The 72089-nt window shown below is 44.4% G+C and overlaps 1 protein-coding gene across 1 annotated transcript; it reads left to right on the top strand.

The window, feature by feature from the left end:
- The first annotated feature begins 36577 nt into the window (after nucleotides 1-36577).
- On the top strand, nucleotides 36578-65796 carry SLC14A1 (solute carrier family 14 member 1 (Kidd blood group)). The gene is made up of 8 exons (XM_081319301.1): nucleotides 36578-36632; nucleotides 42143-42332; nucleotides 44999-45127; nucleotides 50267-50459; nucleotides 58987-59134; nucleotides 60224-60358; nucleotides 63177-63226; nucleotides 64898-65796. Exons 1-8 carry the CDS (start codon nucleotides 36605-36607, stop codon nucleotides 65078-65080), a joined length of 1056 nt encoding a protein of 351 aa, XP_081175427.1. The 5' UTR covers nucleotides 36578-36604; the 3' UTR covers nucleotides 65081-65796.
- The last annotated feature ends 6293 nt before the right edge of the window (nucleotides 65797-72089 follow it).

The raw sequence follows: 72089 nt of genomic DNA, 5'->3' as shown, positions 1-72089 counted from the left end.
AAATAGAATAGAATAGAAAAAATTATGAAATATTATAGAAGAATAGAATAGAAAATTTGGGATAGAATAGAATAGAATAGAAATAGAAATAGAAGAGGAGAAGAGAAGAGAATAGAATAGAATAGCATAGAATAGAAAATATGGGATAGAATAGAATAGAATAGAATAGAATAGAATAGAATAGAATAGAATAGAATAGAATAGAATAGAATAGAATAGAAAATATGGAATGGAATGGAATGGAATGGAATGGAATAAAATGGAATGGAATGGAATGGAATAGAATAGAATAGAATAGAATAGAATAGAATAGAATAGAATAGAATAGAATAGAATAGAATAGAATAGAATAGAATAGAATAGAATAGAATAGAATAGAATAGAATAGAATAGAATAGAATAGAAAATATGGAATGGAATGGAATGGAATGGAATGGAATGGAATGGAATGGAATGGAATGGAATAGAACAGAGCACAGAACGGAATAGAATAGAATAGAACAGAATAGAATAGAATAGAATAGAATAGAATAGAATAGAATAGAATAGAATAGAATAGAATAGAATAGAATAGAACAGAACAGAACAGAACAGAACAGAACAGAACAGAACAGAACAGAACAGAACAGAATAGAATAGAATAGAATAGAATAGAATAGAATAGAATAGAATAGAATAGAATAGAATAGAATAGAATCTGGAAGGAATGTTGGAGGTCTTCTAGTCCAGCCCCCCGCTCAAGCAGGAGAACCTGTACCATCTCAGACAAGTGACTATCTAGCCTCTTCTTAAAAACCTGCAGTGATGGAGCATCCACGACTTCTAGTGGCAATCTGTTTCACTGGTTAATTGTTCTCACTGTCAGGAAGTTTCTCCTTAGTTCCAGGTTACTTCTCTCCTTGATTAGTTTCCCCTCCGTTGCTTCTTGTCCTGCCTTCGGGCGCTTTGGAGAATAGCTTGACTCCCTCTTCTTTGGGCAGCCCCTTAGATGTTGGAACATGGCTATCATGTCTCCCCTAGTCTTTTATTCTCTAGACTAGCCATACCCAATTCCTACAACCGTTCTTCATATGTTTTAGACTCCATGAGTATGGATATAGAATAGAATAGAATAGAATAGAATAGAATAGAATAGAATAGAATAGAATAGAATAGAGTAGAGTAGAGTAGAGTAGAGTAGAGTAGAGTAGAGTAGAGTAGAGTAGAGTAGAGTAGAGTAGAGTAGAGTAGAGCAGAGCAGAGTAGAGTAGAGAAGCATAACAGAGTTGGAAGGGACCTTGGAGGTCATCTAGTCCAACCCCCTGCTCAGGTAGGAAACCTTATACCATTTCAGACAAATGGCTGTCCAGGCTCTTCTTAAAAACTTCCAATGTTGAAGCATTCACAACTTCTGGAGGCAGGTTGTTCCACCGGTTAATTATTCTAACAGTCAAGAAATTTCTCCTTAGGTCTAGGCTGCTTCTCTCCTTGATATTAATCCTTTATTAAATCCTATTTAATAAAACCTAAGAAGATAATCTATCAATTGTGTTTCTAAATCTGGGTCTACTCACTGTTCTTAGATTCCACATGATTGCTCAGTTTTATGTTTTATTTGCCTTTCAAGGACGGATACCTTTCACGTTCCCGTCTAAATTCATCCTTGGAAAACACCAGACTGCAGTCCAAGAACGTATCGTTTCAGCGGCCGTTTCCAGCCCGATGATTTTAAAAAGCCTGATGTTCCGTTTCCTGGCCGTTAATCCACTTGAGCAATAAATCCCCGCTGCAAAATTGCTCAAACCTGTCACGCCGCGGATATACCTGCCCCATTTGGTCTTGAAAGCAGCATCTTGGGCTGGTAATAACAGGCTTCAGGTTGAGAGCGCCGTTCTCTGCGAAAGAGAGGTTGGGCCTCGCAGGTATTCTTGGAAGCGAAGCGAGATGATCCTTATTTTAAAAAGGGGTGTAAACGCAGAAGTGGAAACTCCTCCCCGGCCTTTGTATTTCCACAAATATAAAAGAAGGAATGTTCTACTTTGAGAGAGAAAAAAACTAATTCAGTTTTGTTTCCACTTAGGAACAGCTTCCGGACTTTGTGCTCAAGGCAGAATAACAGAACAGAATAATTAGAATAATAAAGTTGGAAGGGACCTTGGAGGCCATCTAGTCCAACCCCCTGCTCAGGCAGGAAGCCCTATACCATTTCAGACAAATGGCTGTCCAGTCACTTCTTAAAAACCTCCAGTGTTGGTGAAGGGAGGGAGGGAGGGAGGGAGGGAGGGAGGGAGGGAGGGAGGGAGGAAGGAAGGAAGGAAGGAAGGAAGGAAGGAAGGAAGGAAGGAAGGAAGGAAGGAAGGAAGGAAGGAAGGAAGGAAGGAATAATGAAAGGGAAGGGAAGGTAGGTAGAGAGGGAGAGAGGGAGGAAAGAAGGAAGGAAGGAAGGAAGGAAGGAAGGAAGGAAGGAAGGAAGGAAGGAAGGAAGGAAGGAAGGACAACAGAATAACAGAGCTGGAAGGGACCTTGGAGGTCATCTAGTCCAACCCCCTGCTCAGGCAGGAAACCCTATACCATTTCAAACAAACGGCTGTCCAGTCTCTTCTTAAAAATTTCCATTGTTGGAGCATTCACAGCTTCTGGAGGCAGGTTGTTCCACTGATTAATTGTTCTAATTGATTAATTGTTCTAATGAAGAGAAGGAGTGGGGGGTTGACAGTATAGCCGTGTTCCAATATCTCAGGGGCGGCCCCAAAGAAGAGGGAGTCAAGCTCTTCTCCAAAGCACCTGAAGGTGGAAACTCATCAAGGAGAGAAGCAACCTGGAACTAAGGAGAAATTTCCTGACAGTTAGAACAATTAATCAGTGGAAAGTCAAGAAAACTGTAGGTCCACTAAAGAGAGAAGATGGCAAGGAAGTAACAGGCAACAGGGAGAAAGCAGAGCTACTTAACTCTGCTTAACGTTGCGTCAGTCGTCACACAAAAAGAAGCTATAGCCCAACATACCAAAAATAGACACACTAGAAACAAAAATTAAAATAGGCAAGAAAATGGTAAGAGAACACCTGTCCAACCTTGACTGTTATGTATGGGGATAAGTAAAATACAAGCAACGGCTCGCTGTTACCATCAGGTGGCGCTGTACCGTGACAGGATTGGCTGATAAGCACCCGGCGGGAAAACCACATAAAGGGATTGGCTACCTGTGTACCTAGCCAGGTATATAAGGGGGTACAGGTAGCCCCTATTGTCCAGTTCGGCACTTCCACTAATAACGAGCTGCCATGCTGAATCCCTTGTCCAGCGTATTGCCATGCGGTCGAGAACCCACTACACAATAGTGGCGACGAAGGTGGGATCCAGTTTCTCCTGAAGAGCTGAAGTCACTAAGGAACGGAGGAAAGAAGCATCTTTCCCCGAACTATTTACGGCCACCCAAGCAAGCGCTTGCGGTCAAAGTGGAGAAACAGGACAACCGGACACCATGGCAAAATTTGGACAGGTTCCGCCATTCGACACCCGTCGCCCTGAGGGATGGACTTCTCACCTCAGCCAGGTAGAAGCGTTCCTGCAGGCTAACCACATCACCGATGATGTGCAGAAGGCAGCAGCCCTGACCTGTTTGAGTGGCCCAGCGATCCACGATCTGGCCGTTAATCTGTGCGCGCCGACGGCGATTGAGACCGTGTCGTACAAGGACATCGTGGAAAAGCTGAATAATCGCTTCAAGCTGCGAATATCCGAACTGGCTTGGCGAGGTTAGTTCGACAATATTGGCGAATATAAATCACTGGGACCCGATAGATTACATCCCAGAGTTCCGAAGGAGCTGGCAGATGTTATCTCAGAACTGTTGCACCACGTCTCATAAATCCTGGAGCACTGGGGAAGGATTGGAAAAGGGCTGATGTGATCCCCATCTTCAAGAAAGGGGGGGGGGAAATGGACCCAGGAAACTACAGACCAATCAGTTTAACATCAATACCTGGGAAGATCCTAGAAAAGATAATCAAAAACCAGATCTGTGAACAACTAGAAGCAAACAAAATCATAACTAGCAGCCAGCACGGGTTTGTTAAAAACAGATCTATTGTCCCAGATTCTATTCTATTCTATTCTATTCTATTCTATTCTATTCTATTCTATTCTATTCTATTCTATTCTATTCTATTCTATTCTATTCTATTCTATTCTATTCTCTAATTCTATTCTTAATTCTATTCTATTCTATTCAATGAAATTCAATTCGATTCTAAATTCTATTCTTAATACTATTCTATTCTTTATTCTATTCTATTCTATTCTATTCTTAATTCTATTCTGTTCTATTTGATTTGATTCTAAATTCTATTCTTAATACTATTCTATTCTTAATTCTATTCTGTATTCTATTCTATTCTTAATTCTATTCTATTCGATGAAATTCAATTCGATTCTAAATTCTATTCTTAATACTATTCTATTCTTTATTCTATTCTATTCTATTCTTAATTCTATTCTATTCTTTATTCTATTCTCTATTCTATTCTATTCTTAATTCTATTCTGTTCTATTCGATTCGATTCGATTCTAAATTCTATTCTTAATCCTATTCTATTCTTTATTCTATTCTATTATTTATTCTATTCTATTCTCTATTCTATTCTATTCTTAATTCTATTCTATTCTATTCTATTCTATTCTATTCTATTCTATTCTATTCTCTCAAAGAAGCAGTTCAAGATCAAGGAGATGGAGTAGACCTGGTCCATGGAATCTCCAAGTGCTGGACATGACTGAATGGGTAACATCATCGTCAGCATCTGGAGAGGAAACCGTTGGCTTCTTGTCCTCCTTGAAGAAGTCCATATTCTTCTGGCCAATGTGGGACTCCTACAGCACCTTATTCATGGGACTCCTACAGCACCAGCAGTGGTAGAAAAATGAGCAAGGCGACATATTTTAAGGAAAGTTTTCTAGAAGACACCAAAACAACTCTTGAGTCATCTCTGAAATATATTCAGTTTCCGCAGGAACACAGCTGGTAGGAGAAGGGTGGCAGGCACATCAATGCCACTGTAAAAGTTATGGTAGATTTATGGCTTGTGGAACACACTTTGCATCTAAAGGAATGCTGGGAGTTGAGGTTCACACACCCTCAATTTGACCACACTGCTCTATAAAGAAATGTTGGAGCAGGATTCACATCCTAATAAAAAAAGACTCTCAAAGTGAATATATAGATAAAACCAGAAACTTTTCTTTTGGGGTTTAATGGGAAAAGACTTGGGGGGAAAAATTGGGAACTTTGATGTTATCTATGTTGGCGGCAGCCAGATTATTTTATGCACAAAAATGGAAGCTCACTTTGATTCCCACAATGGACGAAAAAGTTGATGGACTTAGTAGAGATGCTAAACTGACTGCTAAACTGACTGCCGGCATCAAGCTCCCTGCGCCCTGTGCGTTCCCACAGAGATGGCCTCCTCAGGGTGCCACCGATCAGAGAATGTCGATTGGTGGCGCCCAGGGGGAGATCCTTCTCTGTGGGCGCTCCGGAGCTGTGGAATCAGTTGCCGGTAGAGCTCCGGATGGCGCCCGATCTTCGCTCCTTTCGTCGCGATCTCAAGACGTTTTTGTTTGTACAAGCCGGCCTAGCCTGATGGGGATTGGTGGGGTTTTTATTTTTTTTTGTACTCTTAATTTTATTTTTGGGGTTTTATTATTGTATTAATTGTTTTAACTTGGGCAATTATTTAATCTCTTTTTAATGTTTGTACTTTGTATTTGACTTTTGCCCTGTGAACCGCCCTGAGTCCTCAGGGAGAAGGGCGGTATATAAATATTATTAAATTAAATTAAATTAAATTAATTAAAGAAAAAAAAAACACAATTATTTTTGTTTCTACTTGGAAACCGCTTCCGGACTTTGTGCTTGAGGCGAGAGAAAAAAATGAAACTTTGGTTTGGGGTTTTATCAATTCGATAGATTTGTCGTTGTAGAAGAAGAAGAAGAAGAAGAAGAAGAAGAAGAAGAAGAAGAAGAAGAAGAAGAAGAAGAAGAAGAAGAAGAAGAAGAAGAAGAAGAAGAAGAAGAAGAAGAAGAAGAAGAAGAAGAAGAAGAAGAAGAAGAAGAAGAAGAAGTTGGAAGGTACCTTGGAGGTCATCTAGTCCAACCCACTGCTCAGGCAGGAAACCCTATACCATTTCAAACAAATGGGGAGAGATTATAGCAGTATTCCAGTATTTGAGGGGCTGCCACAAAGAAGAAGGGGTCACCTTATTCACCAAAGCTCCAGAGGGAAGGACGAGAAACAATGCTTGGAAACTGACCAAAGAGAGAAGCAACCTGGAATTAAGGAGAAACTTCCTGACAGTGAGGACAATTAACCAGCGGAACAGCTTGCCACCAGAAATCGTGGGTGCTCCATCACTGGAGGTTTTTAAGAGGAGGCAGTCACTTCTTATATCACTGAAATGGTATAAGTTCTCCTGTTCAAGTAAGGGGCTGGACTACAAGACCTCCAAAGTCCCTTCCAGAGTCTATTCTATTCTATTCTATTCATTTTCTATTCTATTCTATTCTATTCTATTCTATTCTATTCTATTCTATTCTATTCTATTCTATTCTATTCTATTCTATTCTATTCTATTCTATTCTATTCTATTCTATTCTATTCTATTCTGAATGTAGTTCTTTAAGCAGTGGTTGAAGAGTTAGAATTTCCCAGGGATGTGATATTTGGTAGCTCAGGGGAAGAATCAGAATAATTTCCCAACCAAAGTTTGTGCATTTGTGTATATCGGGATTAGGAGCAGGGCGAAAAAAAAGTCTTGATGATAGGCCGAAGCTGTATCCCCAGAGGAAGTAGAGGAGGCAGAGCTGGGACAAAGAATATACATTTAAATGTCATTAATTCATTAGTTTAATTAATTAATCTTTAAATTAATTACAGCGTGTCCCTTGGGCCTTTGTCCAAATAATCACTGAACTGTCATTTTTCACATGAATCAAAGGGAAAATTCTTAGATACATAGTGAACAATTTTATGAAATGTAATCAATGTTAAACACCACCGTTCAGTAACCATTTGAGGAAAAGCCGAGAGCCCTTTGTGCCCGTACAAAATGCCTTTCTCCCCCTTAACTAAATCAAATGGATGTTCAACCAGCTTCACTCTATAATTTGATTGAGAAGTCTAAATGGAGTCAATTCATCTAGATCTGAATTTGGCCTCCCCACTTAAATTAACTCCGTCGTTCCAAATTGAATTGGCTCCAGAAATTTAATTGGCAGTCAGACCTGACCTCTATGTGCCTAGGGATAAATACATGAATTTAGCTTATGGTTCAAAATACTGTGCTTCCTTAGAAAATTAATCTAGTTTAATGAAAGGAAGGACTAGGGGTGACAGGATAGCAGTCTATCAATATCTCAGGGGCTGCCCCAAAGAAGAGGGAGTCAAGCTATTCTCCAAAGCGCCCGAAAGCAGGACAAGAAGCAACGGATGGAAACTAGTCAAGGAGAGAAGCAACCTGGAATTAAGGAGAAATTTCCTGATTGTTAAAACAATTAATCAGTGGAATAACCTGCCTCCAGATGTTGTGAACACTGGAAGTTTTTAAGAAGAGGTTGGACAACCCTTTGTCTGAAATGGCATAGGGTTTCCTGCCTGAGCAGGGGGTTGGACTAGATGACCTCCAAGGTCCCTTCCAACTCTGTTATTCTGTTAATTCAAGGAATGCTAATTCACCAGAGTTGGGACAATTCCGTGTTCCCACATTACTAGGAATTCTCTCTTTTATGTTTGATTTTTCTTCAGCATTCTTCCACCACGTAATATTACAGCAAAATACACATTTATCAAAGGAGGTTTTGAAAAGGCTTCTGACCTTGCCCAAACAGAAAAAAGAATCGCTACTATTTCCCTTTTATCTTTTGTCACCAGAGGGAGCCAGACACAAGGTTTAAAAAGGAAGTAAATGAAACGCTAATTTTCAACTAGCATTCCTAGCATTCAATTTTGAGATCCTAAAATCCTTTGCCCTTGAGTATACATGCAGCTCATAATACTATTCAGGTTTTTTAAAAAAAATATCTCCTTGAGTTCAGCAATCCTTGCTTCTTTGTTCAGGCTTCATTAGGAAATAATAATAATAATAATAATAATAATAATAATAATAATAATAATAATAATAATAATAATAATAAGAAGAAGAAGAAGAAGAAGAAGAAGAAGAAGAAGAAGAAGAAGAAGAAGAAGAAGAAGAAGAAGAAGAAGAAGAAGAAGAAGAAGAAGAAGAAGAAGAAGAAGAAGAAGAAGAAGAAGAGCCTTGGTGGAGCAGTGGGCTAATGCCTCCTTAAGTAACACCAGCTGCCTGCAATTAGTGCAGGTTCGAGTCCCACCAGGCTCAGGATTGACTCAGCCTTCCATCCTTCCGAGGTAGGTAAAATGAGGACCCAGATTGTTGGGGGCAATTAAGCTGACTTTGTAATAATGCTGCTTGCGGGGGGCCCGAAAGCCCTAACAAGCAGGCATATACATAGAATGAAGGCTACTGCTAAGCTTGTAAGCCGCCCTGAGTCTTCGGAGAAGGGCGGGATATAAATGTAATAATAATAAAATGTAAAATGTAAGAAGAAGAAGTTGGAAGGGACCTTGGAGGTCATCTAGTCCAACCCCCTGCTCAGGCAGGAAGAGAACAGCAACTAAGGCCTGGAGACTAAAATATACGAAGAATGCTGCGGGTTTGGCCAGTCTAAAGAAAAGAAGAAATAGGGGAGACATGATAGCAGTGTTCCAGTATCTGAGGGGTTGCCACCAAGAAGAGGAGGGGGTCACGTTATTCTCCAAAGCACCAGAGGGCAGGACGAGAAACAATGGTTGGAAACTGACCAAAGAGAGAAGCAGTGACAGTGAGGACAATCAACCAGTGGAACAGAAGTTGCCTCCAGAAATCGTGGGTGCTCCATTACTGGAGGTTTTTAAGAAGAGATTAGACAGTCACTTGTCTGAGGTGGTGTGGCTTCTCCTGCTTGAGCGGGGGGGGGGGCTGGACTAGAAGACCTCCAAGGTCCCTTCCAGCTCTATTCTATTCTAATAACTAACATAACAGACGGTACCTGGCCTCAACAGCAGTAATTGTGAGAGGCAAGCCAAAAACGCTTTTTCAAGAGACAACGGGACTTTCTTGTTTTTCTTTGAAGACATTTCGCTTCTCATCCAAGAAGCTTCTTCTGCTCTGACTGGATGGTGGGGAATGGAAGGATTTCATTCAGCTTCTTGGATGAAAAGAAGTGAAATGTCTTCAAAGAAAAATGAGAAAGTCCAGTTGAATAGAATAGAATAGAGCTGGAAGGGAGCCTGGAGGTCTTCTAGTCCAGCCCCCTGCTGGAGCAGGAGAACCTATACCTTCTCTTGACAAATGACCGTCCAGCCTCTTATTTATTTATTTATTTAATTTATTTAATTAAATTTTTATACCGCCCTTCTCCCGAAGGACTCAGGGCGGTGAACAGGGCATATCTTAAAACTACAAAAGTACAAAAGTTAAAAAAGAATTAAATTATTGCCCACAATAAAAACAATAATATATATATATAAATATTAAAACCCTAAGTAATTCCCCATCAGGCCAGGCCAGCTTGTTCAAATAAATGGGTCTTTAACCCGCGCCGGAAGGAGCGGAGATCCGGTGCCATCCGGAGCTCAACCGGCAGCTGATTCCACAAAGCCGGAGCGCCCACAGAGAAGGCCCTCCCCCTGGGGGCCACCAGTCGACATTCTCTGACTGGAGGCACCCTGAGGAGGCCCTCTCTGTGGGAACGCACGGGGCGGAGGGGAGTCGACGCCGGCAGCAGGTGGTCCCCGAGGTATTCCGGACCCATGCCATGTAAGGACTTAAAAACCATCACTAAGACCTTGAACCTCACCCGGAAGACAACTGGTAACCAATGCAGCTCGCGGAGCAAAGGTGTAACATGGGAGTACCGGGAAACTCCCAAGACAACTCTCGCGGCATCACTGGGGTGGTTTGGGGTTGAAATGAAAAGTTGGGTATCATCAGCATATTGATGATACCCAACTCCAAAACCACGAATGATCTCACCCAGCGGTTTCATGTAGATGTTGAACAGGAGAGGCGAGAGAACCGAACCCTGAGGAACTCCACAAACGAGAGACCTAGGGGCCGATCTCTGCCCCCCTGCCAACACCGACTGCGAACGTCCCAGGAGATAGGAGGAGAACCACCGAAGAACTGTGCCTCCCACTCCCAATCCCCTGAGACGCCGCAGCAGGATACCATGGTCGATGGTATCGAAAGCCGCCGAGAGGTCTAATAGGACCAGGACAGAGGAATATCCCCTATCCCGGGCCCTCCAGAGATCATTCACCAGAGCGACCAATGCCGTCTCCGTGCTGTACCCGGGCCTGAAACCCGATTGGTACGGGTCTAGATAATCCGCTTCATCCAGGACCAGAGGGAGCTGATGCGCCACCACACTCTCAACAACCTTCGCAAGAAAGCGAAGGTTGGAGACTGGACGAAAGTTGTTCAAGACAGCTGGGTCCAAGGCAGGCTTCTTGAGGAGAGGTCTCACCACCGCCTCCTTCAAGACGGTGGGGAAATTACCCTCACTCAAGGAAGCAGATATCACCGCCTGGAACCAGCCTCGTGTCCTCTCCCTGGCTGCATAAACCAGCCAGGAAGGGCACGGATCCAATAAACATGTGGTGGAGCTGAACCTCCCCATAATCCTGTCCACTTCATCAGGGGTCACAGAATCAAACTCTTCCCAGATAACATTGACAAGACCGCCCGTGTCCTGATCGTCAGACTCTGCCCAGCTGGAGTCCAAACCGGTCCGAATCCGAGCGATTTTATCCGACAGATGTTGACCAAACTCCTCGGCACGACCCTGCAAGGGATCCTCCCTCACCTCCTGATTAAGGAGGGAGCGAGTCACCCTAAACAGGGCGGCCGGGCGATTATCTGCGGACGCGATGAGGGCAGAGAAGTAATTGCACCTCGCTGCCCTCATCGCTGCGAGATAAGACCTAATATAGGTTCTTAACCGCAACCGGTCGGATTCGGATCGGCTGGACCTCCAGCAGCTCTCTAGGCCCCGTTTCCGACGCTTCATCTCCCGGAGCTCCGCGGAGAACCATGGAGCTCGATGGGATCTGCACCGGGTCAGGGGCCGCAGGGGTACAACTCGGTCCAGTGCCTCAGTGGCTGCCCTTTCCCAGGCTTCCACTAAGGCATCCGCCGAGCTGTGAGCGACGGAGGCAGGTGGGGATCCCAGCGCTGCCTGGAACCCGAGAGGGTCCATTAAGCGTCTGGGGCGGTACCATCTAGTTGGTTCCACATCCCCACGGTGGGGGGTGGCAAGACGGAAGACCAGCCGCAGGAGGTGATGATCGGTCCATGACAGGGGCATAATAAATGGAGAGCCCCCACCAAGATCATCCAACCACCGTCCAGATAAAAAAACCAAGTCAAGGGTGTGGCCTCCCTCATGAGTTGGTTCAGAAATTACCTGCGTCAGGTCCATGGCCGTCATGGAAGCCATGAACTCCCGGGCTAACTCAGATGACCCTCCCAGGGATGGCAGATTGAAGTCACCCAAAACTAGAAGTTTGGGGAACTCAATCACCAAACCGGAGAGGACATCGAGTAGTACGGGCAGGGCTGCCGCTGTGTGACTAGGCGAAACGTACACCAGCAGCAAGCCCAACTGCGCCCCCGAACCAAACCTCAAAAAGAGAGACTCACACCCGACTATCTGAAGAACGGTGGTCTCCCGCGGACATAAGGTCTCCCTAATAACAACCGCCACTCCCCCGCCCCTACCTTGAGCCCGAGGCCGGTGTAACGCTCGGAAACCTGGTGGGCAAATGTCAACCAAAGGGACCCCACCCTCTGGACCCAACCAGGTCTCGGTGATACAAGCCAGGTCCGCATGCTCACCCTCCACCAGATCCCGCACAAGGGGAGCCTTATTAACCATGGACCTGGCATTCAGGTACACCAGCCGGAGCTCAGGAGGCTGCACATCTTCGCTCCCGGCACCTCGGGGAAGAACCAGAGGGTCGGAGCGCCTCACCGCTTGCAAACAGCGGAGACGGCCCTCCCGGTAACGATACGGCCCTCTGTCCATACGCCTGCTGCCATACCCCAGTGTCGTGGGAATCGGTAATCCCACGACCCGCTCCCGAGCCCCAGATGTAACCACACCCCGCTCCCCCCGAACGCCGTCAGACCCAGGCCTGGCCTGCAACACGGTTGTATGGCCACCCCCCACAGCCAGACAACCATTACCCCCCACCCCCCTCCCCAACCTCCTAAAAAATTTGACTAAAAAATTAACCAGGGGCCTCTTATTAAATTTATATCGAGAGCCTTCTTAAAAACCTCCAAGGATGGAGCGCCCACAATTTCTGGAGGCAACTTCTGTTCCACTGGTTAATTGTCCTCACTGTTAGGAAGTTTCTCCTCAATTCCAGGTTGTTTCTCTCTTTGAATAGTTTCCAACCATTGTTTCTCGTCCTGCCCTCCCCGGTGCTTTGGAGAAAAATTTGACCCCCTCCACCTTGTGGCAGCCCCTCAGATACTTGAACTCTGCTATCATGTCTCCCCTATTTCTTCTTGTGAAAAAGCACATTCGGGATAACAATGACCTGGGTGACGGAGAATCTCCATTGACATGTGAGAGGGATCTCGGAGTCCTAGTGGACAATCCCTTAAATAGGCATCAGCCGTGTGCTGCTGCTGCTGCTGCTGCTGCCAAAAAAGCCAACGCAGTCCTAGGCTGCATCAACAGAGGGATAGTTATCAAGATCACGTGCCACGGTGGCGCAGTGGTGAGAATGCAGTATTGCAGGCTAACTCTGCCCACAGCCTGGAGTTCGATCCTGACAAGGTTCAAGGTTGACTCAGCCTTCCGTCTTTCCGAGGTAACCATTATTTGGTTGTGAAAGCGAGGGAGACCTTGAAGACCGCGCCATTGGAGCCAGTTAACCAAACACCATGCCACCTGGGGATTGGCTGGAATTCAAATGGACCCTGGGGGGGGGGGAGGAGGAGTAATAATATTGCTTTTAATATACTGTTTGTGTGGGTTTTTCTCCAGATCTCGCCTTGTTTTCCCTGCTATCACTCGCCCCGATAAAAGTGCCTTTTGAGACAATGCCTGTTTCAAGAGTTCTGCTTTCTTGGGTGGCTTAGCTGAGGTAGGTCCTTACACATGTGTAGTGTTAGTACCGGTTTTTACTGCTCTTAAGGGACACGGTGGCTCAGTGGGTTAGGACACTGAGCTTGTCGATCAGAAGGTCAGCAGTTTGGCAGGTCGACTCCCAAGTGCCGCATAGCAGAGTGAGCGCCTGTTACTCATCCCAGCTTCTGCCAACCTAGCAGTTCGAAAGCACGTAAAAATGCAAGTGGAAAAATAGGGACCACTACGGTGGGAAGGGAACAGCGTTCCGTGCGCCTTTGGCGTCTAGTCATGCCGGCCACATGACCACGGAGACGTCCTCGGACAAGCGCTGGCTCTTCGGCTTTGAAACGGAGATGAGCACCGGCCCCTAGAGTCAGAAACGACTAGCACGCATGTGCGGGGGAACCTTAACCTTTACCTTTATACTGCTCTAGCAAGAGCAATCTGGAATACTGCATCCAGTTTGGGGCACCACAATACAAAAAAAGATGTTGAGACATCTAGAAAGAGTACAGAGAAGCGCAACAAAGATGATCAGGGGACTGGAGGCTAAAGCATGTAAGGAACAGTTGCTGGAATTGGGTATGTCCAGTTGAATGGAGAGAAGGACCACGGGTGACATATTATATTTTATATTTATATTTATTAGATTTTTATACCGCCCTTCTCCCGAAGGACTCAGGGTGGTGTACAGGGCAATAAATATCAAAATACGAAATACAAAAGTTAAAAACATTGAATAATTATGCTCGATGTAGTACATTGGTTAAAATCCATGTTAAAACCCCAAACCCCAAACCCATCAGACCAGGCCGGCTTGTTCAAATAAATACGTTTTTAGATCACGTCGGAAAGAGCGAAGGTCAGAGGCCATCTGGAGCTCAGCCGGTAAGCGGTTCCACAGGTCTGGCACACCCACAAAGAACACCCTCCCCCTGGGGGCCACCAGACGACATTCTCTGACCGGTGGCACCCTGAGGAGGCCCTCTCTGTGGGAGCGCACTGGATGGAGGGAGGTTGACGCCGGTAGCAGGTGTTGCCATAGGTAATCCGGACCCATGCCATGTAGGGCTTTATAGGTCATCACCAGCAGGGTTCTAATATTTAAGAGGCTGCCACAAAGAAGAGGGGGTCAACCAGTGTTGGGATTCAGCCAGTTCACAACACTTTGGCAGAACCGGTAACTAATTTTTGTTGTTGTTGCCCAGGCCCAGAACGGACTTCCGGAAGCGGCATCCACACGGAGAACCGGTTGTTCACCTATTTGAAGCCCACCACTGGGGGTCAACCTGTTCTTCAATGCCTCTGAGGGAAGAACAAGAAGTATTAGGTGGGAACTGATCAAAGACAGATCCAACCTAGAACTAAGGAGAAATGGCCTGTCCGTGAGAACAAATGATCAGTGGGATGGCTTCCTACCCTTTGTAACCACGTGCAAACATCCTGGAGGGCGCCGCTCAAAAAAGTCAAGATCACAGTTCTCCGTGAACACTGCTGCCCAGGAGGGTGGAAATTCACACCTGAAGACGAGGGGGATCAGGGATCTGTATTTATACAAGAAATGAACAAATATGAGAAAGAAAGTGAATGCCCTTTCTTGGCAAGGAAAATTTTGACTATCAACCCCAGCTGGCATGCCTCAAAAATCCACCAAGCGCTTCTTAACGGGTTGAGAAAAGACTTCATATTTACGAGACGTGGATATTATTTGTAGATAAGAGTTGTGTTGTCTGACAACACACTTAAATTTGCTAATGTTATTATTTGCTTAGCCTTATCAAGTTCCATAAACTTTGTTTTATTATTTTTTTTATCTTTTGAACAAGGTTCAAAAGTGCTGCTTAAACTCTTCTGCCTTTGTGCAAGGTTGACAAAAACTTAGTAGGTCAGGTGCCACCAGCCTGATCTGGCTACCAATATCTACAGCAGGGGTCTTCAAACTTGGCAACTTTAAGACTTGTGCACTTCAAGTCCCAGAATTCCTCAGCCAGCCAGGGCTGGCTGAGGAATTCTGGGACTTGAACTCCACAAGTCTTAAAGTTGCCAAGTTTGAAGACCCGCTGATCTACAGGGACATTTTGACACAGGGCTGAAGTAGGGAAAAATCTAACTACAAGATCACTAAGATTGACATGGATTTGATAGTTCATAATCAATCAATTGAGCTTAAATGGACTCCAGAAGATGGTAGAGGACAGGAAGGCCTGGAGGAACATTGTCCATGGGGTCGCGATGGGTCGGATACGACCTCACAGCTAACAACAACAATCAATCAATCCCAGACTAGTCTAGTATTTCTCAACCTTACCAGCTTGTAGCTGTGAGGACTTCAACTCCCAGAATTCCTCAACTAGCATGACTGACTGGAGAATTCTGGGATTTGAAGTCCACACAGCTTCAAGCTTCTCAACCTTGTCAATGAAGAATCTCAGTCACCCAGGTCATAGTTATCCTAGTTATGCTTTTCCACGAGGCAACTGGACTTTCTTGTTTTTTCTCTGAAGACTTTTCGCTTCTCATCCCAGAAGCTTCTTCAGCTCTGACTGGATGATGGGGAATGGAAGGATTTATACTCCTTGCAGACAGCTGGCCATTTTCCTTCTTTTAGAGAGTCATTGAGGCCAATTGGAGGCTTATCTGTGTCCTCAGGATCACCTGAGCGGTGCAAATGTCTGTGGAGCCTTCTTGGAACTGTGGAAAGGACTTGGTTGTAGACTGGAGATAGATGATGTCATATCCTTCCCCCTTTGTTGAGTGGAGGATGTTCAGTTTTGACCCAGATGGCCTCTGGGATCCCTCGTTCAAACCAGCGGTCTTCTCTGTCCAAAACGTGGACTTTGCTGTCTTCGAAAGAGCGGCCTTTGTCCTTTAAATGCAGATGGACAGCCGAATCTTGTCCTGATGGGTTTTTGTTCTCCTGTGTTGTGCCCTGCATTTGTGAAGTGGTTGTTTTGTTTCCCCAATGTACAGATCTGCGCATGGCTCACTGCAACTGAACTGCATATACCACGTTGTTCAGTTTGCACCTGGGTGTTTTTTTCCCTTTGGGGTGGACAAGCTGCTGCCTGGGTGTGTCCGTGGGTTTGAAGCGTGCCCGTAGGTTGTGTTGGCCGAAGATCCTCCGGAGCTTTTCCGATATTCCCGCAACGTACGGAATGACCGCGTTGCTTCATTTATCGCTTCCTTCTCCATCTGTTACGAAGGAACTCCTCCTTCAAGTCCGTGGGAGAAAATCAGTCGTCCAAATTCAGACGCTTAGCAACTGGCAATGTACTTACGACGGTTGCATTGTCCCCGGGGGTCACGTGATCACCGTTTGTAACCTTCCCATGAGCAAAGTCAACGGGGGGAGGAGCCAAATTTGCTTAACGACTGCAAGATTTCCTTAACGTCTGCAGTGATCCACTTGGCAACCGCAGGGGGCAAAAAAAATGGGCGTAAAATGGGGCAAAACTCCTTCAACAGCTGCCCTGCTGGGCAGTGGAAATTTTGGGTGCGGATTGCCGTCGTACATCGGGGACCAGCTCCAATCAGTTGCTCTTTCCCATTCCTTCCTGCCTCGCTTCCCCCTCTTTTAAAGGCCTCCTTCCTTGAGATTGTAGGCCAGCCGTTTTACGTGACGGGATGGGAAACACTGCTCGTTCCTGGCGGGGCTGCAAAGGAATTTACGGGCTTCTCTTACGAGTCCCAAACGTGCCAGAGTAACATCACGTTCCTGTTACATAACGCACTGTCCACAATCGACTTGGCACAATTGTGAAATAGGCCCTGGACGTTTCTCCCCGGGAGACTGGGAGGTGGAGGAAGGGGGGAATGCTTTTCACAAGTTGCTGTATAAGATGGGGGGGGGGGGAATCATCAAAAGGATCAGTGGGACGCTCAAGGGATGAGAGAGAGAGAGAGAGAGAGAGAGAGAGAGAGAGGGGGGGGGGGAGGTGGGCAGTAGCAACAGACAGGATAATTCGGGGTCTCTCTTTTGGGAGGGTTTGCCTGAATTCCGTCTGTTGGGCCTTCAGGAGAGTTTGGTAGAGACAGTCCTTGACTGATAACTATAGCTGAGCCCAAAATTTCCATTGCTAAGCAACATTGTTCTGGAATGGAATGGAATGGAATGGAATGGAATAGAATATGAAACAGAACAGAACGGAACAGAACAGAACAGAATAGAACAGAAAATTTGAAATGGAATGGAATGGAATTAGATAATGGAACAGAACAGAACAGAACAGAACAGAACAGAACAGAACAGAACAGAACAGAACAGAACAGAATAGAATAGAATAGAATAGAATAGAATAGAATAGAATTAGATAATGGAATGGAATTGAATGGAATAGAAAATATGGAATGGAATGGAAGCATCCGTTTTTGTGTCTTGCAGCGTGGTGGCGGTGGCATGTTTTTGCGCCCTGTGGTGTGGCAGAACCCCGTTTACTGCGGTGTGGCAGACTGGATTTGGCATTTTTGTCTACCTATCGAGTCCTTACCAAGGACCTGGGATAGGCAGATGTGCATGTTGGATGGTATTACAGATCTCGTCGCAGGATGGAAGCAGTTCCTAGTAAGGCTGCCTTTTGCAATTGACTAATGGCGAATTTGTCAATGCCGATGATGGTGTTCAAGTGGTGCTCCAGTTGTTTTGGGATTGCACCCAAGGCACCTATTACTATTGGTACTACCCTTGCTTGCCATTGCCACAGTCTTTCTATTTCTATTTGTAGGTCTTTGTATTTTGATATCTTCTCCAGTTCTTTCTCGTCTATTTTGCTGTCTGCAGGCACTGCCACGTCCACTATCCAGACTTTTTTTGTCTTTCTTATCAACAATTGTTAAGTCCGGGGTGTTATGTTGCAGGTGCTTGTCTGCACCATCATCATCATCATCATCATCATCATCATCATCATCATCATCATCATCATTATTATTATTATTATTATTATTATTATTATTATTATTATTATTATTATTATTATTATTATCATCATTATTATTATTTCTCACCCAGCTTATCTTTCTGAGGGTAGCCCAATATGGCTAAGTCTGCCACCTGCTGCTAAGCATAGAAATTATACTCCAGTGTGACAACCATATCTGGTTCATTTTTTAAATTCAATTTTAAAATGTCGATTTGAGAATTTTGAAAGATTAAAGACTGTGTCACTTATATCCAGCTAAATTTCCCAGAGGAACACTTAAGTATTTTCTTCCTCCCCTCCCCTAATCCAATCTTCAAGAACATCACCAAAGACTGCAAAACTGTGGGCCATCTGCTCCAAGTTTGTTTGTTTTTTTTCCTTTTTTTTCTTTTTAACGACTAGTGAAAGTTTTGTTGACTTGCTTCTTGCGCTGCTTCATAGTATCCAAGTCTGCACATTTTGGCTGAAGGTCAAAAATAAAAACAGGGTGAGAACAGAGCTGGCCCAATCAGGCTTAATACCACTTTAAAGTGGTATTTAAAGTGATTTAAAGTGATTTACATTAAAGTAAAGTGATTAATACCACTTTACAAGGCCTCGGTATGGCATCCAGTTTTGGTCACCACGATGTAAGAAAGATGTTGAGACTCTGGAAAGAGTGCAGAGAAGAGCAGCGAAGATGATCAGGGGACTGGAGGCTAAAACATATGAAGGGCGGTTGCTGAAATTGGGTATGTCTAGTTTAATGAAGAGAAGGACCAGGGGGGACATGATAGCAGCGTTCCAGTATCTCAGGGGCTGCCCCAAAGAAGAGGCAGTCAAGCTGTTCTCCAAAGTGCCTGAAGACAGGACAAGAAGCAACGGATGGAAACTAACCAAAGAGAGGAGCAACCTGGAACTAAGGCGAAATTTCCTGACAGTGAGAACAATCAGCCAGTGGAACAACCTGCCTCCGGAAGCTGTGAATGCTCCAACACTGGAAGTTTTTAAGAAGAGACTGGACAGCCATTTGTCTGAGCAGGGGGTTGGACTAGATGACCTCCAAGCTCTCTTCCAACTTGTTGTTGTTGTTGTTATTTATCATCACACAGTCAGCCAGATGTTCAGACTGGATTTGGCGTTTTGGTCTACCTAGAGAGTCCTTACTAAGGACCTGGGATAAGCAGATGTGGATGTTTGATGGTGTTCAAGTGGTGCTCCAGTTGTTTTGGGATTGCACCCAATGCGCCTATTACTATTGGTACTATATTATTATTGTTGCTGTTGTTCTTGTTATTGTTATGCCTCTCTTAATCTGAGTCCATCCAAAGTGACTTTTGAATATAGCAAGTTGTGCCAAGCCTCACTCTTACAACCCAGTTTAAAAATCTGTACACTTGCCTGATCAATTGATGGCAGGAAAAGAGCTATAGGTAGATTTTAATATACAGGTAAGTCCTTGACTTAACAACGGTTCGTTTAGCAACCATCTGAAGCTACAACAGCGCTGAAAAAGGTGACTGATGAACGTTTTTCATACTTACGACCATTTGTAGAAATCTCCCTGGTCACATGATCAAAATTCAGCCGCTTGGCAACTGACTCACAGTTACGACGGTCGCAGTGTGTCTCGAAGGCATCAGGGGATCCACTTTTGCGACTTTCTGACAAGCAACGTTGAGGGGGAAAGTCAGATTCTCTTAACAACCGTTGTTACTAGCTTAGCAACTTGCAGTGGTTCACTAAACAACTGTACCAAGAAGGTTCATAAAAAACAAAATGGGGCAAAATTCACTTAACCGCCGTCCCACTTAACAATAGAAATTCGGGGCTTAATTGTGGACATAAGCCAAGGACTAGCCGTATTGGGAGCATTAAAAAGTGACTACTTTGGCCGCGGTTGTGGGAAGGAGAAGAAGGAGGAAGTATCTTGCTAAGTTGGATGCCTCGGCTCAAGGACATCACTGGAAGTTGCTTAGAAGATTTATGGATTATTTCACTGGTAACAAGACAAGATGGGATTGGACTAGAAGGCCTCTGAGTCTTTCTTTTTTATGAGCCTTATGAGTCTTTTTTTTTTCGGCCCTGCATCTAAAGAATTAAGCAGTTAAATCTGATTTGCTGGTGCCTACTGATCAAAGTAGATCTAAGGTATCTGGAATAGAATAGAATAGAATAGAATAGAATAGAATAGAATAGAATAGAATAGAATAGAATAGAATAGAATAGAATAGAATAGAATAGAATAGAATAGAATAGAATAGAATAGAATAGAATAGAATAGAGCTGGAAGGGACCTTGGAGGTCTTCTAGTCCAGCCCCCTGCTCAAACAGGAGAATCTATACCATTTCACACAAGAAGAGAGAGTTAAGCTATTCTCCAAAGCACCTGAAGCAGTGGTGGGATTCAGCCAGTTCGCACCACTTCGGCAGAATCAGTAGCTAATTATTTGTTGCCCAGGCCCAGAATGGACTTCCAGAAGTGGCATCAACACAGAGAACTGTCTGTTTACATATTTGAATCCCACCACTGGATGGATGGATAGATAGATAGATAGATGATAGATAGATAGATAGATAGATAGATAGATAGATAGATAGATAGATAGATAGATAGATAGATAGATAGATACATAGATAGATACATAGATACATAGATACATAGATACATAGATACATAGATAGATGCATGATGGATAGATAGATAGATAGATAGATAGATAGATAGATAGATAGATAGATAGATAGATAGATAGATGGATGGATGGATGGATGGATGGATGGATGGATGGATGGATGGATGGATGGATAGATAGATAGATAGATAGATAGATAGATAGATAGATAGATAGATAGATAGATAGATAGATAGATGATAGATAGATAGATAGATAGATAGATAGATAGATAGATAGATAGATAGATAGATACATAGATAGATACATAGATAGATACATAGATACATAGATACATAGATACATAGATACATAGATACATAGATACATAGATAGATGCATGATGGATAGATAGATAGATAGATAGATAGATAGATAGATAGATAGATAGATAGATGGATGGATGGATGGATGGATGGATGGATGGATGGATGGATAGATAGATAGATAGATAGATAGATAGATAGATAGATAGATAGATAGATAGATAGATGATAGATAGATAGATAGATAGATAGATAGATAGATAGATAGATAGATAGATAGATAGATAGATACAGTGGTGGGATTCAGCCAGTTCACACCACTTCGGCAGAATCGGTAGCTAATTTTTTGTTGCCCAGGCCTAGAATGGACTTCCGTAAGTGGCATCCACACAGAGAACCAGCTGTTCACCTATTTGAATCCCACCAATGGTCCTACCTGAAAGTACCCAAACAGGCTGGGTTTTGGAGGCAATGCTGTATCCCTAACCACATCCTAGAGGCCGCCGATCCCTTTTAAAAATTGCAAATTGGAAGTCTTGGTTGCTAAACAGTTCCCATCCCTGCCTTCAAGTGTTCTGCCAAGCTTCTTTAGATTCTTCCTTTTGATCTCTGCAGTACGAAGATATAAAGAATAATCCTAACGGGACCTGGTTTGCATGCTCCATAACCCTCATGCGGGTTGTGACATTTTGTCAAATATCTGAATAGAGAAGATACCCCAGATACGTTCTCTAACCGGGGAAATATTGCAAAACCGCCCAGGAGTTGGCCTCCAAAATGGTTAATAAGAATGCACGTGAATATTCATGCAATGATTTTATTTCCCGGGTGAATTCCTAAACAGAATGTACGGTCACATGAGGATAATGTCAACACCCACAAAACAACTTAGCCCCCTATCCCAAATTATTCACGTTTGAATCATTTCATCCATCAAAGCCCGCCTAAGCAACTTAGCCCCCTATCCCAAATTATTCACGTTGACCTCAACTAAAAGCGTTCCGCCCCTCTTTCTATCTCTGAGTTTTGCTCTTCCCAACTGCCGTTTGTTTTTTCCTTCACGCATCCCGACAACGGACCGACTTCTCAGGAGGACAACTGCCTTCCTTTTAAGCTTGGATGGATTCCTTCTGTCAGCCCTCCCAGGTAAATAATAAATAAATAATAATACTAATAATAAAGTTGGAAGGGACCTTGGAGGTCATCTAGTCTGACCCCCTGCTCAGGAAGGAAACCCTGTACCGTTTCAGAAAAATGGCTGTCCAGTCTCTTCTGAAAAACTTCCAGTGTTGGAGCATTCACAGCTTCTGGAGGCAGGTAGTTCCACTGGTCAATTGTTCTAACTGCCAGGAAGTTGATCCATTGATCTAATTCTATTTTGTTGTAAGGTTATATTAGCCGAATCTTGCAAGTCTGAAGGTACAATTCTCCTGCTGTCACTTTTAACCATCTAATAATCCATTAGGGTTGACCCTTCCAAGTCTGCTTCTCTGACTGTTCAGCCACTCAGGGCCCCTGTCTCTCTTATCCAGTTGGTTCATAGGTAAATGTCTATAGAGATTCACAGTCCTCCAGGTCAGGGTTGTCCCAAAGGTGCTTTTTTCAGGAGGCAAGTGGACTTTCTGGTTTTGCTTTGAAGACATTTCGCTTCTCATCCCAGAAGCTTCTTCAGCTCTGACTGGATGGTGGGGGAATGGAAGGATTTATACTCCTTGCAGAGAGCTGGTCATTTGCATCCTTTTTAGAGAGTCGTTGAGGCCACTTGGAGGCTTATCTGTGTCCTCAGGGTCACCTGAGTGGTGCAAATGGGCGTGAAGCCTTCTTGGGACTGCTGAAAGGATGGTTTTGTAGACTGTGTGTGTGTGTGTGTGTGTGTAATAGCTTAATGGCCATGATTCATTTAATAACTGAAGTGTCCCTCAACCACCATGTCAAATAGGTCCTAAAATGGCATGTGACTCACTTTTCCTGTTTTCCTTAGCAATAGAAATGTTGCGAGAGATATATGTATGTGTGTATGTGTGTGTGTGTGTATACACACATATATACATACATATATACACATACATACATGCCACGGTTGTTGAGAGAATAGAATAGAACAGAATAGAACAGAATAGAATGGAATGGAACAGAACAGAATAGAATAGAACGGAATAGAACAGAACAGAATAGAACGGAATAGAACAGAACAGAACAGAACAGAATAGAACGGAATAGAATGGAACAGAACAGAACAGAATAGAATAGAATAGGAGCTGGAAGGGACCTTGGAGGTCTTCAACCCTCTACTCAGGCAGGAAACCTTGTACCATTTCAGACAAACGGTTGTCTTGACCTGGCCTACTCTGAAGCACTGATTTGTGAGTGACCTCTCTCGGCTTACGCAGTCTCACAGGGTTATTATGTGATGGAGATAAAACAAAGGCCCAAATCTCCCTGGAGGAATAAACAACTCCAACGCACACATACCCGTACACATTTAACACAACCACACAAATGCATTTATAAACACACCCCACCCTTTTTGGGGGGCACACATCCCTATCTATTCACGGTCGCGTTCAGCTCTGATGTTTTGGTACTTTTCTCCAAAATCTAGCCGAATTGCTGTTTCGAGGTTTCCAAGTAGGGGGGAAAAATGCCCCACAGAACAACTCGGCGTCGGAAAAAGCACTCACCCTCCCGAGGCTCTGATAAACAGAGAGAAAAAGAGGGCAAAGATGAGTAAAGGTAAAGGTAAAGGTTCCCCCTCACATGCGTGCTAGTCGTTTCCGACTCTAGGGGCCGGTGCTCATCTCCCTTTCAAAGCCGAAGAGCCGGCGCTTGTCCGAGGACGTCTCCGTGGTCATGTGGCCGGCATGACTAGACGCCAAAGGCACGCAGAATGCTGTTACCTTCCCACTGGAGTGGTCCCTATTTTTCTACTTGCATTTTTACGTGCTTTCGAACTGCTAGGTTGGCAGAAGCTGGGACGAGTAACAGGCGCTCCCTCTGCTACGCGGCACTCGGGATTCGACCCGCCAAACTGCCGACCTTCTGATCGACAAGCTCAGCGTCCTAACCCACTGAGCCACCGCGTCCCTTAAAGATGAGTAGGAAGACTCTAAAATGCCCCCCTTGTTGATAGCTGATGGTTGGAATGCAAAAATGTCACCCCCCCCCCAAAGAGGCAAGATTTTCATCCCATGCCTGGACAAAGAGGGCAGAAAATCTGGGGAGAGCCTTTATGGAAGTTCCCCGTCGTCCAGGTTCATGGTTGTCCCTCAAAGGCGCTTTTTTCAGGAAGCAACTGGTTTTTGTTTTTTTGTTTTTTGTTCTTTTGGGAAGATATTCCGCTTCTCCTCCAAGCTCGGAGCTGAAGAAGCTTCTGGGACGAGAAGCAAAACGTCTTCAAAGAAAAACAAGGAAGTCCAGTTGGCTCCTGGAAAAAAAGTGCCTTTGGGGAGAATCTTGTTTGTTGAACTCCATGAACTTAATTTGAGGACTTTAGGCTACCATTTTGGAGTGTATTCTACCCAACCTGGCAGCAAAGCATGGCATGGTATTGCAGGCAAACTCTGCCCGCAGCCTGGAGTTCGATTCTAACCAGCTCAAGGTTGACTCGGCCTTCCGTCCTTCCGAGGTGGGTTAAAATGAGGACCCAGATTGTTAGGTGTAATAAGTGCTATTGCTACGAGTAGGAGCCATAGTGGCACAGTGGTTAACATTGCAGGCTGATTCTGCCCACTGTCAGGAGTTCGATCCAGGTTGACACAGCCTTCCGTCTTTCTGAGGTGGGTAAAATGCAGGTCCAGATTGTTGGGGGCAAATAGGCTGATTCTGCACACCGCTCAGAGAAGGCAGTAAAGCACTGTGAAGCGGTATATAAATCTAAGTTGTTACTTATATCCCTCTTGAACTGCCCCGGGAAAAGAGCGCCACCAATTGCCGTAAACAGCACATCTGGGGTTTTCTCGAACCATCTCCTCCGCTTCCGATCTCTCGTCCTTCTGTGCAAGGGCATGGCTAGTCAGCACAATCTTCTTTCAGCCATTTCTTTTTCTGTAGCTTGATCCGAGCCCAGTTAACCAATTTCGAGTCCTGGGACTTTCAACAAAAGCCTTGCAAGCAATCGGAGAGTAGCCAGCCTCTCTGTGGGCATGATGTGCTTTCGTAGCCACGTGTTAGCGCTGTTGTTTGGCAAGAAAAATAAGTGCAGAAAGGGGGGGGGGGAAATGGGGCAAAAAGAAGCTTTTGCAGGAAGCTTCAGTCCTTTTCTCACTGCAAGGAAGGAGGAGGAGGAGGAGGAGGAGGAGGAGGAGGAGGAGGAGGACTTCCAGACTCAGAGATTTTTTTTTGCAGAGTATATAAAGTGAAACAGCGCTCTTTTGCTATCACAGTCCCTGCACACCCTCCTTAGGCAATAAACTTGGCAGAGGCATCAAAAGTTTCCTAACCAGATACTACTAAAGGTAAGATGTCCTTCACTCTTCCTCAAATGCAGCTTGAGGTTTACATTCTGCAGCTCCCCTTGAAGTTTCCACCGCCTTGAGCTAACCCCTTCTTCTCCCCTCCTTTAGTAGAAAACTGCAAAAAAAAAAGTTTTTAAAACCAGAGAAAAAAAATGGAATTTTGGTAAAGACCAAAATCCTGGGCTGGGGACTCCGTCGTGCTTGGCATTTTCTCTGCGTCTTTTCCATTTCTCGCGTCGGTGGTTAGATCTGGTGGGTGCCACCGTGCCAATCTCAATTTCCTGCCCCTGTTCTTGGGACAAGATCGAGCAACTGGTAGCAAGTGATAAGAGGAGGGGGGGGGACGGGACAAACAGCCGGGTCCGTCAGAGAAGCTGCTGAAAAGTGAAATGTTTGTGTGGCTTTTTTTATTATTATTACTATTTGCCTTTGGTCCTAGCCGAGGGTGCTGAAAGAATTGTGGGCTGATAAAAAAGAGGCTTAATGGAGACTCTCTTTGGGTTAAAACCAGGGAGGTATTGTACGTTAAGTATCCAGCCCAATGTGCAATGATTTCTCATGATTCCTGGTTGTGTTCTTTTGAAATCATTAATGCACCCACAGCCACACTCAGATTTTAACTTAAGTCCTTGTTTAAAAGGGTGAAAATGTAGTCCCATTGTGTCTCGTGAGTGTTGCGTCGCTGAAGCGATGGGCCATGGATAAGAAAGGAATATAGGGACAGCCTAGCAAAGAATTTCCTTCTCAGAAATTAGCATTTCTGGGAAGTTAAATGGGTGCGGATAAATGCTAAGGAAAAAAATGCCAGCCCATGGCAACCGGGCAGCATTCAACCTCTTAATATACCAAACATTTTTCAAGGAAGTCAAATTTCAATTTTCTGAAGTGGAATCCGCTACGGGGGCTAATCATCTTGAAGGACAGGCTGACACAATGGGTATGCAAGTAATAGCTTTATATCAGGATATATATTTTTTCCCCAAGTTGGGCAACTTTAAGATGGCTGGACTTCAATTCCCAGAATTCCCAAGTCTACCATGCTGGCTGGGGATTTCTGGGCGTTGAAGTCCACCCATCTTAAAGTTACCCACGTTGGAAAACGCTGGTATATTCTGTTACCTAGCAGCAGATATAGACTATTGGATAGCTTCTGAGGGGGAAAAAAACCTTCTACAGGGAAGGACGAGAAACAAGGGTTGGAAACTGACCAAAGAGAGAAGCAACCTGGAATTAAGAAGAAACTTCCTGACAGTGAGGACAATTAACCAGTGGAACAGCCTGCCACCAGAAATCGTCGGCGCCCCATCATTGGAGGTTTTTAAGAAGAGACTGGACATACACCTGTCTGAGACGGTATAGGTTCTCCTGCTTGGGCAGGGGGCTGGACTAGATGACCTCCAAGGCCCCTTCCAGATTCTATTCTATTCTATTCTATTCTATTCTATTCTATTCTATTCTATTCTATTCTATTCTATTCTATTCTATTGAAGCTAATCCTTGACGTGCAACGTACATTTGTTCAGTGACCGTTCAAAGCTACAATAGCAATGGAAAAAGTGACGTATCACCAGCTTTCACCCTTACGACTTTTTGCAAATTTGGGTGTTTGGCAAGTGACATCTACTGAGGACAGTTGCAACTCTCCTGCAGTCATGGGATCGCCTTTTGCAATCTTCCCAGCTGGCTTCCAACAAGCAAAATCGATAGATTCATTTAACAATTGCACGCTTCACTTCAACAACAAGTAAAAAAAAGGGGGGGGGACAATTCATTTAACAATTGCCTTGCTTAGCGATGGAAATTGGGAGTTTAGTCGTGATTGTAAGTCAAGGAGTATCTGTCTATAGCGCCGATCGTTAATAATAAAAAAAGAAGTTCTTTTCATCACCTTCCTAAATTTTGCCAATCATCTTTTAAAAAAAAAGGCATATAAGCCAAGACTGCTGGTCTATATCTTGTGGCGGAGAGTTCCATCGACGTTTATTTATTTACTTACTTATTAAAGGTCTACGCCACCCATCTCACCGGGCTGAGTTCACCGTCCTGTGGGTGCTGCACATAACGTAACAGCAGCCCAGCTATTAAATCGGTTGTTTGGCAAGGAGATAATCAGGTCTGCGGGATTGCAACACTGCTTAATCTTGCTATTAAGTGAAGCCATTTCCTGGGTTAACCTAGTATACTGGCTTGTAAATCCTTGGATGGGCTGAGTTTGCCCAAGCTGCTAAGCTTCCCAAAAGCCCCGAGGTTTACGTTAACTATACTTAACTAGTTTATCATCTAGCTTAACATGATGTTATGGGTTTTATTTCTTTTCTTCTTTTTTTTTTAAAAAAAAAATATTAGTTTTTATAGGGTTAAAGAGGGACACGGTGGCTCAGTGGGTTAGGACGCTGAGCTTGTCGATCAGAAGGTCGGCAGTTTGGCGGGTCGAATCCCAAGTGCCGCGTAGCAGAGTGAGCGCCTGTTATTCGTCCCAGCTTCTGCCAACCTAGCAGTTTGAAAGCACGTAAAAATGCAAGTAGAAGAATAGGGACCACTACGGTGGGAAGCAAGAAAGCAAAATGGCTGTCTGAGGAAGCTTTGCAAATAGCTGAGGAAAGGAGGGAAGCGAAAGGCAAGGGAGAAAAAGAAAGATACACCCAATTGAATGCAGAATTCCAGAGAATAGCTAGAAGAGATAAGAATGCCTTCTTAAATGAACAGTGCAAAGAAATAGAAGAAAACAATAGAATAGGGAGGACCAGAGATCTTTTCAAGAAAATTGGAGAAATGAAGGGAACGTTTAATGCAAAAATGGGCATGATAAAGGACCAAAATGGCAGGGACCTAACCGAGGCAGAAGAGATTAAGAAGAGGTGGCAAAATTACACAGAAGAACTATACAAGAATGAGCTTAACGTCCCTGATAATCACAATGAGGTGGTCACTGACCTCGAGCCAGACATCCTAGAATGTGAAGTGAAGTGGGCCTTAGAAAAGCTGAGCAACAACAAAGCTAGTGGAAGTGACAGTATTCCAGCTGAGCTATTCAAAATCTTAAAAGACGATGCAGTAAAAGTGCTACACTCAATTTGCCAGCAAATTTGGAAAACTCAACAATGGCCACAGGATTGGAAAAGATCAGTTTACATTCCAATTCCAAAGAAAGGCAGTGCCAAAGAATGTTCAAACTATCGCACCATTGCACTCATTTCTCATGCTAGTAAAGTCATGCTTAAAATCCTACAAGCTAGACTTCAGCAGTATGTGGATCGAGAACTACCAGAAGTGCAGGCAGGATTTCGAAGAGGCAGAGGAACTAGAGATCAAATTGCCAACATACGCTGGATCATGGAGAAAGCTAGGGAGTTCCAGAAAAACATCTACTTCTGCTTCATTGACTATGCTAAAGCATTTGACTGTGTGGATCATAACAAACTGTGGCAAGTTCTTAAAGAGATGGGAGTACCAGACCATCTTATTTGTCTCTTGAGAAACCTATATGCGGGTCAAGAAGCAACAGTGAGAACTGGACACGGAACCACTGATTGGTTCAAAATTGGGAAAGGAGTCCGGCAAGGCTGTATACTGTCGCCCTGCCTATTTAACTTATATGCAGAGCACATCATGAGAAAGGCAGGGCTAGATGAATCAAAAGTTGGAATTAAGATTGCCGGAAGAAATATCAACAACCTAAGATATGCAGATGATACCACTCTAATGGCAGAAAGTGAAGAAGAACTAAAGAGCCTCTTGTTGCGGGTGAAGAAGGAGAGTGCAAAAGTTGGGTTGAAACTAAACATTAAGAAAACCAAGATCATGGCATCTGGCCCTCTCAATTCCTGGCAAATAGATGGGGAAGAAATGGAGGTAGTGACAGATTTTATTTTCCTGGGCTCCAAGATCACTGCAGATGGGGACTGTAGCCAAGAAATTAAAAGACGCTTGCTCCTGGGGAGGAAAGCCATGGCAAATCTAGACAGCACACTAAAAAGCAGAGACATCACCCTGTCAACAAAAGTGCGTATAGTCAAGGCTATGGTCTTCCCAGTTGCAATGTATGGCAGTGAAAGTTGGACCATAAGAAAGGCTGAGCGCCAAAGAATTGAGGCCTTTGAACTGTGGTGCTGGAGAAGACTCCTGCGAGTCCCTTGGACCGCAAGGCGATCAAACCGGTCAGTCCTAGAGGAGATCAATCCTGACTGCTCTTTAGAAGGCCAGATCCTGAAGCTAAAACTCAAGTACTTTGGCCACCTAATGAGAAGGAAGGACTCGCTGGAGAAGAGCCTAATGCTGGGAAAGATCGAGGGCAATAGAAGAAGGGGACGACAGAGAATGAGGTGGCTGGATGGAGTTACTGAAGCAGTAGGCGTGAGCTTAAATGGACTCCAGAAGATGGTAGAGGACAGGAAGGCCTGGAGGAATGTTGTCCATAGGGTCGCGATGGGTCGGACACGACTTCGCAGCTAACAACAACACGGTGGGAAGGTAACAGCGTTCCGTGCGCCTTTGGCGTCTAGTCATGCCGGCCACATGACCACGGAGACGTCCTCGGACAAGCGCTGGCTCTTCGGCTTTGAAACAGAGATGAGCACCGGCCCCTAGAGTCGGAAACGACTAGCACGCATGTGCGGGGGAACCTTTACCTTTACCTTATAGGGTTAAAGAGGGGGGTAAGGGGATGGGAATTTGGGATAAGGTACAGAAGAGGGATGCGGTGGCTCAGTGGGTTAGGACGCTGAGCTTGTCGATCAGAAGGTCAGCAGTCTGGTGGGTCGAATCCCGAGTGCCGCGCAGCAGAGTGAGCGCCTGTTACTCATCCCAGCTTCTGCCAACCTAGCAGTTCGAAAGCACGTAAAAATGCAAGTAGAAAAACAGGGACCACTATGGTGGGAAGGTAACAGCGTTCTGTGCGCCTTTGGCGTCTAGTCATGCTGGCCACATGACCACGGAGATGTCCTCGGATAAGCGCTGGCTCTTCAGCTTTGAAACGGAGATGAGCACCGGCCCCTAGAGTTGGAAACGACCAGTACGCATGAGCGGGGGAACCTTTACCTTTACCTTACAGGAGAGGTTGGGGGTAAGGGTTGGGTTTCCCCCCAATAACATTCAATATTTGGCAAACAGCATATTGTCTGGGTAAATATATATAAATAAAAGTAATAAAGCTAATAATTAATAACAATGATAGGCATAGTAGATTATCATAAGCAATACTAAGTTTTCAATGCATGGTATTTTTCTTACTCAAATAAATTCAAAATTGCATATCACATTCCTTTCTCTCTAACTCGCTTATCTAGCCCTTGATAGAATTTATTCCAGGTTCTATAGTAAAGGGAATGTTCTTTCTCTTTAATCTCTAAAGTTAATCTATCCGACTGAAGATGTATTAATTAAGAAAATATTGGATTGTGATGCTATTGGGGTTTCTAACGGAGTTTAGGAACTGGCTGTGCAAAAACGGAACCACGGAGATTGGCGGGAGGAAACGCAACGGGCAAAGGAGAGGGTGGGTGGAAGGAATGAGTGTGCACCATCTTCTCCTCCAACAGCTAGGAGGTGTGCGAAGTGAAGTGGCCGTGCAAGAAATGTTTGCCTCCTCTCCACGAAGTGCAAATAAGGAGAATTTGGGGTGGCGTGGAAAGCTGCGTCAGATAGACCCAGATGGAGGGGGAAAAAAGGAGAAATAGTTGGGTGTCCAGGTGAAAGTAGTCCTCGACTTATGACCGATTGCTTAGCAACCGGTCAAAGTTACAAAGGACCTTCCTTGAGCTACTTAGCAACAGCACTTAGAGTCAGCCTCTTGCCCCCAACCATCCGGGTCCTCATTTTGCTGGCCTCCGAAGGACGGAAGGCTGAGTCAACAATGAGCCTCGTCAGGATCGAACGTCTGGCTGTGGGCAGAATTTGTCTGCAATGCTGCATTCTATCCACTGCGCCACCAAGGAAGGAAGGAAGAAAGGAGTCAACCTTGAGCCGGTCAGGATCGAACTCCTGGCAATGGGCAGAGTTTGCTTGCAATGCTGCGTTCTAACCACTGCGCCACCACGCACGGCTCTCAAAACCGGTTTCAAAGCTCCAATGGCCAACCAAGGTCACGTGATGGCATTTCGGCTGCTTCATAGTCAGCCTGCCATTGGCGGCTAGTTGCAGTATCAGTCATGTGACTGTGATTTGGGGCATTTACTTTAAGTTTCTAGCAAAAAAAAACATAAAACGCCCATTAAAGTATAATAGATTCGTTCAAATACTGCTACATTTGCTTAACCACTGAAGTCTTCACTTAATGACTTTGAGCCAACCACCGGGAGCCGGTGAGTTCTAGTCCTGCCCTACCCATGAAAGTCAGCTGGGTGATTTGGGCCAATCACCGGGAGATGGTGAATTCTAGTCCCGCCTTAGTCATGAATGTCAGCTGGGTGACTTTGGGCCAATCACCAGGAGACGGTGAGTTCTAGTCCCGCCTCAGCCATGAAAGCCAGCTGGGTGACTTTGGGCCAATCACCGGGAGACGGTGAGTTCTAGTCCCACCTTAGCCATGAAAGCCAGCTGGGTGACTTTGGGCCAATCACCGGGAGACGGTGAGTTCTAGTCCCGCCCCAGCCTTGAAAGTCAGCTGGGTGACTTTGGGCCATTCACCGGGAGATGGTGAGTTCTAGTCCCACCTTAGCCATGAAAGCCAGCTGGGTGACTTTGGGCCAATCACCGGGAGACGGTGAGTTCTAGTCCCGCCCCAGCCTTGAAAGTCAGCTGGGTGACTTTGGGGCCAGTCCCTCTCTCTCTCTTAGCCCAACCCACTTCGCAGGATTGTTGTTGTGGGGAAACCAAGAGGAAGATGATGTGATGGGCATGTTCACCACCTTGAGTTATTTGTAAAAAATAATAAAGGTGGGAAATAAATAAATGATTTTTTTTTAAAGAAAAATCAAAAGAGCAGCGTTTTGTTTGAAAGCAGGAGGTTTGCAGTCACGGCTCTCTTCCAATCAAAAGGCAGTTCTACAGACAGCAGCTTTCCTGCGGGGGGGGGGGGAGGAAATAAGTCTGAAAAAGGGAGCATAAAAAATGAAAACAAATGCAAATAAAATGTGGCTGCCCGGTTTAAGAAATTGGGAAGAATGCCCTAACTTTAAAATCCACCTCTCTCCACAAAAGGGTGGAGGGTGACCCCAAACTGGGGGGGGCAGGGCGGGGGGGGGAAGAGGAGGCTGATTTTTAGGAAACATTTTGGGGAGCTGGAAGACACAGAGATGAAAAAAAGGAAAAAGACCGCCGGTTCGTGCCTTGCACTAGAATGGATGTTCCAAACTCTGAATTCCACAGACATTTTTGCACCTAAACACAATAAATCAGGCAGGACAGCAAACAGTGGGAGGTGTTGCTTAATACTTACAGCAATGTAAAAACAGAGAGAGCAAGAGAGCTTAAAAAATGCTCTTCAGAACACTGGACGTTTTTAAGCAGAGACTGGACACCCATTTGTCTGAAATGGTATAAGGTTTTCTGCTTGTACAGGGGGTTGGACTAGATGACCTCCAAGGTCCCTTCCAACTCTGTTATTCTGAATGCAAACATTTTTTTAAAATAATTTTATATCTTCAAACCAAGGATATATTTTTATCGCCATTGGCGTTTTTCTTAATCTTTTAACGCAGCCAGCTATTTTAAAAATACGCATTAGGAAAAAATATGCACAGACGTTCACGTATTCCGAACGCTCGTGTGCAAAAACGTGCAATGAGGCCAAAAAAAAAAAAAAAAGTTCTGCATGTTTGAAAAGATTTCAAACAGAACTCTAAGTTGGGCTTATTTGAAGAGCCAACATAAAAAAAATGTTTGTGCAAACTTTAAAACGAACTCCGTTCCAAAGAAGGAAACTCGAACAGTTTCATAAAAAATAAAATAAAAATTTTTTAAAAAAAGAAATAACATTAGCATATTCTGTACTGAACACGGATTCTGAAGACTAAAACGAGGGATTCGTAATGAAAGAGTAAATGGAGGTGATTTGGTCATACGGCGGGAATAAAGGGGGACTGGATCCCAAAAGAAAAATATGGGGTAAAACGGATGAATCAAGGAAAAAAGTAGAACATCATAGTTGGATGGATATGAGAATAGAATAGAATAGAATAGAATAGAATAGAGTAGAGTAGAGTAGAGTAGAGTAGAGTAGAGTAGAGTAGAGTAGAGTAGAGTAGAGTAGAACAGAACAGAACAGAACAGAACAGAACAGAACAGAACAGAATAGAATAGAATAGAATAGAATAGAAAAAATGGAATAGAATAGAATAGAGTAGAGTAGAGTAGAGTAGAGTAGAGTAGAGTAGAGTAGAGTAGAGTAGAGTAGAGTAGAGTAGAGTAGAGTAGAATAGAACAGAACAGAACAGAACAGAACAGAATAGAATAGAATAGAATAGAAAAAATGGAATGGAATGGAATGGAATGGAATGGAATGGAATAGAGTAGAGTAGAGTAGAGTAGAGTAGAGTAGAGTAGAGTAGAGTAGAGTAGAGTAGAGTAGAGTAGAGTAGAATAGAATAGAATAGAACAGAACAGAACAGAACAGAACAGAACAGAGTAGAGTAGAGTAGAGTAGAGTAGAGTAGAGTAGAGTAGAACAGAACAGAACAGAGCAGAGCAGAACAGAGTAGAGTAGAGTAGAACAGAACAGAACAGAACAGAACAGAACAGAACAGAACAGAACAGAACAGAACAGAATAGAATAGAATAGAATAGAATAGAATAGAATAGAATAGGAGCTGGAAGGGACTTTGGAGGTCTTCTAGTCCAACCCACCATTCAAGCAGGAGACCTTATATCATTTCAACCAATCAATCAGAATAGAGCTGGAAGGGACCTTGGAGGTCTTCTAGTCCAGCCCCCTGCTCAAGCAGGAGACCCTATCCCATTTCCGACAAATGACTGTCCAGTCTCTTCTTAAAAACCTCCAGTGTTGGAGCATTCACCACCTCTGGAGGCAGGTTGTTCCACTGGTTAATTGTCCTCACTGTCAGGAAATTTCTCCTTAGTTCCGGGTTGGTTCTCTCGAGTTTAATGGAATGGTGGGCAGCTTGTCAAGCCTGAAAATCATGGAAAGAAGATGATAAAATGAAAAGCAGAGCAATTGCTGGCCAGACAGGTAGAGCCATACTTTAGACAGGCGTGATATTCCATAAATGCAGGACGGCCACCTTCCAACTTTGGGAATGTCAGCCGCATCTCACTCGGCTTTCTTCTCTCCCTAAAGTCTAATTTCAAGAAACAGGAAACCGCTTTGCTGTATGATGCCCAGAGTCAGGATGAGGAAGCTCCTTGATTGACCCCAGATCCAACAGTTGAGCTGTTTTCCCCAACCTGGTCATAAAACGAAATAACACCATCAGGAGCATTGACCCAGAGTCTATAAAATAATAAACTGAGGGTGGGGAGTCTTTCCTTTGATTTCCTTCTCTCTGCCCTTTAGCATACGTGCAATGCTAAGAAAGATGGATGGCGGTCCCTCCAGCCCTTCCACTGTCCCAGTCCCAATTCAGCTATCACCAGATGGATGCCAGTCTTATGACTCTGAATGTAAGCACCAGGATCTTTGTCAAAGTATGCCACTACTCAAGAGGCTGGAAGCCCAGGTAGGCATCCATCCACACCTTGCCTTCAACGCTCAGGTTGATAGGGGACCACCATGTTCCTCAACCTTGGCAATATGAAGGTGTGTGGACCTCAGCTCCCAGGATTTGGGGGCGTTGAAGTCCACCCGTTCTACATGGCTGCCTCTCGCCCATGCAGGGTTCATGAGCTGATGACTGAGCTTCTTCAGTGGGACGGTTGACGCACATCTTCAAATTGCTGAGGTTAAGAAACACTAATCTAGTGCAGGGGGAGGGGGCTCCAAAGGGGGCAACTTTGAGACTTGTGGACTTCGACATCCAAAATTCTGGGAATTGAAGTCCGCAAAGTTGCCCAGTTTGAAGACCCCCCGTTGTAATGACCTCTGAAGACCTTAGAGTAGTTTTTCTCAAACTTGGAACTATACGCGGTGTGGACTTCAACACACACACACACACACACACACACATACACCAGAATTCCCTAGTCAACATGCTGGCTAGGGAATTCTGGGAGCTGAAGTCTACATAGTCCATAACGTTGCCAGGGCTGAGAAGTACTGCGTTAGAACAGGGCTTTTCAACCAGTGGCACAGGTACCACCTGTGGTACGTTGGCACCTGGTAGGCGGTACGCGACCATCCTAGAAAAGTGGTAGCAGGGGAGGGGAATGAGCTGAACTGGTGGCAGCACCGCACAAGCCTGAGCGAGAGACGGCTGGAGCTGCAGGGCTGTCAGGGCTCAGCGGAAGCGCCAGGATCAACGCCAGGATCCAGCTGAGCCCAGAAGAAGCGCCAATCAGCTGGAATGTTGCAGCATCTCCAGGGTCTTGTGATTTACATTCAGAGGCTTGGCAACTGATTCATATTTATGACGGTCACAGTGTCCCAGGGTCATGTGAAGTGACCAAAACCTGCTGCAACCACCCAGAGGGGGGGGGAATAAAAACCAAACACCCCCCCACCCCACCCCCACTGCCAATCCTCAACAGAAATGCTCACAACAATGAAAACCTCGGACAGGAGGAAGAGCGCCACCAGGCGGGCAGGCAAGTATCTTGCTCAGCTGTGACTTGGGGGGCACTTTTTTCAGTGCCGTTGTAACTTCAAACAGTCAGTAAGCGAACTGTTGTAAGTCGAGGACTACCTGTACTTCATCACTTTGTTCTTTCTCTTTTTTTTGGACATCACGTTTTTGACACCTTGCTAGGCAACTGGTGGTACTCAGATGTTGCCATATCCTAAAAGTGGTACAATGGGTGAAAAGGTTGAAAAGCCCTGCCTTAGAATGTTCTGGAAAATATTTATGGCATCCATGGCTGTTTTGCTCGGAGTTGCTTCCTATGTTCCTGTGGAAAGACAGCGCTCGTTGTTGACCCAAAGGAAGTTCAGGAGGACAGTCGGTCAAATGCTTTGTTGTTTTTTTGTCTGGGCAGGATCCAAAACTCACAATGGAAATCGATGCCGCTGCTGAAAAGTGTGACAAGACACAAAAGTCAACAGGCAAAAGTTGCCAGCAAGTGTTGAGAGCCCTGAGCTGTGTGACCGGAGATATGAAGGTGTTTGGAGACTGGCTAAAAGGTAGGTGACGTTTCTGATACCCCTACAACAGGGGTCTTCAAATTTGGCCCTTTTATGACTGGTGGACTTCAACTCCCAGAATTCCTGGCTGATGAATTCTGGGAGTTGAAGTCCACCAGTCATAAAAGGGCCATGTTTGAAGGCCCCTGGTTTGGATCCAAGCCCACAGTTTCATCAAAATGGCCGAATGAGGAATTCTGGGAGTTGAAGTCCACCAGTCATAAAAGGGCCAAGTTTGAAGGCCACTGGTCTGGATCTAAGCCCACACTTTCATCAAAATGGCCGACCGAGGGATTCTGGGAGTTGAAGTCCACCAGTCATAAAAGGGCCCAGTTTGAAGACCCCTGAGAGTCTGGATCCAAGCCCGCAGTTTCATCAAAATGGCTGAATGAGGAATTCTGGGAGTTGAAGTCCACCAGTCATAAAAGGGCCATGTGTGAAGGCCCCTGGTCTGGATCCAAGCCCATGGTTTCATCAAAATGGCCATCTGAGGAATTCTGGGAGTTGAAGTCCACCAGTCAGAAAAGGGCCAAGTTTGAAGACCCCTGAGAGTCTGGATCCAAGCCCACACTTTCATCAAAATGGCCGAATGAGGAATTCTGGGAATTGAAGTCCACCAGTCAGAAAAGGGCCAAGTTTGAAGACCCCTGGTCTTCAATGGAACCAATGGAAGCAGAGGTGTAAGTGGGCTCTTAGTGAAAAGTTGTTGAATGCCTTGATTATCATGCAGGGCAAATGTTTCTCAACCTCAGCAAGTTTAAGCCAGGTGGACTTCAACTCGGGAGTCCCTCGGGAAAAGGGCGGTATATAAATCAAATTAAAATAAAAAATAAAAATAAACTCCTAGAATTCCCAAGCCAGGATGCCAACAGGTTTAAGATATGTGGACTTCAACTCCCAGAATTCCCCAGCCAGCCCTAATCTTAAAGATGCTAAGATAGAAAAACACTGTACAAGAATGTTTTTCGGAAAAACTGGTCCTTCCTCCCTCCCTCCCTCCTTCCTTAATTCCTTCCTTCCCCCTTTCCATCTTCCTCCCTCCCTCCCTCCCTCCATCTTCCTTTCCTTCTCCTTCCTTCCTTTTTTTCTTCTTTTTTCCTTTCTGACTTTCTTTCCGTTTTTCTTACTTTCCTTCTTGTTCTTTTCCTTCCTTCTTTTTTCTCTTCTTCTTTCCTTTCTTCCTTTTCTTTTTTCTTCCTCCCTTCCTCCCTTTTTTCTTCTTTTTTCCTTTCTTTCCTTCTTTCCCTTTTTCTTTCTTTCCTTCTTCTTTCCTTCCTTTCTTTCCTTTCTTTTTTCTTTTCTTACCTTTTCTTTCTTCTTTTTCTTTTCCTTCTTCGTTCCTTTCTTTCTTCCTTCCTTCCTTCCTTTCTTTCTTCCTTTCTTATTTCCTTTTTTCTTTCTTTCCTTCTTGTTTCCTTTCTTTCTTTCTCTCTTTCCTTTCTTTTTTCTTTTCTTTTCTTACCTTTCCTTCCTTCCTTCCTTTCTTCATTTCTTTCCTTCTTTCCCTTTTTCTCTCTTTCCTTTCTTTTTTCTTTTCTTACCTTTCCTTCCTTCCTTCCTTTCCTTCTTTCCCTTTTTCTTTCTTTCCTTTCTTTTTTCTTTTCTTACCTTTCCTTCCTTCCTTCCTTCCTTCCTTCCTTCCTTCCTTCCTTCCTTCCTTCCTTCTTTCCTTCCTTCCTTCCTTCCTTTCTTTCTTCCTTTCTTTCCTTCTTTCCCTTTTTCTTTCTTTCCTTTCTTTTTTCTTTTCTTACCTTTCCTTCCTTCCTTCCTTCCTTCCTTCCTTCTTTCTTTCCTTCCTTCCTTCCTTTCTTTCTTCCTTTCTTTCCTTCTTTCCCTTTTTCTTTCTTTCCTTTCTTTTTTCTTTTCTTACCTTTCCTTTCTTCTTTTTCTTTTCCTTCCTTCCTTCCTTCCTTCCTTCCTTCCTTCCTTCCTTCCTTCCTTTCTTTCTTTCTTTCTTTCTTTCTTTCTTTCTTTCTTTCTTTCTTTCTTTCTTTCTCCACCACCCAAAGCTGTCATTGCTCATCCTACGATAAGCTTTAGGCTGACCCTTATTTTACCTTATAAACACATCCCAAGTTATTTATGCTCAGGCTCCTTCTCTCCACCATCTCTTTCCCTCTCCGAAGCCCCGTCCCACATCAAGCATTCCCCTTGCTTGCCTGCCTGCCACCCCGGTGTTAAATTACACACTCGGAGGGTGTGTCACAATCCCAAACACAAGCTGGTCTAGAGATGTTCAGGCCATCTGCCAACTTCCAGGCGAGCAACATAAATTAGCTGTTTTGTGTCTTCCGCATGAACTGAGCCACTCAATCAGCTTCCCAATTGCCTGATGTTTTTGCAGAGAATAATAAATGTGTGTCATATTTTGCAACCTTATTGGCAGTAAGAGCCACACCAGATGCTGCCAGAGATATACACACTTGGCAGTTGTCCCAGTTCATAAACTTTCAAACAACAGAAACAAAACCCTGTTGTGGAATTGTGGAAGATCGGACAAATTACTTTGTTTTCCAAAATTCCTTCTATATTTTGACGTTGCATCCTCATTGGTGGCGTTTACGCAATCTGGTCACGCATTAACCCATTTTAACAGAATAACAGAGCTGGAAGGCACCTTGGAGGTCATCTAGTCCAACCCGCTGCTCAAGCAAGAGATCCTATACTATTTCAGACCAATGGCTGTCCAGTCACTTCTTAAAAACTTCCAGTGTTGGAGCATTCACCACTTCTGGAGGCAGGTTGTTCCCCTGGTTAATTGCAGACACCATATATGATACTCGCTCCTCTTACTATTTCCCCTGCAACAACAACCCTGTGAGGTGAGTTGGGCCAAGAGAAGGTGACCGGCCCAGGGTCACCCAGCCAGGTTTCATGCCTAAGCCAGGACTAGAACTCTCAGTCTCCTGGTGTTTGGCCCAAATCACTCAGCTGGTTTTCATGCCTAAGGTGGGACTAGAACTCACAGTCTCCTGGTGTTTGGCCCAAAGTCACCCAGCCAGTTTTCATGCTTAAGGCGGAACAAGAACTCACAGCCTCTTTGTGATTAGCCCAAATCACCCAGCCAGCTTTCATGCCTGAGGCGAGACTAGAATTCACAGTCTCCTGGTGATTGGCCCAAAGACACCCAGCCAGCTTTCGTGCCTAAAGCAGCACTAGAACTCAGTGCCCTGATCATCGGTCTAAAGTCACCCAGTCGGCTTTTCTCCCTAATGTAGAACTACCAGTCTCCTCTAGGCCAGGGCTTTTCAACCAGTGGTACGGGTACCACCTGTGGTACATTGGCACCTGGCAGGTGGTACGCGACCATCCTAGAAAAGTGGTAGCGGGGAGGGGAATGAGCTGAACCGGTGGCAGCACCGCACAAGCCTAAGCGAGAGACGACTGGAGCTGCAGGGTTGTCGGGGCTCAGCGGAAGCACCAGGATCAGCACCAGGATCCAAGTGGAGCTCGGTGCTGATCCTGGTGCTTCTGCTGAGCCCAGAAGAAGCGCCGATCAGCTGGAATGTTGCAGCATCTCCAGGGTCTTGTGATTTACATTCAGAGGGTTGGCAACTGATTCATATTTACGACGGTCACAGTGTCCCAGGGTCATGTGAAGTGACCCAAACCGGCTGCAAGCACCCAGCGGGAGGGGAGGGAAATAAACACCAAACACCCCCCACCCCCACCTCCTCTGCCAATCCTCAACAGAAATGCTCACAACGATGAAAACCTCGGACAGGAGGAAGAGCGCCGCCGGGCGGGCAAGCAGGCGTCTTGCTCGGCTGTGGCTTGAGGGGCACTTTTTTCAGTGCCATTGTAACTTCAAAAAGTCACTAAGCGAACTGTTGTAAGTCGAGGACTACCTGTACTTCATCACTTTTTTCCTTTTTTTTTTTGGTCATCAAGTTTTTGACACCTTGCTTGGCGACTGGTGGTACTCGGATGTCGCCATATCCTAAAAGTGGTACTATGGGTGAAAAGGTTGAAAATCCCTGCTCTAGGCTAGCACCTTAGCCACCAGTGCAAACTGGCGTTGTGTTATTGTTGCTATTTTTTTCCCCAAAGGACGCACTTTATTACCGCATAATATTGTTGCAGTTTATGGCGATGATCACTTTTATAAACCCTCCAGGCCCAGGTTTTTGAACTCTGCGCTGCAAATAAGCAACTGAAATTGCACTTACTAAGAATTGTTAAACGTTTTGCCGTACGCAAAAATGAATGCACAACTTGTTGTGCTGTCTCCTAGTCTCCAGGTCAAAGAGAATTCAGAGTAGAGAAGAAAGCAGCGTTAAAAGGACCGTGAATCAGAGCTTCCATTCAGGCAGACCTTTTTCACCAACTCTCTCAGGTTTTCCCAACTTTGGCAACGTTAAAGGACTTCAACTCCCAGAATTCCTCAGCCAGGACATTTCAAGTTTTCCAGCCATCCACTCTGCAGAAAAACAGGCTTGATCCAGAGAAACAATACATTAGACCAGTATTTCAACCTGAGCAACTTCAAGATGCTTGTGAATGCTCCAACACTGGAGGTTTTTAAGAAGAGACTGGACAGCCATTTGTCTGAAATGGTCTAGGGTTTTCTGCCTGAGCAGGGGGTTGGACTAGATGACCTCCAAGGTCCATTCCAACTTATTATTATTATTATTATAAAATCACAACGTTGCAATGTTCATTTAGTTCGTCTGACTGCTTCCGCTGCCCTGCCATGCAAGCACCATTGGATCTGTCCATTGGCTTTGGGCCCCAGGATGGACAAGCGCAGGGCCCTGAAAACACCCACGGGAAAAAGTATGGAGAACCAGCATGCTGCAGGCTGTCACCTCTTCTGTTCAGTTTTGTCATAAAAAAAAATTGTAGCTCTCTGGTTGTGAATAAGCTGGGTCAAGATACCTGGGCTGTAAAATCTGTAATGGAGTCATCCTTTTTTAGCCCCTCTGTATCTCCCTTCCTTCCTTCCTTCCTTCCTTCCTTCCTTCCTTCCTTCCTTCCTTCCTTCCTTCCTTCCTCCCTCCCTCCCTCCCTTCCCTTCCTTCTTTCTTTCTTTCTTTCTTTCTTTCTTTCTTTCTATCTTTCCTTTCCCCCTCTCCTTCCTTCACCACCTCTCTTCTTCCTTCTTTCCTTTCCTTCTTCCCTTCCTTCATGCCTTCGCTCTCTTCTCTCTTCACTCCTTCCTTCCCTCTCTCTTTCTCCTTCCTTCCTTCCCCTCTCCCTTCCCTCTATTCCCTCCTTCTTCCCTCTCTGTCTCTCCCCCTCCTTCCTTCCTTCTTTCCCTTCCTTCATTCCTTTGTTCTCTTCTCTCTTCACTCCTTCCCTCTCTCCTTCTTTTCTTCCTTCCCTCTCTCTTCTCCCTCCCTCCCTCCCTCCCTCCCTCCCTTCCTTCCTTCCTTCAAAATCATCTCTCTATTCATCTATTCTATATATTATCCATATCATACTATCATATCATATCGTATCACATCACATCACATATCACATATCGTATATCAATCTTATGAAACATTGTCAAATGCTTTGTCTTTCAGATAAGCCTGTGACCGTCCAATTTGTTGATTGGCTTTTGCGGGGAATCTCCCAAGTGATGTTTGTGAACAATCCACTCAGCGGCCTCATCCTGCTGATTGGATTCCTGGTCCAGAGTCCTTGGCTGACACTCGTGTGTTGCGCTGGAGTGATTGTCTCAACTTTAACTGCAGTTATTCTAAGTCAGGAGAGGTAGGTTGTCCTCTAATTTTTCCTCCTCCTCCTCCTCCTCCTCTTTCAATGCTCAGATGAAATTAGCCACTGATTTCTCCTAACTGACAATATTCATGCCATCAAATCCTATCGAATATTTGATTATGATCTTTAACCAGTCTTTACAATGTAAGATTACATTAAAAAAAAGGTAGTCAGCTAAGCTCAAATACAGTTATCAAACTAGGGTAAAAATCCCTGTAATATATCCGCTTCTCTTGCTGGAGCAGGGGGCTGGACTAGAAGACCTCCAGGGTCCCTTCCAGCTCTATTCTATTCTATTCTATTCTATTCTATTCTATTCTATTCTATTCCATATTTTCTTTTCTATTCTACTCTACTCTACTCTACTCTACTCTACTCTACTCTACTCTACTCTACTCTGTTCTGTTCTATTCTAAACCAGCAAGAAGACCATGCCCTTTTTAATTTTAGAAGATGAGATTTACTGAAATTAGACCTGATGGAGATAATAACACAATATGGGAAGGTTTCTGGATTTAAAGTAAATACACAGAAAACTAAAATTTTGGCTAGAAATATGACAGCTTCACAGAAGGCTCTCTTAGAAGGATTAACTGGATTTGAGATTGTTAAAAGGGTTAAATATCTGGGGGTGATTTTGTCGCCCTCTAATACAAAGCTATATAAAAATAATTATGAAAAACTATGGGGGAAAATTCAAAGGGAATTGGAGAGTTGGCAAAAATTGCAATTGTCTTTGTTGGGACGGATTGCAGCAGTGAAAATGAATGTCCTGCCCAAATTTTTATTTTTGTTTCAAATGATACCGATTCTTAAGAAAGATTCTAATCTGGAGGAATGGCAGCGAGGTATCAATAAATTTGTGTGGGCAGGGAAAAAGCCACGAGTTAAACTTAAGATTATGCAGGATACTCGTGAGAGAGGTGGCCTTAAATTGCCTAATCTTAAATTATATTATGAAGCTGCTGCATTAGTAGGAATAAGTGATTGGATTAATTTGACGCAATTGAGGTTATTAAATCTTGAGGGCCATGATTTGTTGTTTGGCTGGCATGCATATTTGTTGTATGATAAGAAGGTAGATACTGTGTTTAGGATGCATATTTTAAGACAGGCATTGCTGAGAGTCTGGAAGAAGTATAGACATAAGCTAAGCAGCAAGATACCATTGTGGGCAATTCCAAAACACGCAATAGAAAATATACATGCTGGTTTCAAACATGATGTGACTACGTACAAGGAAATTTTAAGCCTGGAAAGGAATGTTTGGTGTTTGAAATCATATAGCCTCTTGCGAGAAGAGAAGGTTGTTCAATCTTGGTTTCAATATATTCAATTACAGGCCAGGTGGAAAGAAGACCAGAAAAATGGATTTACAATGACTGATGGAAATTTGATAAAGCAGATTAGAAATCAGGGGTCAGCACATATTAAACGGATATATCTTGCATTGATAGAGATTGACTCGGAAACAGAGCTTGTTAAGGATTGTATGATAAAATGGGCCCAAAATATCCAGGAAGTTATTACAATGGACATGTGGGAAAAGATTTGGGTGAGGAACGTAAAATTTACTCAAGCTCAAAATTTAAGAGAGAACTTTTACAAAATGTTTTATAGATGGCATCTAGATCCTAAAAAGCTTGCAAGTATGTATCCGAATTATCAGCCTAAGTGTTGGAGGTGTGGTGATGAAGATGCAACGTATTTCCACATATGGTGGACATGTAAGAAGGTTAAGGCTTTTTGGATAAAAGTCTGGTGGAATATGCAGAAGATTTTTAAACAGAGGATAAAGTTTTGTCCGCAACTTTTTTTGTTGGGAATAATTGCAGACGCTACAGTTGTGGACACCAAGCTGATGTTGAACTTAATTACGGCGGCAAGACTTTTGATAGGCCAATATTGGAAGAAAGAGGAACTGCCGACCATAGAAGAGTGGACTTTAAAGGTTTCCGACCTGGCAGAGATGGCGAAGATTTCGGCTTATTTGAAAGATCATTCGCAAGAACGCTATATTATGGAATGGAGAAAATGGATTGAGTTTATCCAGAACAAGTATAGGGTTAAGAAGTTTTATGTAGCATTCGAATAAGTCTTCTTTCGTTTTTTTTTTCTTTTTCTTTTTTTATTCTAGTTTTTTATATATATTTAATATTGTTAAGGTGTGTCTTATCCTATATAAGCTAGAGAGTGATGGATTTTAGAACTTATAGTTGTTAGTATATGGTTGTTTATGGTTGCCTTTTTATATGTATATACCTTGTATTTAGCTCTGGGAAGTCGGGGGGGGGGGGAGGGTGGAGGGAGGGGGGGAGGGAGGGAGGTTGGGGGGAGGTAGGGGGGGAGCAGGGAGGGGGAAGGGGGGTTTCTTAAGGGAAAACTGTATTTTAAAACTTTTCAATAAAAAAAAAGAGATTTACTGAAATTAAACAAACATTTCTGGAGCCCAGAGACCATAACAATTATTTCGTCACTCAACTTCTACAGCCACCCACACAATGAAATTATGTTTATTTTTTAAAAATGGCTTGACTTTGAACATGTGCACGTTCCACTTGCTGACTCTGCCTGAGTTTGTGAGATGTTCAAGAACGTCCATCTAGGTGTGTCTTCGTTCTACATTCGCAAAGTAATTTCTCCCCGTGGTTGCTACTCAGATCCTCCATTGCTGCTGGACTCCACGGCTACAACGGGGTCCTTGCCGGGATGCTGATGGCCGTCTTCTCAGACAAGGGTGAATATTATTGGTGGCTTCTACTTCCTGTTATACTCATGTCTATGACCTGGTGAGTCTATATAAATTAGTTTTTCTCTCCTTTTTTTTCCTAATTCTGCCCTCTTCTTTTCTCCTGAGTCAAGTTAAAGCATCGTCCACCACTTCCAGGAAAAGGTCACAAAAATATATCCTAAGCCTTGTTCCCCATTGCATTCCAGATAAGCTTGTTTGCATTGTCTATGGAGATTTTCAGTCAACCAGATCATGGATGTCCCAAAAGCGCTTTTGCAAATGGCAACTGGACTGCCTTTGCTCTTGCTTGAAGACATTTTGCTTTTCCTCCGAGAAGCTTCTTCGGTTCTGACTGAAGAAGTATTTGAGGGGCTGCCACATAGAAGAAGGGCATCACTTTATTCACCAAAGCACCAGAAAACAGGACGAGAAACAAGGGTTGGAAACTGATCAAAGAGAGAAGCAACCTGGAATTAAGGAGAAACTTCCTGACAGTGAGGACAATCAACCAGTGGAACAGAAGTTGCCTCCAGAAATCGTGGGCGCTCCATCACTGGAGGTTTTTAAGAAGAGACTGGACAGTTACTTGTCTGAGATGGTATAGGGGCTGGACTAGAAGACCTCCAAGATCCCTTCCAGCTCTATTCTATTTTTTTTTTAAAATCCCATTTATATCCCGCCCTTCTCCGAAGATTCAGGGCGGCTTACAATCTAAGAAGCACAAACCAATGTGCTTAGCAATAGCCTTCATTCTATGTATATGCCTGCTTATTAGGGCTTTCACACACACCCCAGGCGGCATTATTACAAAGTCAGCTTAATTGCCCCCAACAATCTGGGTCCTCATTGTACCTACCTCAGAAGGATGGAAGGCTGAGTCAACCTTGAGCCTGGTGGGACTCGAACCTGCACTAATTGCAGGCAGCTGGTGTTACTTAAGGAGGCATCAGCCCACTGCTCCACCAAGGCTCTTTATTTTAATGTCTTCAAGCAAGAACAAACAAAGGCCAGTTGCCTTTTGAAAAAGCAGCTTCGGGACTTGCTTGCTTTGGGGACTACAGTGGCAATGAAGAAGACCATTGTTATCCCAAGGAATTTAGTGACACGTTTTGACTTCTCCTTCATATTGAGAAAAGTCTATAAATTTAAAGCTCGCTCACAGCTAGACTGCTTGTTTTTGCTTGCTGAATAAAGGGGGGGGGGGGCGGCTGAAATCTTCACGTACCTTCAAAGCTTTTTTTTTGCTGTGAAAGTCTCAGACTTCCAGTTCCTATCCCAGAATCATGGATTTAAAAAAAAGATTCTTCTTTTCCTGGAGTTTCTGAAGTTTGATGCAGTTCAGTGGTGAAAAAAAGTAAGATCCTGCTTAGGCAGGAAAAATGAAATAGATACCGGTGCAGGAAGAAAAATCAGGTCTGGTTCCAAGCCGGGAGAAAGATGCTGGAAATGAAATGTGTAAAGTCGCGTGCTTCACATAGAGATGGACACAGAGCTGGGGTAAAGATGAGTTTATTCTGAACAAAACGAACTGGAGAAACAGGGGAGCCTGGCGTCTATTTGTACCTGCCCAGGTGGATGGCATCCAATCAGTTCAAACCTGGGCTTCCTGCCAGTGCAGGTGACAATGGGTGTAGATCCTGGCTTCCCACCAGGCTGACCATGCCTGGGGCTGTCAACAGCTTAAGTCATTAGGCTTATCCTGAGTGAGCAGTCATCGCCCGGAGCTGTCCAGCCCCTCTGCTGATCTGCACCATCAGCCTCCTGCTGTGCTGTCCTTTGTGTATGCTGGGAGGCATACACTGCAAAATGGAGGCTGCTTAGGAAAGAAAGTCTCTGTTTATTGGTGAGCAGAACCAACAACAGCAGGCGGTTCTGAGTCAGCTGACAAAATGGAGTCGAGAGTAGGGCTTTGTGTTTGAATGCCTGCTCCTTGTGAAATGTACTTTGACCTGTGCTTGAGTGTGCCTTTTTTTGTACTCCAATTATGATGGCCTGACTCCCATTGTGGCTGGGAGGTCCTGTCCTGTCCTTGGATCTGGGTGGGGGAACGTAGAGTTTAGGAGTCTTTGTTTTTCTAATCCCATCAGCTCCAAACCTCTGCAGGAGTTGTGGCTAAAGGAATTTTGTTTATGAATAGGGTGGCCCCAGCCTTTCTGAATGGTTTACAACATCTCCGTTCTTGAAGATTAGCCTCTTCAGGTTTCTGCTTGAAGCAGTAAGACTGAGGCTGTTTCTTGCCTTTAAGACAGGGGTCTTCAAACTTGACCCTTTTATGACTTGCGGACTTCAACTCCCAGAATTCCTTAGCCAGGCATGCTGGCTGAGGAACTCTGGGAGTTGAAGTCCACAAGTCATAAAAGGGCCAAGTTTGAAGACCCCTGCTTTAAGAAGATGTCTCTCCTCATCTCCTTTAGGGGACATATTCTGCCTCTTTCTAATATTCCCCAAAATATTTCGTTCTTTCTCTGGGAGAGGAGAGGTTCCCAAACTGGTTAAGGCAGTAGGTGGATCAACACTAGAAACTGCAAGAGTATTCTAGGTGTTCTGGAGCGGATCATCGCTTAAGTGGGAGCCAGCCCTGTGCTGCAGCTGCCAAAAAAAGCCAACACAGTGCTAGGCTGCATGAACAGAGGGACAGAATCGAGATCACGTAAAGTGTTAATACCGTTTTCCAAGGCCTTGGTAAGGCCACACTTGGAATGCTGCATCCAATTTTGGTCACCACGATGTATAAAAGAGATGTTGAGACTCTAGAAAGAGCGCAGAGAAGAGCAACAAAGAGGATCAGGGGACTGAAGGCTAAAACATATAAAGAACAGTTGCTGGAATTGGGTATGTCTAGTTTAATGAAGAGAAGGACGAGGGGGGACAGGATAGCAGCGTTCCAGTATCTCAGGGGCTGCCCCAAAGAAGAGGGAGTCAAGCTGTTCTCCAAAGGACCAGAAGGCAGGACAAGAAGCAACGGATGGAAACTAATCAAGGAGAGAAGCAACCTGGAACTAAGGAGGAATTTCATGACAGTCAGAACAATTGACCAGTGGAACAACCTGCCTCCAGAAGCTGTGAATGCTCCAACACTGGACTTTTTTCAGAAAAGACTGGACAGCAAATTTGTCTGAAATGGTATAGGGTTTCCTGCTAGAGTAGGGGGTTGGACTAGAAGACCTCCAAGGTCCCTTCCAACTCTATTATTCTGTTAAAGAAGAAGTTGCAATGCCTTTACAATGCCTTGGTGAGGCCACACATGGAATGCTGCATCCAGTTTTGGTCACCACAATGTGAAAAAGATGTTGAGACTCTGGAAGCCCTGCAGAGGAGAGCAACAAAGATGAGCAGGGGTCTGGGGGCTTAATCATAGGATGAAATGGTTGAGGAGCACCAGGTAGGGAGGTCTAGCTATCAAAGAGATGGATTGGGAGACGTGACAGCTGTCTTCCAATACTTGAAGGCTGTCACAGAGGAAAAAGGGGGTTGATTTATTCTCTAAAGCGCCAAAGGGCAGGACAAGAAGTAATGGCTGGAAGCTCGTCAAAGAGAGATCCAGTCTGGAAGTGAGGACAAATTTCTTGATGGTGAGGACAAGTAATCAGCAGAACGACTTGCCTCTGAAAGTTGTAGCTGTTCCATCATTGGAGCTTTGCAAAAAAGTAAACTGGATAACCGTCTGCCTTGGATGAAATAAGGTCTCCTGCCTTGAGCAAGAATTGGATTAACACTGGGGTCCCCAACCCCTTGTTTGTGGACCGGTACTGGGCTGTGGCATGCCAGCAACCAGCCTGCACAAACAAGCAAAGCCCCATCCGTGGGATGCAGGCAGCACACAAAACCACACACCCTCCAGTCCGCGGAAAAACCTCTCTCCACGGAACCGGTCCCTGGCGCCCAAAAGGTTGGGGACCTCTCAACTAGGAGGTCTCTCCCAACCCTATGCTTTATGTTCTAAAAAAGCCATCATCATCATCATCATCATCATCATCATCATAACAACAACAACAACAACAAAAGCGAAGATACAAAAAACTACTGACAATCCAAATTGCCGACTTTGCAACGACAAAGTTGAAACTGTTTCACGTTTCATATGTGAGTGCAGCAAAATCGCGCAAACTGATTACAAAGCTAGACATGACGGGGTTGCTAAACTAATCCACTGGGCACTGTGTAAAAAATATGACTTGCCTGTGTCCGAAAAGTCGTGGGAACATAGGGTGGAAAAAGTTTTGGAGAATGAGAGGGTGAAGATCTTGTGGGACTTCCGAATACAGACAGATCGCCATTTGGAACACAACACGCCAGATATCACAGTTGTAGAGAACCGAAGCGTACAGTTGATTGATATCGCTGTACCAGGAGATGCCAGAGTCGAAGAAAAAGAATTGGAAAAAATCGGGGCACTGGGAACTATGTCCAAAAACTTTACAAAACACATCAAGAAATTGCAGCTTCCTGCAATAACTCCAGCAAAGCTACAAAAAACTGCGCTACTCGGAACATCTTACATTTTAAGGAGATACCTGCTTGATACCTAGGATGCTGGCAGCATCTCATGTCAACCATTAGTGCCAGTCAGTTTGAGTGTTCAGTTGACTGAGTTTCACGTTTTATGAATAAAAGTTTTATAATAATAATAATAATGTTGGAAGGGACTTTGGAGGTCATCTAATCCAACCCCCTGCTGAGGTAGGAAACCCTATACCATTTCAGACAAATGGCTGTCCAGTCTCTTCTTAAAAACTTCCAGTGTTGGAGCATTCACAGCTTCTGGCGACAGGTTGTTCCACTGGTTAATTGTTCTAATTGTCAGGAAATTTCTCCTTAGTTCCAGGTTGCTTCTCTCCTTGGTTAGTTTCCATCCGTGGCTTCTTGTCCTGCCTTCGGGGGCTTTGGAGAAGAGCTTGACTGCCTCTTCTTTGGGGCAGCCCCTGAGATACCTGAACGCTGCTATCACGTCCCCCCTCGACCTTCTCTTCGTTAAACTAGACATCCCCAATTCCAGCAACCGTTCTTTATATGGTTTAGCCTCCAGTCCCCTGATCATCTTTGTTGCTCTTCTCTGCACTCTTTCTTAGAGTCTCAGCATCTTTTTTACATCGTGGATGCAGGATTCCAAGTGTGGCAAAGTCTGGTGAAGTCTGTAACAAAAATGACGACATACTTTCGACAATGATCTGCTATCGTTCCTGTTCTTTTTTTTCAGCCCCATCTTTACCAGTGCTCTAGCTTCGCTCTTCAGCAAATGGGACCTTCCAGTTTTCACGCTGCCTTTCAATTTGGCTCTGAGCCTGTTCCTAGGGGCCACCGGCCATTATAATCCTTTCTTCCCGACGACGCTGGTAGAACCGACCACCGTTTTGCCAAACAACTCTTGGTCTGACGTTCAAGTGACTATGGTAAGGTGATACCAACCAGGTACCCCTTTGTTGTGGGGGTCTTTGATGCGGGGAGGGGGGAATCTCCAAAGGAAGAAGCTTCACATCAGTGTGGATACCATGTGTGCATTGACCTGGATGCTCTGGTTGCTGCGATGCCTCTCTTACTGGCATCGTGTGAAAAGCTGGGCATTGTATAGAATGCCTAGGAAAGCCATAGAATGTGTGACGTTTTGGGGCAACGTGTTGTGGGAAGAATCCAGAGAGAGAAATATTTCTGGAAATATTAAAAAGGCAGAATGTTATATTTCCCCAAAGGATTTTAAAGGCAGAAACCAACATCCGCCCCACCAAGTCTCTCTCTGCCCCAAACAGAAACCAGATCTGCAGAAATGCAGATGTGACAATCTTGTCAGAAAGATTGGAGCCAGGAAGCTGGGATTAGAAAGGCAAAGATCCCTAGAATCAACAATCCCTCACACCAAACATCCAACAGTCATCAGCCACAGCCCCAGGGCAGCAGGATATGACCTTTGGGACATCATGGGATTAACCCACCACCATCAGAATACCAGAAAGGCACATTCAGGCTCAGGTCAAAGTTCATGCCACAGGAACAACTCCCAACAAAAGGCTCCAGAGGGTATAAAAACCCACTCCCTGCATGTGCTCACTCTCCTTTCTTCCAGAGCCATCTTCCTGTCTGGCTCTCCTTTTCAATAAACTGCAACCTTCTTTCTAAAGCAGTCGCCATTTTGTTTATTCCCGGCTTGGACTGAATCCTGAGGAAGATTTTTCCTCCAACAATTTGAAATCTGTGTTATTTTAAAATGCTGTGTAGTTTCCCTAGGCATTTTCTATAATATCTAGGCATTATGCAGAAGGACGAGAACTGTTTAGGCCAAGTATGAAAAGAGAGTCATGAATAGGCTTAGGGATGTGGTTGGGGTTAGGTTTTGGATTAGGGTTAGAATTGTGGATTAAAGTCAGGCCTGTGCTGCTTTCGGCAGCACAAGGACTCTAAACTCAACCTCCTCTTGACAACTTGACAACTCTTGACACCACATTGAATGACCAACAGCAAGCTGAATTGACTTGCTTAATGTGTTGATGAATGCATTGTTGGAAGAACATAAAGGACCAGATATGGGACAAATGTAACAGAATATAACAGAATAACAGTGTTGGAAGGGACCTTGGGGGTCATCTAGTCCAACCCCCTGCTCAGGCAGGAAACCCTGTACCATTTCAGACAAATGGCTGTCTAGTCTCTTCTTAAAAAAACTTCCAGTGTTGGAGCATTCACATCTACTGGAGGCAGGTTGTTCCACTGGTTAATTGTTCACAAGGTCAGGAAGTTTCTCCTTAGTTCTAGGTTGCTTCTCTCCTTGATTAGTTTCCATCCATTGTGTCTTGTCCTGCCTTCAGGCACTTTGGAGAAGAGCTTGACTCCCTCTTTTGGGGGGCAACCCCTGAGGTATTGGAAGACTGCTATCCTGTCACCCCTCGTCCTTCTCTTCATTAATAATCCCACTCACTCTGTATAACAAAGTATAACAAACTTTGACATCTTTGAAGACCATTATCCTAGAAAGCATCAGCACCAATTTCTCTTTAGAACAGAGAACGACAGAGTTGGAAGGGACCTTAGAGGTCATCCAGTCCAACACCCTGCAGGGGCAAGAGACCCTATACCATTTCAGACAAATGTCTTCTTGAAAACCTTGACTGCTGAAGCACCCACAGCTTCTGGAGGCAAGTCGTTCCACTGATTTAATTGTTCTCACTTTCAAGAAATTCCTCCTTAGTTCCAGGTTGCTTCTCTCCTTGATGAGTTTCCATCCGTTGCTTCTTGTCCTGCCTTCAGGGGCTTTGGAGAACAGCTTGACTGCCTCTTCTTTGGGGCAGCCCTTCAGATACTGGAACACCGCTATCATGTCCCCCCTCGTCCTTCTCTTCATTAAACTAGACATACCCAGCAAATGTTCCTTGTATGTTTTAGCCTCCAGTCCCCTGATCATCTGTGTTGCTCTTCTCTGCACTCTTTCTAGAGTCTCAACATCTTTTTAATGTCTTTATTATTATCTTGAAAAAAGTATCCCCGAAGGCATCAAGTCAGCAGAACATCTGATTCTTCCTTACAGTTGCTTTTTCTAAGGATTGGATGAATTTACTGTGTGACAGAATGCAAATTATGATGGTTGTCGCCTATCCAGCCGCAGTCCAGCCCACTCGAAGCCAAATAAACATAGGAGTCACCAAATAACCGTGTCATGAAAACAGTTTTTCCTGCACTTTAATCCACAAAAAAGTTGCTTGTTATTCGTGACAACGTTAAAAACCATAGAACAGTACGTTGGAAAGCTGCCTCTCTCTCTGGGCTAGGTTGGGAAATATTATTATGGCACTTGGCTTTTATAGACGGTGTAAACGGCCTAGAACCATATCACCCGAATTGGGCATAATTAAGATGTTATAACATACTATCTGTCTATCCGTATATTATAGTCTACTTTCTGACTTCTAAGAATTGTGGAAACTTTGATCTCTTGGGGAAAAGCACAATAACCACAATAACAATACGTGTCTACAGACCAAAAGCTCTGACACCTTCTTCCTTTGGACCATTGATTATATGTATTTACTTTTATTGGATTGTAAAACGGTTGCCTTGTATTTTCGAACAGTTGCATGACCACCCATCTTCAAACAGCCCTGGGTGTCTCACAACGATAAAAATATGAAAAGTATAAAAACATAAAAGACTGAAAGTCAGTGCCCTGATCAATCTCTCAGGATAGAATAGAATAGAATAGAATAGAATAGAATAGAATAGAATAGAATAGAATAGAATAGAATAGAATAGAATAGAATAGAATAGAATAGAATAGAATAGAATAGAATAGAATAGAAAATATAGAATAGAATAGAATAGAATAGAATAGAATAGAATAGAATAGAATAGAATAGAATAGAATAGAATAGAATAGAATAGAATAGAATAGAATAGAATAGGAGCTGGAAGGGACCTTGGAGGTCTTCTAGTCCAGCCCCCTGCTCAAGCTCCAACACCGGAAGTTTTAAAGAAGAGATTCAGACAACCATTTGTCTGAAATGGTATAGGGTTTCCTGTCTGAGCAGGGGGTTGGACTAGATCACCTCCAAGGTCCCTTCCAATTGTTGTTGTTGTTGTTGTTGTTATTTAAGCATCTTGGATGAACCTGGTTTCTGAGTACTGGACAAATTGCTAGAATAAAACATTAAACTAAGGATAAGGCTAGACTGACACTTCATAAAAAAAGAGGTCCTAAGGCATGGTTTGCTTGCAAATAGGAACTGGGGTTTATAACCTTTTAGATTCCCTCTTTGATTCATGTTGCAAAAAGGTTATAATATTTCTAAAGTTATGTTTCTCAACTCTGATGCCTTTAAGATGTATGGACTGCAAATCCCAGAATCCTGGGGGTTTAGGGAACTGAAGTTCACACAAGAGCCTTGGTGGAGCAGTGGGCTAATGCCTCCTTAAGTAACACCAGCTGCCTGCAATTAGTGCAGGTTCGCATCCCACCAGGCTCAAGGTTGACTCAGCCTTCCATCCTTCCCAGGTAGGTAAAAATGAGGACCCAGATTGTTGGGGGCAATTAAGCTGACTTTGTAATAATGCCGCTTGGGGTGTGTGTGAAAGCCCTAACAAGCAGGCATATACATAGAATGAAGGCTACTGCTAAGCTTGTAAGCCGCCCTGAGTCTTCGGAGAAGGGCGGGATATAAATGGGATTAAAATAAAATAAATAAAATCTTAAAGGCATCAGCATTAAGGTACACTGTTCTAAACTGTCGCATCTGAAGTTCTGGTTCCATACACTCATCCTTCACCGTACCAGAATACCCGTTGGGTGTGTTGTTGTTGCTGTTTTGGCCGTTACACAATTCCAGTGTGGATTGTGTTATTTATCGGCTTGGTCAACAGCCAGGAACTGTTCATTCCTCCCTATTTCATCTTGATTACACCTGAAAACATGCTGTAGGTTGTTTTTGCAGCTGGGAGGAAAAAAAGCATGGGTTTGCAAATCATAAGAAGTTCTATCCCAGTTCTGTGTCACCATAAAAAATAGTAAAAAACAAAAAGCTATGCTAAAAATCAGAAGCCCTTTTTCTGAACCACACATTTTTTTAAAAGCAAAATGGTGGGGGTTTTTTTACTTGCCATTCACAAATGCTTCCGCTTTTTAATAAATATATTTTTTTTAATCGGAAAAAGTGCTCACAGGACGTTGGTTTATTGTTACTTACTAAAGATTTGCACATCCCTTCTTGAATGTTTTACACATTGAGAACAACAAACGTCTGAGATATATAAGGACAATGAGCTAGAATTAAGGGATATATAGATATAGATATAGATATCCAGTCTCTTCTTAAAAACCTCAAGCGATGAAGCTCACAACATCTGCTGCAACCGTTGTAAAGGCGAGGACCGGTAAGCCAACTTCTTTCAGCGCTGTTGTAACTTTGAACAGTCACTAAACAAGTCAAGGTTTTAAGTTGACAACTACATGTATGGGAAAAGCAGTTTATTTCATCTGGGAGTAAATTTCGTGTAAAATAGGAAGGACTTTGTAGGTGGTAGCCACCTTGAGTGTCTCAAAACACTGTGGAAAATTTACAGCCTTAGACCTTGATTCCCCCATAGGTTTGGGAAATAAAACCCCTCTTTTCCAGAGGTATTTATGCAAGAGTAGCAAGTTATTAGAAATATTTTTTGTATTCTTTTTTTAAAAATACATATTTTATTGATTTTTTTTAACATAAACAGCTTAATATTTGATAAACAGCTTGTTGCCTGGGCTTATATTTGCAAAGTAATCACTAACGATCAGTTTCTATATTCCAAAGTGCACGTTATAGCTTTGCTTGATTTTCTCTTCTTCCCATAATATTCTCTTTGCCAACCTTGAATTGATACAATTCTTATTAGTTTAGTAAGATTTTTCTTAAATTTCTACCGACAGTAATCCCATCAGTACCATGCTTCTTTTCTGTCTGATCATCTTGGTTGCCTCGTCATAAATCCTGTTTACAATTCTTATTTAAATTTGTTTTCCCTACATTTTTCAAAACATTCTAACTAGTTAAGGGAATAATAATAATAATAATAATAATAATAATAATAATAATAATAATAATAATAATAATAATAATAATAATAATAATAATAATAATAATAATAATAATTAATAATAATAATAATAATAATAATGAGAAGAAGAAGAAGAAGAAGAAGAAGAAGAAGAAGAAGAAGAAGAAGAAGAAGAAGAAGAAGAAGAAGAAGAAGAAGAAGAAGAAGAAGAAGAAGAAGAAGAAGAAGAAGAAGTTGTTGGAAGGGACCTTGGAGGTCATCTAGTCCAACCCCCTGCTCAGGCAGGAAACCCTATACCATTTCTCAAGGTTAATTCCATTTTAAGTATTTAGATCTATTTTCCTTGTACAGGCCATCCCAAAACTTTTACATTTCTCATGCCTTTTTTAAAAAAAAAAATGTGTTTTGAAATATTTCTTTGGATTCTTCTCTCGGCAAGAGCTTCAAAAGCAAATGCCAACAACAATAATAATACTAACAATAATACTAACCACAATAAGAATTGTATTTGCCTAGTGTGGAAAAATGTCTACAGAAGAAGAGAGGATATATTGGAAGGTGTAATATTAGACTGAGTTTGAAGAAGCTTATATGTACCACGGAATTACTCATGGACTCAGTCATCACGTTGCTTATTAAGCACTTGATTGTAAAAATAGAAAATTAATAAAATATTTTTTTAAAAAAAGCAAATGCCGGGGTCACTTGGCAAGAACATTCCCTGATGACTTAGCCAAAGCAATAATGAGTTTTTGTCTGTCAAGCCAAAAAGAGACTCCGGCAGGAATAATTTGATTTAATTAAAGAATAAGATCTTTGTTTCCATGTTCAGCTCATCCCAGCTCAGACGCAGAACCAGGCAGCCTGACATTAGCCCCTTGTTCAAAGGGACGGGAAGAGCCATGTCAACTTCTGGGTTGGGTTCAGCAAACAAAAGAGTAGTTTATGCTTTTCTGGACCAGATCCAGCCAGGGTTCAATTAAAGGAGAAGCTACCACTCAAGGCTACTTCTTGACAGGTAACCAAAATGACCATTGCTGGTGTAGAAGAAGTCCCAGACAGAAAAATGTGTTTAGAATGCACTTGCTTAAGTCCCAAACACGGGATAAATCTTATTTCCTGTTTCAGCCTAACCCAAGGCCATCTACAGGCAGTAGCCACAGCAGTGGCAGCTCATATTTGTGTAATTTTATTTATTTTTTTGGCTTGCTAAAAAAGAATAAAGGGAGACAGATATGATCATTTCAAACTTATTCGTTCTCATCAGTCAGCCATACCCTTCTGAGATTCAAACCTGGGCCGATTGCATCTTAAGCAGTTGTTTTAACCCCTAGGCCACAGGCTCTCTCTCTCTTTGTTAGCTGAGAAGCAAGGGAGATGTGTGTTAAATGTTTGTTAAGTATTTAGAATGCACTTGCTTAGTCCCAGACACGGGACAAATCTTATTTCCTGTTTCAGCCTAACCCAAGGTCATCTACAGGTAGTAGCCACAGCAGTGGCAGCTCATATTTGTGTATTTTTTTTTTTTTTGGCTTGCTAAAAAAGAATAAAGGGAGACAGATATGATCATTTCAAACTTATTCATTCTCATCAGTCAGACATACCCTTCTGAGATTCAAACCTGGGCCGATTGCATCTTAAGCAGTTGTTTTAACCCCTAGGCCACAGGCTCTCTCTCTCTCTCTTTGTTAGCTGAGAAGCAAGGGAGATATGTGTTAAATGTTTGTTAAGTATTTAGAATGCACTTGCTTAAGTCCAAACACGGGATAAATCTTATTTCCTGTTTCAGCCTAACCCAAGGCCATCTACAGGTAGTAGCCACAACAGTGGCAGCTCATATTTGTGTATTTTTTTTTTTGGCTTGCTAAAAAAGAATAAAGGGAGACAGATATGATCATTTCAAACTTATTCGTTCTCATCAGTCAGCCATACCCTTCTGAGATTCGAACCTGGGCCGATTGCATCTTAAGCAGTTGTTTTAACCCCTAGGCCACAGGCTCTCTCTCTCTCTCTTTGTTAGCTGAGAAGCAAGGGAGATATGTGTTAAATGTTTGTTAAGTATTTAGAATGCACTTGCTTAAGTCCAAACACGGGATAAATCTTATTTCCTGTTTCAGCCTAACCCAAGGCCATCTACAGGTAGTAGCCACAACAGTGGCAGCTCATATTTGTGTATTTTTTTTTTTGGCTTGCTAAAAAAGAATAAAGGGAGACAGATATGATCATTTCAAACTTATTCGTTCTCATCAGTCAGCCATACCCTTCTGAGATTCGAACCTGGGCCGATTGCACCTTAGGCAATTGTTCTAACCTTTAAGCCACTGGCTCTTTCTCTCTTTGTTAGCTGAGAAGCAAGGGAGATATGTGTTAAGTGTTTGTTAAGTATTTAGAATGCACTTGCTTAAGTCCCAAACATATCTGTCTCCCTTTATTCTTTGTTAGCAAGCCACACGTGTGTGTGTGTGTGTGTGTGTGTGTGTGTGTGTGTGTGTGTGTGTGTGTGTGAAATGTTTGTTAAGCATTCAGAATACACTTGCTTGGTCCCAGACACAGGACAAATCTTATTTCCTGTTTCAGCCTAGTCCAAGGCCATCTACAGGCAGTAGCCACAGCAGTGGCAGCTCATATTTGTGTAAATTTTTTGGCTTGCTAACAAAAAATATATATGTGATGGTTGCAGTGTTCCCGGAGGTCACGTGAGAACAGAACAGAGTAGAGCTGGAAGGGACCTTGGAGGTCTTCTAGTCCAGCCCTCTGCTCAAGCAGAAGAACCTATAACATCTCAGACAAGTGACTGTCTAGCCTCTTCTTGAAAACCTCCAGGGATGGAACACCCACAATTTCTGGTGGCAAGCTGTTCCACTGGTTAATTGTCCTCACTGTTGGGAAGTTTCTCCTTAATTCCAGGTTGCTTCTCTCTTTGGTCAGTTTCCAAGCATTGTTTCTCATCCTTCTCTCTGGAGCTTTGGTGAATAAGGTGACCCCTTCTTCTTTGTGGCAGCCCCTCAAATACTGGAATACTGCTATTATGTCTCCCCTGTTTCTTCTTTTCTTTAGACTGGCCAAACCCAAGTCCCGCAGCCGTTCTTCGTATGTTTTAGTCTCCAGGCCTTTGATCTTCTTAGTTGCTCTTCTCTGAACTTTTTCCAAACTCTCAACATCTTTTTTGTGATGTGGTGACCAAAACTGGCGGCAGTATTCCTGGTTTTGCCTCACTAGGGTTTTATAAAGCACTACTAATACTTTGCATGATCTTGATTCTGTGCCTCTGTTTATGCAACCCAGGATTGTATTAGCTTTTTTGGCTGCTGCTGCACACGGCTGGCTCATAGTCAAGTGATCGTCCACTATAATGGAAGTCCTTTTGATACACCCTTCAAGTCCTTCCTTTGAATGCTTGTTCCACAGCTCCTGAGGTCTATCCCAGTAGGAATCGGGCAGGTCTATGGTTGCGATAACCCTTGGACTGGTGGCATCATCATGCTGGCTCTTTTCCTTTCATCCCCGCTCATCTTCAGCCATGCTGTAATTGGCTCAGCGGTTGGAATACCTGCAGGTATGACAGACGGCATTATATTATTCTGCCTAGCAACTTTCTCCGAGATCCCAAACTTGTCGGTCCCAGAATTCTTACTGTCCATGTTGGTGGGATCTTCTGAGAAAAAGATCTCCACAATTCCAGTATCTCAAGAACATCAATATCTCAAGAGCTTCATGTTGAGGCAGTGTCCTATGGTGCCATGCATGGACCAAACTCTGGGATCTAGCATTTATTGATCGTAAGATTTATTTGCAAAGGTTGGACAGATTTTGATGGCTGGGCGTGACACTTAACCTTTGACAGGGAAGGTATGAGCTAGTGATCCAAACCAAACAAGGCTGGCTGAGGAATTCTGGGAGTTGAAGTCCACAAGACATAAGGCCCTGCTCTACGGGATCATGTCCCAAAGGCGGTTTTCCAAAAGACAACTGGATGTTCTTTTTTTTTCCTTGAAAATGTTTTACTTCTCATCCAAGGAGCTTCTTCAGTTCTCTTGGATGAGAAGCAAAACGTTTTCAAGGAAAAAGCTGAGTAAGTCCAGTTGCCTTTTGGAAAAAGACACAGACTAGAATAACAGAATTGGAAGGGACAATGGAGGTCTTCTAGTCCAGCCCCACTGCTCAGGCAGGAGACCCTACACCATTTCAGACAAATGCCTGTCCAGTCTCTTCTTAAAAACTTCCAGTTTTGGAGTATTCACAACTTCTGGAGGCAGGTGGTTCCACTGGTTAATTGTTCTAACTGTTAGGAAGTTTCTCCTTAGTTCTAGGTTGCTTCTCTCTTTGGTTAGTCTCCACCCGTTGGATCTTGTCCTGCTTTCAGGTGCTTTGGAGAATAGCTTGACTCCCTCTTCTTTGTGGCAGCCCCCAAATATTGGGAAACAGCTATCATATCTCCCCTAGCCCTTCTTTTCCCTAGATTAGACATACCCAATTCCTGCCTCTTTGGGAATAACCTTGACCTGGATGATTGAGAATCTCCATAGACCTTGATGGGAATCATGTTCCTTTGGGGTTAAAGCTATAGAGGTGGACACCAGGAGACCTTCTGGATTTCCATATTCTCTGTGGGTTCAGCCATTTTTTCATCTGCTTTACTTTGTAGCTCTGAGTCTGGCATCCCCTTTGAACAAAATTTATGCCGGCTTGTGGAATTACAACAGCTGTCTCTCCTGCGTTGCCATTGGTGGGATGTTCTACGCCCTCACCTGGCAGACATTTGTGTTGGCAGTCACTTGTGGTGAGTAACCAGGCTCTTTACAGCACTAAAGTTCAGATCGTCCTCGTTTTACGACCGCGTTTAGTGACCATCAAGAGTTCTGATGGACCTACCATATTTACCACCTGGATTCAAAATTCTGACGGTTCCCTCGCCCGCCCACACCCATCCACGATCACATGACTGCACTTCAGATCTATGGCAACCAGGCCTCATTGATTGTCATTTGCGCTCACAACCACCACAGATTTACTGAATGACTGCAGTGGTTCACTTAAGCACCACCACCCTCCTTAAAATCGGGGATGGTCACAGTCCTGTCCTACGATGGTGAGCTATTGGTTTGCTTAATGACCACAGCTTTTGCTTAGCACCCATTGACTCACTTGTGATTCCTCGCCAGCCTGTGGATCCGGCAGCTGAATCTGAGGGATCAGATGAGGAGGAGGAGGGGCCTGGAGGGACATCAGACTCAGAGGAAGGCTCTGAGGAGCTCCAAGACTTACAGTCTGATGAGGAGCCTGGCCCCTCTACTCGCACTCAGGCTGAGACACAGCTGTGCTGGGAGCCTGAGTTGGACAGCGATGAAGAACAGCTGGGACAAATCCAGGATGCATGAAAGTGCTGGCAAGAGAAGCGAGTAGGACAGAGGAACGCAATGGGGTGGCTCCAAAGGCAGAGGAGAAGGCATTAGGAAGCCACACCTTGCCTGAATTATAAAAGGGAAGGTGTGGGAGGGGCTGGTTGCCGAAGGCCACCATTCGTGTTGAGGATGGAGTTTCTGTGGACTGTGTTTGTTTGCCTTGGCCATTGACTCAGGTCTGTGAATAATAAAAGGGGTTTGGGGGTTTTTTCTTGTGGTTCCTGCCTGTTACTTGGAAGAGGGGTTTCTCCTTGCGAGCATAACCAGGACTCACATAGGCTGGGACAGAACAACTGGGCTGCCACAAGATTCACTTAACAACCACCACAAAGGAAGGTCATGAAATCCGGACGGTCACACAAGCCCATTTTAGGACGGCTTTGCAGCATCAAGGAAACCGTCGCTTTGCTTAATGGCTGCAGATTTCCCAAAATGGCTGCTGTGATTCACTTAACAATGAGAGGTCATAAAATGGCAGGCACCATTAGGGTCACAATTTGAGGGATACTTCTAGGAGCAAAGGATTTGGACGTGTTCACACAACTTGTTAAAGCCAGGTGAACAAATAGAGTTACTTTGTTCACCTCCTTGTCGTGATGCAACCAATAGACCAGGGGTCCCCACCCTGTGGGCTGTGGCCCGCTACCGGTCCATGGCCTGTTGGCCACCGGGCCGTGGGAAGGGCTGGCCAATGTGGGTGCACTCCCCCCCTCACTCACACTAGCCCCACTGTGAACGTTGCATGGTTGCTGGCATCCCCATTTGTGTCTGCCCATGGGCTCCAGCAGCCCCATTTGCACATGCGTGCAGGCACCAGCACCACCGTGAGTGTCGTGCAGGTGCGCACGGGCCCCATTTGCACATGCGTGCACATGTCCGCATGTAAATTTGCCTGCTTCTCCCTTTCCCTCTGGGCCGCCAACCTGGAAAGTTTAGGGACCTCTGCAATAGACCTGGTTTAGTGGAATGGGCTGCTTCACCCATCCCACAGGTCACAATAAATGGCTAAACCTCAAACGAGTGAACCCAATTTTGAGCCGGGGGGTTAGATGAATTTTACCACTGGAGAAAGCAATTGTGTTTGGAAGAGTTAGCAGTTAAAGGAAACCAGGCCGACAGAGAACAGGGTGGACACCCTGCAAGGTGACCCCAGCCGGAGCATAGAACAACTCAAAGAAGTAGTGCAAGATCTGAAGAGGTGGAGAGATCCGGTCCATAGAATCGCCAAGAGTCGGACATGACTGAAGGGATAACACCACCATCAACGAACTCTGCCCTGGATTCCCTTTCCTGTTCCAACAGCCAAGCGCTTGGACCCACAACAGGACAACAAAATTCAAGAACTAAAGCAGAGGAAAACAGCTTAGGGAACCAAAGAACGTGATGGGCCTGCTTTAACACAGGGGTCCCCAACCTATGGTCTGTGGCCCAGTACCGGACCGTGGCCTGTTAGCCACCAGGCCGTGGAAATAACTGGCGAGGACCCCCCACTCGTGGTAGTGTCACCACGTGTGGGCTAGTGGCCCCATTTGCGCATGCATGGGGGCACTAGCACTGCCACGTCACGTGGGCACTAGTGGCCCGCTTGCACAGGTGCGTGGGTGCCAGCGGCCCGTTTGCACGTGTGTGAGCGCCAGCGTGCCGCTGTGGATGCGTGCAGCCCACTTGCACATGCACGCACCCGCTACCACTGCTGCAGTGATAGCGCGCCCGTTTGCGCGCACACATTTCTCTGCTCTTCCTTTTTCCTTCGTGGCCGCCCAGCAGGAACGCCCGGCGAACCCTGCTTTAACGAATGGCTATTTTAATTCATTACATCACTTTTATCGTATTTATTTATTGTACTGGTGCATTTATTTATTGGAGCTCAGCAGAGGGTCCCAACCCAACAGCCCACTTTACGACTTTTGTGGGAATTCCCTCCCCCCACCGCCAAAAAAAATGGCTTTATTTATTCGTATCTTGCCTTTATTATTTTTATAAATAATGCGAGGCGGCAAACCGCCCCAACGTCGCCTTACCCCTCCTCTTTTCCCCACAACAACAACCTGGCGAGGTGGGTCGGGCCGAGAGCGAGGGGGACTGGCCCCAAGTAATAGATCGGAGTCTCTTTCACCACCTGACCCTTAACCCCTTGTTATTTCAGAGTCTCCTACAAAAAGTAGCAACGTGACTTATTTATATTTCTTTTTGCAGCTTTTTTTACCTCCTACGTGGGAGAAGCGATGAGCCGTATCTTTTCCGTGGTATGTTGCTAATCATCTACTTATTATCTATTTATTGTCATCAATTCTTTGTGGGGGGGGGAAATGACAGGTGGCTTAAATGGGGGAGGTGTCTGTCTTATTTTAACCTCACAATGTCCCACCTGCAAGGCGTAACTGTTAAGACACATGGTAACCCGTTTAACGACTGCAATGGCTTAGAAGCAAAATTGCAATCGCAAGTTGAGGACTGCCTGTAATGCAGCACGCACAAGTGTGTGTTGAGTAAGTCCCGAAGTAAGACAGTGGAAACTAATCAAGGAGAGAAGCAACCTAGAACTAAGGAGAAATTTATTAAGAGTGAGAACAGTGGAACGACCTGAATTGAATAAGAATAGAATGACAGAGGTGAAAGGGACCTTGTAGGTCATCTAGTCTGACCCCTTGCCTAAGCAGGAGTCCCTACACACCATTTCTGACAGACGGCAGCCCCGTCTCTTCTTGAAAGCCTCTTGGAGATTTTTAAGAAGAGATTGGACAACGATTTGTTTGACATTGTATAGGGTCTCCTGCTTGGACTAGAAGACCTCCAAGGTCCCTTTCAACTCTGTTATTCTGTTATTGTCCACCTGATATTATTGCCAATGCAGAAGGTATCTTCCATTGTTGTTTAATTCCAAAAAGTGTCTAGCACTTTCTACATTTACAACAGGTGTAAAAACGGACGGGGGGGGGGGACTTTGACCACATCTTTGTGGCCACCCTCTTGATTTTGTGTAAACCCCCCAAGGACATTTCTGAGATCTCAACAGTGTGTTTTTTTCAAGAGGCAACTGGACTTCCTTGTTTTGCTTTGAAGATGTGTCGCTTCTCCTCCCAGAAGCTTCTTCAGCTCTGACCGGATGGTGAGGAAGGGAAGGATTTATACTCCTTGCAGACAGCCGGTCATTTGCATTCTTTCAGAGAGTCCTTGAAGCCACCTGGAGGTTGTATCTGTGTCCTCTGGGTCACCTGAGCGGTGCAAATGGGTGTGGAGCCTTCTTGGAACTGCTGGAAGGACCGTGTTGTAGACTGGAGATAGATGATGTCGTGTCCCTCCCCCTCTGTTGAGGGAGGGCTGTTCAATTTTGACCTAGATGGCCTCTTGGACCCCTCGTTCAAACCAGGGGTCCTCTCTGTCCAAAATGTGGACTTTGCTGTCTTCAAAAGGGTAGCCTTTGTCTTTTAATTGCAGATGGACAGCTGACAGCAAAGTCCACATTTTGGACAGAATGGACTGCTGGTTTGAACGAGGGGTCCAAGAGGCCATCTAGGTCAAAATTGAACAGCCCTCCCTCAACACAGGGGGAGGGACACGACATCATCTATCTCCAGTCTACAACTCCATCCTTTCAGCAGTTCCAAGAAGGCTCCACACCCATTTGCACCGCTCAGGTGATCCTGAGGACACAGATAAGCCTCCAAGTGGCCTCAATGATTCTCAGGAAGAGTACTAATGACCAGATGACTGCAAGGAATATAAATCCTTCCATTTCCTCACCAGTCAGAGCTGAAGAAGCTTCTTGGGATGAAAAGCGAAACATCTTCCAAGCAAAATAAGGAAGTCCAGTTGCCTCCTGAAAAAAAAAGCATCTTTGGGACAACCCTGACCTGGATGACAGAGAATCTCCGTAGACACATTTCTGAGATGTTGTTGTTTTTATTCCTTTCCAGTTTGGGCTTCCAGTAGGGACCTGGCCCTTCTGCTTATCTTCACTCACCTTCCTGCTCATAACCACCAACAACGAGGCTGTCTTCAAGCTGCCTCTTTCCAAAGTCACCTATCCAGAAGCCAACTGGGCATATTACATGGCAAGGAAGAAACCGTGTCCTGAATCCATTTGTGACAGAGTGTAAATGAGACAGATCAAAGAATCTGTCTTGCAACTAGACCAAGGGTAGACAACCTTGGCTCTTTTATGGCTCGTGGACTTCAAGTCCCAGAATTCCTCAGCCAGCATGGGGGAACTATGGCCCCTTCATGATTGGTGGACTTCAAGTCCCAGAATTCCTGAGCCAGAATGAGGGAAACTTTGGCCCCTTCATGACTTGTGGACTTCAACTCCCAGAATTCCTGAGCCAGAATGAGGGAAACTTTGGCCCCTTCATGACTTGCGGACTTCAACTCCCAGAATTCCTCAGCCAGCATGGGGGAACTATGGCCCCTTCATGACTTGCGGACTTCAATTCCCAGAATTCCTGAGCCAGAATAAGGGAAACTTTGGCCCCTTCATGACTTGCGGACTTCAACTCCCAGAATTCCTGAGCCAGAATGAGGGAAACTTTGGCCCCTTCGTGACTTGTGGACTTCAACTCCCAGAATTCCTGAGCCAGAATGAGGGAAACTTTGGCCCCCTTCATGACTTGCGAACTTCAATTCCCAGAATTCCTGGGCCAGAATGAGGGAAACTTTGGCCCCTTCATGACTTGTGGACTTCAACTCCCAGAAGTCCTGAACCAGAATGAGGGAAACTTTGGCCCCTTCATGACTTGTGGACTTCAACTCCCAGAAGTCCTGAGCCAGAATGAGGGAAACTTTGGCCCCTTCATGACTTGTGGACTTCAACTCCCAGAAGTCCTGAGCCAGCATGGGGAAACTATGGCCCCCTCATGACTTGTGGACTTCAACTCCCAGAAGTCCTGAGCCAGCATGGGGAAACTATGGCCCCCTCATGACTTGTGGACTTCAACTCCCAGAATTCCTCAGCCAGCATGGGGGAACTATGGCCCCTTCATGACTGGTGGACTTCAACTCCCAGAATTCCTCAGCCAGCACGGCTCAGCTTGGAAACCTCTCCCTTTTCCCTCAGCATGGCTGGCTCAGGAATTCTGGGAGTTGAAGTTCACGAGTCATAAAAGAGCCAAGGTTGCCTACCCCTGGGCTAGACAGTCTTCCCAAGGAAAGACGGAACAAACCCTTAGTTTTCAGCGGACAGGTTTTTTTTCTTCTTCTTCTCGATTGTAGTTGCCTTCACTTGGATCAGCCAAGTTCAGCCTTCCAGATGTTCTTCAGTCAGAACTGAGTGTAATACAGTATCTCATTCATCTGGAAAGGAACATAATATAGGTGGGACAATTCAGTTTAGACCAGAGGGATCCAAACCTGGCAACTTTAAGATTGGTGGACTTCAACTCCCAGAATTCCTCAGCCGTGTTAAAAAAAAAAGCAAACCCCCCCCCCATAAAATCAGACATAACTCGTTTAAAAACTGCCTTGCTTAGCAATGACAAGCCTGGAACCAATTATGGCTGTAGGTCGAGAACTACTTGTAAAGAAGAGAAATGATTATTATTGTTTGCAAACTTAGCTGTTACCTGCAAGCTATGACTACTTTGAATGAATGAATGAATGAATGAATGAATGAATGCTTTATTTGTCCACGCGTGGTTAGACACACAATATTCTCTTTATACAAATATTCAGGAAATCAATTGTTGTAAGATAGGTTTACAACATCCTCAAATTCCTGGCAACGTAGAAAGCAGTGAGTCTGGCACACGTTTCATGACCAACTAGGTAACATCATCAGTGTTAGAAGGGAGAGGGGTTAGCAGAGAAGAGGAGGAGGAGGAGGAGGAGGAGGAGGAGGAGGAGGAGGAGAGGAGGAGGAGGAGGGGAGGAGGAGGAGGAGGAGTACGACGACGACTGTGGGATCCTTGGACAAGCCTAACCAAGGAAGCACAAGAACGCCTCCATCAAGACTGGCAGGGCAAACCACTTGTGCACAGAGAACCAACCCCAATCTCTTCTAGCGGATGATTGCCTAGTTGGGTCATGAAACATCTGTAAGAAAACAACCCAGCTCAAAAGAGCCCCGAAACCCCGCCCAGATCTCTGCCAGTTGCAATTCTTGGCAGATGCCAGGAAACTGAACCCTGTTACCTTGTCTCCAAATCACGATTTGTAAACGAGCTTGAATCATAGTTTGAAGAGCAGGGTTCATTTTGGGTACCATAGCAATGTAGAGCTGGGGAAAAGCATATTGAAAATGAAGACGGGCAGCCCGAGAGAAGGAACTTTTGTAAGGCCAACTTCATAGTCTACAACTTACTGGAATTATTCTGTGAGATAAGCAGCATATAGTAGGTCCTGTAAATAAACTCACCTGATGTGTGTGTGTGTGTGTTGTAAATAAACGCAATCAAAATTATGTATTGCCTTTACTGTGTTACTACAAGTGCAATGGATGTGTTTTAGGTTTTTATTTTTATTTTTTCTGAATAGCAAATAAACTAGGCCAAAATGCATGAACTGAAAAAGATTTCTTTCTTTTTTTAACAACAACAGCAACAGTAGTAATAATGTTGGAAGGGACCTTGGAGGTCATCTAGTCCAACCCCCTGCTCAGGCAGGAAACCCTATACCCGTGATGGCGAACCTTTTAGACACCAAGCGCCCAAACTGCAACCCAAAACCCAGTTATGTATCATCGGGTGCTGGGTGGGCGTGGCCCATTGTGTGGGTGTGGCCAATTGCATGGATGTGGCCCATTGGTGGGCATGGCTGCGGCGGTAATGGCAGACTGGGTGGGACTAAAAAGTTTAATCAATCAATTCCAAGTTTGCGAGATCTTTTTTTTCCCCGCGAGAAGCTGAAATTGATTGATTAATTGAACCTTTTTTTTTTGCACACGGTGGCGGAGGCCTAAAGTGAAAAAGTTTTATAAAACCCAGCTGAAGGCCTAGGACTGGGACGATGGCGCGTGTGCCCACAAAGCGGGCTCTGCGTGCCACCTGTGGCACGTGTGCCATAGGTTTGCCACCACGGCCCTATACCCATTTCAGACAAATGGCTGTCCAGTCTCTTCTTGAAAACTTCCAGTGTTGGAGCATTCACCTCTTCTGGAGGCAGGTTGTTCCACTGGTTAATTGTCCTCACTGTCAGGAAGTTTCTCCTTAGTTTTAGAGTTGCTTCTCTCATTCACAACTTCTGGAGGAATAGAATAGAATATGGAATGGAGAGTAGAGGAGAGTCGAGTCGAGTCGAGTCGAGTCGAGTAGAACAGAACAGAACAGAACAGAACAGAACAGAACAGAACAGAACAGAACAGAACAGAACAGAACAGAATAGAATAGAATAGAATAGAATAGAATAGAATAGAATAGAATAGAATAGCTGGAAGGGACCTTGGAGGTCATCTAGTCCAACCTCCTGCTCAGGCAGGAAACCCTATACCATTTCAGACAAATGGCTGTCCAGTCTCTTCTTAAAAACTGATAGAGCATTCACAGCTTCTGGAGGCAGGTCGTTTTTGATGGACTGCTTGTCCTTCATCCTTCAAGACTATATGGTGATAACCAAACCATTCTGCCTTAACAGATGCTCCCTTCTTTTGGGCTCCGAATGATATTAAACAGCTTTTTTCCCCAATAAATGCATCTATTGGGCAGAAGTGAAGTCAAAATTGTTACATGTACGTGAAATTCCAGTATTTGAGGGGCTGCCACAAAGAAGAGGAGGGCGTCACGTTATTCTCCAAAGCGCCAGAGGGAAGGAAGAGAAACAATGGTTGGAAACTGACCAAAGAGAGAAGCAACCTGGAACTAAGGAGAAACTTCCTGACAATTGTACCTTCTGGGGCTCTTGAGGTTGTTTCCTGTTCCTGTTTGAGGCTTTGTATGTCCTGTGTCATGTACTTTGATGTGAGCCTGAGTGTGCCCTTTTGGTATTGGTGGGTTAATCCTATTGTGTCTCCTGTCCTTAGAATTTGGGTGGGGTTCAAAATCACGTAAAAATGCAACTAGAAAAATAGGGACTTATGACTTGTGGACGCAGTGGCTGAGTGGGTTAGGACGCTGAGCTTGTCGATCGGAAGGTTGGCAGTTTGGCGGGTTGAATCCCGAGTGCCGCGTAGCAGAGTGAGCGCCTGTTACTCATCCCAGCTTCTGCCAACCTAGCAGTTCGAAAGCACGTAAAAATGCAAGTAGAAAAATAGGGACCACTCCGGTGGGAAGGTAACAGCGTTCTGTGCGCCTTTGGCGTCTAGTCATGCCGGCCACATGACCACGGAGACGTCCTCGGACAAGCGCTGGCTCTTCGGCTTTGAAACGGAGATGAGCACCGGCCCCTAGAGTCGGAAACGACTAGCACGCATGTGCGGGGGAACCTTAACCTCTATGTAGATTTTAGGGGTCCTTGACTTCCTAATTTCTTCAGTTTCTAGCTGCAGGCCTCCAACCTTCCTGAATGGATTGTCACATCTGCATTTCTAAAAGCTGGCTTCTGCTTAGGGGCTGGGCTAATTTCTGGGGGCTGGTTTCTGTCTTTTTTTTTTAAAAAAAAGATCTTCTCCATCATCCCTTTGGGGAAATATATTCTGCCTTTGCAATATTTCCCAAGATATTTCTTTCTCTGGATTCTTCCCACAGTTGTGTGGCCATTTCTGGATGTGACCCAGGAGGGCAATAGCCTCTCAGCACCAAGCTGGCTTTAGTGGATATACTCAGGCTTTTAAAGAGATAAAAAAAAATAAGCTGGAGAAAAATGCTTTCAAGAGCACTAGCAATGATTTAGGGGTTACGTTTAAGCCCCCAAAATACACAGTTATCTTGGTTTAGGCTTGATATTGTGAGAGAGAAGGGTGAACGTTAGCTGACTTTTCTCACGGGGAGCATTCCTCTCACCCCTGAAAGAAGAAACCGTAAAGCTACTTTAAGGATTAATAATGGCTCAGTGGGTTAGGACGCTGAGCTTGTCAATCAGAAGGTCGGCAGTTTGGCGGGTCGAATCCCGAGTGCCGCATAGCAGAGTGAGCGCCTGTTACTCGTCCCAGCTTCTGCCAACCTAGCAGTTTGAAAGCACGTAAAAATGCAAGTAGAAAAATAGGGACCACTCCGGTGGGAAGGTAACAGCGTTCCGTGCGCCTTTGGCGTCTAGTCATGCCGGCCAGATGACCATGGAGACGTCCTCAGACAAGCGCTGGCTCTTTGGCTTTGAAACGGAGATGAGCACCGCCCCCCCTAGAGTCAGAAACGACTAGCATGCATGTGCGGGGGAACCTTAACCTTTTACTATTACACTTTTATATCATAGGAATCATTCTACTGTATGATCGAATCAGAGTGTCGGAAGGAATCCTAGAGATCATCTTATCCAAATCCTGTACAGTACAGGATCGTTGAAACATCCCCGACAATCCAGCCTTTGTTCAAAGACCTCTTTTCCAAGGAGGATGTGTAACTCCATAAGTTACAGGCTTAAGATACAGGAGGATCTGGACAGACTTGAACATTGGAGTCTATCTAACAAAATGAAATTCAATGGTGAAAAAAGTAAGGTTCTACATTTAGGCAAGAGAAATCAAATGTGCAGGTATAGTATAGGGGGTACCTGGTGCGCCAGTTGCGGCCCTATCTTAGCCGGGATGATTTGTGCACGGTCACTCATGCGCTCGTGTCCTCTCGTCTGGACTACTGCAACGCTCTCTACATGGGGCTGCCCTTGAGGACCACCCGGAAGCTCCAACTGGTACAGAATGCAGCCGCGAGAGTTGTGTTGGGAGTCTCCCGATACTCCCACGTTACACCGCTGCTCCGTGAGCTGCATTGGTTGCCAGTTGTCTTCCGGGTGAGATTCAAGGTACTGGTAACGGTGTTCAAAGCACTCCATGGCATGGGGCCGGAGTACCTTAGGGAACATCTGCTGCCGGCATCAAGCTCCCTGCGCCCTGTGCGTTCCCACAGAGAGGGCCTCCTCAGGGTGCCACCGATCAGAGAATGTCGATTGGTGGCCCCCAGGGGGAGATCCTTCTCTGTGGGCGCTCCGGAGCTGTGGAACCAGCTACCGGTAGAGCTCCGGATGGCGCCCGATCTTCGCTCCTTTCGTCGCGATCTCAAGACCTTTCTGTTTGTACAAGCCGGCCTAGCCTGATGGGGATTGGTGGGGTTTTTTATTTTTGGTGGTTTAGTTTTTAACTTGGTGTTTTAGAATTCTATTTTAACTGTTTTAATATGGGCAACTATTTAATCTCTTTTTAACGTTTGTATTTAGTATTTTATTCTGCCCTGTGAACCGCCCTGAGTCCTCAGGGAGAAGGGCGGTATACAAATATTATTAAATTAAATTAAATTAAATTAAAGAGTAGCAACTGTGAGAGGGATCTCAGAGTCCTAGTGGACAATCACTTAAATATGAGCCAGCCTTGTGCTGCAGCTGCCAAAAAAGCCAACACAGTGCTAGGCTGCATTAACAGAGGGATAGAATCAAGATCAAGTGAAATACTAATACCACTCTACAATGCTTTGGTAAGGCCACACCTGGAATACTGCATCCAGTTTTGGTCACCACGATGTAAAAAAGATGTCGAGACTCTAGAAAGAGTACAGAGAAGAGCAACAAAGATGACCAGGGGGCTGGAGGCTAAAACATATAGGGAACGGTTGCTGGAATTGGGTATGTGTAGTTTAATGAAGAGAAGGGTGAGGGGGGACATGATAGCAGTGTTCCAATATCTCAGGGGCTGCCCCAAAGAAGAGGGAGTCAAGCTATTCTCCAAAGCACCTGAAGGCAGGAGAAGAAGCAACGGATGGAAACTAGTCAAGGAGAGAAGCAACCTAGAACTAAGGAGAAACTTCCTGACAGTGAGGACAATTAACCAGTGGAACAACCTGCCTCCAGAAGCTGTGAATGCTCCAACACTGGAAGTTTTTAAGAAGAGACTGGACAGCCATTTGCCTGAAATGGTATAGGGTTTCCTGCCTGAGCAGGGGGTTGGACTAGATGACCTCCAAGGTGCCTCCCAACTGTATTATTATTATTATTATTATTATTATTATTATTATTATTATTATTATTATTATTATTATTATTATTATTATTATTATTCATTATTATTCATTATTATTATCATTATTATTATCATTATTA

Source organism: Vipera berus (genome assembly GCF_964194415.1).
Source record: "Vipera berus genome assembly, chromosome: 2".
NCBI classification, from domain to species: domain Eukaryota; kingdom Metazoa; phylum Chordata; class Lepidosauria; order Squamata; family Viperidae; genus Vipera; species Vipera berus.
This window is presented reverse-complemented; position numbering and strand designations above follow the sequence as displayed.

Coding starts and splice junctions, on each gene's coding strand:
- SLC14A1 (XM_081319301.1), top strand. CDS start 36,605: ATGAAGGTGTTTGGAGACTGGCTAAAAG. Junction 50,460..58,986: donor CTGACGTTCAAGTGACTATG/GTAAGGTGATAC, acceptor CTTGTTCCACAG/CTCCTGAGGTCTATCCCAGT. Junction 59,135..60,223: donor AGCGGTTGGAATACCTGCAG/GTATGACAGACG, acceptor TTTACTTTGTAG/CTCTGAGTCTGGCATCCCCT.